Genomic DNA, 72,089 nt, shown 5'->3' on the forward strand with positions numbered 1-72,089 from the left:
TAAAAAAAGACTATTTCTGTCTTTTGTCCAATGTAATCTTAATGGAAAACTCTCAGCAAATTTGTCAAATCAATAATGGTGTTTTTGATGTTCCTTTAACCTCTCTTTGTGTTCATGTCTCACCGTCCATTAATCTTATTTCTGTGACATCCTAGAATATTTCCTATTATGGGACCTAGCCAATCTTCATAGATTTCATTTGCAAAAAATAAATTTTATTCTATTGCCAACATAATTCATCAAAGTTCTAATTTAGACTTTTTTTAAAACAGCTAACAACTAGGAAAAAAGGAAACAGGTAGTCTGTACCAAGGTGGAATTGAATTTAAGGTATACTGTAAGCCTGTTTACTTGCCTTTCATCACAAAAAGTATTTTACTGAATTTATATCAAACAATGACACAAAAACATCAAAAAGATTTGAAGAAATATATGTGAAGAGAATGCATTTCAGCTTCCTTTGAGTCATGTGGATAATTACCTATTCTGCCTATGTCTAGCATCACCCCTGTTTATTCTAATTTAAAAACAAATGTGATTTTAAAGTTGAAAACAAGTGTGATTCTTATCCATATTGAAATGAGAAAACTTTGTAAGAGCCCTAGGAAAAGTTTTATGCCTGTCATGGAGAAGTCATGTTTGGTATTCCTTAAATGTGTATTTTACTTTTTATAGCTCTTCAGAAAGTATAACTTTTATCTATTTTTTTCTCTTTCAAAAACCCAAGATCACCTTGACAATGATTGCTCCATTTGAACCATTTGAGAAAGAACAGCAGAGCAATTTTACCAAGGACTAAACAGTTTCAAATGGGCTGGGACACTGATTCCAGACAGCCAAATGACCATTAAAACAGAGATGGGCGGTTGTGGAATATGAAACTAATTTGAGAAATGTGTATTTTGACATTTTTTATTACACAAGCAGTCATATAAACTCTAATATTTCCTTCTAGATATGGGGAAAAGTTATTCTTGCCATAGAAATGAAAGGACAGTTAAAGAAGGAAGCTCATTTATATAGATTTTCAAGTAACTAAGATAAAAACCAACAATACTGAAATGATGTAAGTGGGGGGAATGATAAGTGCAGGAAACCACTCAGCATTTGACCCTTGCCACTCTGATCCTTTCAGAGACAATAGGAGTTGACATAAAACCAGATAAACCCACACAGCAGGGAAGAATTAGAAAATATTTAAAACCAAGTAATAATATACTAATATCTTGGTCCCTAAAATGTTCTTTTAAAAGTATTTTTTAAAGTATTTTAAATAATTTTGTGTAATTTGAACTTCTTACAATAATATTGTTTAGCTGTAGGTTTTGATCTGCAGAAGTTTAGCTGATCATAGTTCCTGAACATAACTCACAGAAATAAAATAATACATATATATCCATAACTAATAAAATTGAATACTTAATTTATATTGGCATATATTTGGTAAAGAGACTATATTATTATCACTATATTATAGCTAAATATTCTATTGCAGGAAGAAATTAAATCATGTACCATAACTTATATTTTCATCAAGTCATTATCAGAAAAGGGGGTCTTATGAAATCTTCACTAAGTGAATGCTAAATGTTGCTTATAAATGCAATCTTCAAAGTATCAGCATTTTTTGGGATTATCTGTCCTTGCATTATAGGAACACTATAGCGCAATACAAAAATGGAAAACAGAACACACAAAACCAAGCAAATAAAACTATACATATTCATGCTCTTGAATTTTTTATTAGTTACTTCATTAAAAATTCTATTTCAGTGATATAATCACAATAGTTTATATATTCTATACATGGGTGAGAAAACTCATTTTGTAAAGTAAGCTTTCTGACATAAAAATAGTTTTTGATGCTATTTGTTGGTGCCTTCACCTTTTTACAAGAAAGAAAGAAAAAAGAAAGGGCACAGAAGGGAGACAGAGGAAGGCAGGAAGAAAGAAATGAAGGAAGGATGGAAGAAGGGGAGGAAGAAAGAAATTTATCTGTAAAATTCTTGCCAATTATACTACTGTTGGCATGCAGGTTCAAGAATGTCACCTTATTATTTTCTGGTTATCATTTGCAAAGCCTGCAATGCCTTTGCCTTAGAGGCTATGCAAATTTCTTGTTAGATATAAACCATCTCATTTCTGATTTTAGGAAGTCAACATAACCCATCTGCTGCTTTCACTTCCCAGCTGTATGCAGCTATGCCAAATTTCTCTAAGTTGAGCTTTATGCTGTCTTCATAGGCAATCTTTTACCCACCATGCTTACATTTTCCTTGTGTAATTCACCATAGACACAGGTGCAGATGGTGTGTAAGAAGAACAATGCATATGGGAACATGCAATGTTAGCCTTGAGAGCCTTTTGACAGAACTTTGAATTATAGCCTAAAAAGTGATTATTTAGTGTAAGGGTAGGTACTAACGTGTCAAAATGAATACAGCTCTCAAAATGATGTCTAACTTCAGATCCTAAGTCCCTATATCCATGTTCCCTTAAAGAAGTCATTTGCTTCTATTGCTTCATTTCCAGCATTCCCAAAGGAAAATCTTAAAACTTTTTACTAACTTCACAAAGATGCCACATAAAAAAAAAATCTAGGTAGATAGATATGATCTTCATATATTGATCTGAATTTATTAGCAGTGTGCTACAGAATTATAAAATAATATTCTAAATAACATTTGTGATACTAGATAGGCTTATATTCTAATTATGAATGATATTTAAAATAAGAATTGAGCAGTCAAGTAATCTTTATCAACAAGACCATTATGGTGTGCTTTGACTTCTCTGAAGTGATCATTTTGATCAAATGATCAAAAAAATGTATGTTGGGAAGTTATAACCTAATAATTGCCTTTTGAAAAACTATACCTGGCCTCCATCAGTCTCCTGATCCAAATATTTATATAGATGCCATTAAAACTGCTTTATCACTTAAAATAAAATGTGTACACCTTGGCATGTATGACTCTTTATATGATATCTGGGACCGTCAGGTGGATAACTATTCTTTTCATATTAAAATATTCCACCATCTTTCTAAGAAAAGCAAGTTTAGGGAGACTTTAATGATCAAGTTCATGCCCATTTTAATATGGTGGGTCTCTACATGACTATTGACAATCAAAATTGTGGAATAAATACCTCAATAGAGTTTTTAAGTATTTTCTACATTTAGGTGTTACTGGAACTGTAGGACTCAGCCATTTGTGACAAAAACAATGGCCACAATGAAAAAAAATAGAAGTGTTCTATTATGAGTGTCAGTATATTTTATGATCTGACTGAACTTCTGGATTTGTTTTGAAAAGACCCGCTTTGCTAAGTTGTAGCTTTTATTCTTGAATGACACGATATATCAGGAGAGATATCATCATACCTACTTGGTGCCAGAGTCTTTGAGATGAAAACAAACAACCCATGAGTTTATCTGTAAGGATGTCATGTTTCTTAGATATTTGACTTGCTTGTCACTTTACAACTTTTCCAAATGTCACAGATATGCATTTAAAATATATGCTGAGGGAAAAGGACAGTGTATAACTTGTGTAAGGTTAATAGAAATGACAAACTGCCCCCTCTCCTTCCTAAACCCCCACAGCCCAAATAAATAAATAAAATAATTCCTAATAGGCTGTTCCATCTATAAATATACTTCTGGATCAATTTAGGGACTGGTGATGGATAAAAATTGTACAGGACTAAAAAAAAACTGTACAGGACAATTAAGGCATAATATTCAAAACTGATTTTTTTTATTTCACTTTTTAAAAATCTCACATTTTCAAAGATCCATTTTCTTTCCAAGAATCAGGAATAAAATTGAAATTAACCAGCTAAAAACTTTTAAATTTAAATAATATTATATTTTTATTTTTTATCATTTTACTTTTTTATTATGATAAGTGTATTCTTTAATCCCCATGCCTTATTTCCCCCCCCCCCATTGCCTGCACCACAACCCCCCACCCCCCAGAAACTATCAGTTTGTTCTCTACAGTTAAAAGTCTGTTTCTTGGTTTGTCTCTCTTTTTCTCCTTTTTTTTTTCCTTTGCTTGTTTATTTTGTTACTTATTTCCACATATGAGTGAGAGCATATGTTGTCTTTCTCTGAATGACCTACTTCACTTAACATTATACTCTTTAGCTCTACCCATGTTTTTGCAAATGGCAAGCTTTCATTCCTTTTAATGGATGATTAATAAGGATATATATGTGTGTGTTATATATATATATCCCACATGAACATCTGTTCATATTTTCTGCCAATGTTTTAATCAGATTGTTTTTAGGTATTGAATTGTATCATTTCTTTACATATTTTGGATACTAACCCTTTATTGTACGTGTCATTTGCAAATACCTTCTCTCATTCATGAGACTGCCTTTTAGTTTAGTTTTTTATTTCACTGTGCAGAAACTTTTTTTGATGTAGTCCCATTAGTTTATTTTTGCTTTTATTTCCTGCCTCAGGAGAAATATCTAGCAAAATGTTTCTATAGCTGATGTCAGAGAGATTACTACCTATGCTCTCTTCAATGATTTTTATGGTTTTAAGTCTCACATTTAGGTCTTTAATCCTCTTTGAGTTTATTTTTGTGTATGATGTAAGAAAGTCCCATTTCTCTCTTTCTTTCTTCTTTCTTTCTTTCTTTCTTTCTTTCTTTCTTTCTTTTTTTCTTCTTTTTTTTTTGCATGTGGGCATCCAGTTTTCCCAAGACCATTTTTTGAAGATACTTTTTTCACATTGGATATTCATTTCTCCTTTGTCAAATATTAATCAACCGTATAATTGTGGGTTTATTTCTATTTTCTATTCTATTCCACTGATATATGTGTCTGTTCTTATGCCAGTACCATACTATTTCAGTTACTACCACTTTGTAATATAACTTGAAAACTGGAATTGTGGTACATCTAGTATTGATTTTCTTTTGCAAGGTTGCTTTAGCTATTTGAGGTCTTTTGTTGTTCCATACCAACTTTAGGATTGCTTGTTCCAGTTCTGTGAAAAATGCTGTTGGTGTTTGATGGGTGTTGCATCAAATATGTAGACTGCTTTGGGAACTATAGACATTTTAACAATATTTATTCTCCCAATCAATGAGCATAGAATGCTTTCCATTTTTTGTGTCGTCTTGAATTTCTCTTATCAGTGTTTTATAGTTTTCAGAGTACAGCCTGATGCCAATGACGCCAATTCCATTCCTTCTTCATTGCCAGAAATGCTCCCAATATGAAGCTTTACCTTGTTGTTTTATTTTAAACCATATTCACATACTTAACCCTTATTCATTCTTAAATCTCACCTCAAATATTGCCTTTAAGGAAAGTGCTTGTAGCAATAATTATAATTTTAACTGGTTTGGTACGTTTTTGATTGATGCCTTACTCAAATACTAGAATATAAGCTTCAGAGGACACTTTATTTTTTTACTCACATTTATTTGTTCAGCATAATTCCCATTGGCTAGCACTCTATTGCTAATAGAACTCTGAATAATATTTATAATGGCTATACCACAGTTCATATAATCTCAGAGTACATTGGAAGATGAATAATAAAGCAGGATTTGGGGCTTTTTTTCATTAGTTAATAGTTTTGTATTACTGGTTATTGTCTCTGCTATAACAACTTTCAACCTGAAAAGTCTTTATATACTGGTTTACAAAATAATATTTATATGCATTATTTTATTTTATCTGCACAACTGCTCTAACAAGTAAATACCTGCTGAATATAAATCTAGATAGGAAGATTCATAGTCTCCCTTGACCATACATGCACAGACCTCAAAGTATGGTGCATAACCCTTCCATATATCCAGAGTAACAGGAATATCACTCTTACCATCTTTTAGAATCCAGATTACATTACATATTCTACTATTGTGTATGCTTCAGGGGTGGACAGTCATTTCTCCCCTTTATTGCTACACTCTCATTATTTTAAGCACAATATGAAAAGTCACTCAATTAATAAAGTTAAATTTTCTTTTTGATTTTGGTTTTTTTTTTTTTATTTACTTATTCATGAGACACACACACACAGAGAGAGAGAGAGAGAGAGAGAGAGAGAGAGAGAGGTAGAGACATAAGGCAGAGCGAGAATCAGGTTCCATGAAGGGAGCCTGATGTGGGACTCAATCCCAGGACTTCAGGATCTTTTCCAGGGCTGAAGGCAGGCACTAAACCACTAAACCACACAGGCGTCCCAAATTTTAGGTTTTTGAAACAGAAATTAAAATAAATACTTCTTGGGGTTCCTAGTTTGGCACAGTTGGTTAAGCATCTAAATCTTGGTTTCAGCTCAGGTCATGATCTCAGGGTCATGAGAGCAAGCCCCACATTGGGCTCTGCACTGAGTGTGGCATCTGCTTGACATTCTTTCTCCTTCTCCTCTTGTCCCTCCCACTTGTGCCTTCCCCTTCTCTCTTTCTCTCTTTTTCTCTCTCTCAATAAATAAATCCTTAAAAGTAAAAATAAAATAAGTACTTCTTCCCTTAGAGACTTCACCAATGTGAAAAATGGAAACCTAACTAGTTCTTTATTTTAGCGTCATGTAAAAAGTAGAGGAAGTTGGGTTCTTAGTTTAGTCTTGCACATTTAAGCCATTATTTGGTAAACACAAGAACCTAAAATAGTAGTATCAGTATTAAATTGAAAGCTCTGTTTTCATATAATTTTACCAAGCCTTTGAGAGTACTAGTTATAATAATCTAATGTTTACATATTTTCTTTTCTTACTTCAGGAGTTCATTATAATGCCATTTTTATGGAAATTAAGAAAAAATGATTTGTTTTCACAAATTGGTTGCCAAAAATCTGTTGCTTTATTAATTAATTTAATGGTAATGCTTAAGTAGCTGCAAGACAAGGGAAGTAACTTATATTTGTATTTCCTGGATATATTATTCATTTTCCATTTTTAGGTTTGCTTAGAATCTATTAGGTAAGGTTTTGTGCCTTTCATTTTATCAGTCTATAAAATTGATTAAATATGGTTTATTATGCTTTAGGATTTTCTAAATCTCTTTCTAAAAATATCAGAATTAGTTGATACTTCTAGCATATTCCTGATATTATAGGATAATATATCTAGCCTTTTTATTTTCACCTAATTATTCTTTCAGTGTAGAGATCTTCACGTATGACTTTTGCTGGTCAAATTTGCTTTTCTTTCATTCCTTTTCCCAAGTCTGCCAGTTATAATATTTTGAAACAAAATTGCTCCAGGAGAAAACTAGTTTATTATCAAACTTCAAAAAGAGCAAAAAAGGTAAATTGTGCCTTTATAACATTTGTGAAAATGCCTGGAGCAAACATTATACCATAGTATGGTAAATCTCTGGAAAGCTGAACAGCTCAATAATAAGTCATTGTCTTAAATAATGTAGAAAAAGACCGATGTTTTGGATCAATCATTAGAATAATTTATTACTCATCAACTATTTGCTTATAATTCTGCCACCAAAACACCAAAGGAGAGAAAATTATACAAAAACATCTAGATAACTGAGTTCCTGATTTATGTTGAGTGCTACACAAATACCACAGAGTTATAAACTTGGCAGTTATAAGTATTTATAAATATTTTAGCTCAAGATAGGAGGGTTACCAAAATGTTAATTCCTCAATTAGCTAAAATAAAAAGAGAGGAATAAAAAATACAGAAACTTTACTTGAAAAAAATGATAGGATAAGAAAATGTAAACAATGACTTAGCAATTTTCCATTTTCAGAGAATGTATTAGAAACTGGAGTACTTATGTTTATGGGCAATTTAGCATTCTGAGTGATGTGAACAAAACTCACAGTATGGAAAATCAAAAATTCTACAAAAAATACTATGAAAACTTTTTCTCCAAAAGAATTCACAACAGGCAGAAAAGTAAAGGAAATGTGTGAGACTAAAATAATGATAAAGCATGAGTTTAAAGAAGAAAGTAAGCTTTGAAGTTTGTAGCTACCTTTGGGCATTTGATAATCACTTGATCTTATATCTTGGGTTTTAATCATTTGTGTATATAGAAGATACAAAACAAATCCTTGAGTCACACATGGTAAATTTCAAATTATAGACTTCCAAGTAAAGGCTGAATCTTTGAAAGGGGACACCATACATAAAAATTGAACAAATCTGGAAATCCACCACATGGAGCTAGACTGTACCTAATACTTGCTTACATAGACTTTCATTTTCCTTGGAGAGATCAGAAAAGTTCCCATAAAATGCACAAACAGAAGTTGGAATCTGAAGTCACTATATTCTTCTCCCCTCCACCCCCCGCCAAAAATATAATCCTAGCAGAGAATTTAAATTGGTCCTGAGTTAGTACTGACACAAGGCCAATGACAGACCCACATTTCTGAAGGAAAGCATCTTTAAACTTAGGCTTTCAAAAATCAACACAAAAGGAATATCAATACCAGCTCACAATGAAAAAGGCAATAAGTATGTAAAGAACAAACTACTCTGGACAGGAATCAATGAAACAGAGAAAGACTAGTATGTTTTATTTGTTTAAAAGACTGGATTTGAAATTATAACAGAGGAATGAGAGATCGTCAAAAACTGGCTAGATTTAGAAAAAAATAAAAATTTAAGTAAAGTATAATATACTATTTGAGATTACAAACTTGGTATGTGAATTAAATAACAGATTTGAAATATCTGAAAAGGGATTAGAAGCCCAAAAACATATCTGAAAAACAGTAACAACAGCAAGGAAATGGAGAGCAACAACGAAAAAGACATATGACTTTTTAAAATTCCAGTAATAGTTAATAGAGAAAATGTGGAAGAGGTAGACTACAAAGGGTTACTGATTGAGAATTTTCCAAAAATGTTTAAAGTCACAAACTCTTAAATGAAGACTTAACGTATTCCAGAAACAATTCCCATTTTGTCATAGTATCATGAAGCAGGGAAGCATCAAAGGCAATGACATATGTTAAAAGTAGCTGGGGAAGGAGGAGGAGGAGGACATTTTGCACAGAAGAATGACAAATTGTCAGCTGACTTTCAATAATAACAATAGAAACAAGAATTAATACAAACTAATTTAAATACAAACTAAAATGTAAGATTGTACAATTTAGAGCTTATCATCACAGGTATTATTTAAACATATACCCCAGAGAGAAGGAAAGTGAACCTAATAAGAAATTCTGAGATCGGGCAGCCCAGGTGGCTGAGCGGTTTAGTGCCACCTTCAGCCCAGGGCGTGATCCTGGAGACCTGGGATCGAGTCCCAGTCCCTGCGTGGAACCTGCTTCTCCCTCTGCCTGTCTCTCTCTCTCTCTCTCTCTGTCTCTCATGAATAAATGAATAAAATCTTAAAAAAGAAGAAAAAGAAATTCCGAGATCTATATAAGATGTTAAATAAATGTTAAACCTGTAAATGAACTTTAATAATTTGACACATTAAAAGGGAAATAACTTCCAATAAGTTGCATTAAAAGGAAAGCTAATCTATTTTACAAAGTTAACACATAATTTGGAAAGAGTATCATCAGTCAGAGAGCTGATTGCAGTCGTATCTTTTAGAAATGTAGAATTATCATTAACTTCAAAGTTCATTAAGTTAGTATGTTGATAGAAACAAATAAAAAAATTCAAGAGTATATACTTTGAAACTAATAGAAAAAAAATAAAGGGATTAGAAAACAAAATAAATCAAAACCCAAAGAGGAGAAACACACACAGACACGCACTTTGGTATATAGAGTGAAGTAAATAGAAAGAATGAAATAAATGACTTAAAGATAAATATAATTAAATCAGTAATCAAATTATATATAAAAGAAATAAATTTTTCATTTAAAAGATAAATATTTTAGGCTGTTTATTTATTTTTAATTTATTTTATGATAGGTACACAGTGAGAGAGAGGCAGAGATATAGGCAGAGGGAGAAGCAGGCCTCATGCACCGGGGTCCGATGTGGGATTCGATCCCAGGTCTCCAGGATCGCGCCTCAGGCCAAAGGCAGGCGCCAAACCGCTGCACCACCCAGGGATCCCCTATTTTAGGCTATTTAAAACACAACTGCATCTGTGTGTCATTTACAAGAATAATAGGTAAAACACACAAACAGGTATACTGAAAAAATACTGAAAAATAATAGGTAAAACACACAAACAGGTATACTGAAATCTAATAATAAAAATAAAAAGTTGATACATCAACTTTTAAATTTAAGGGAAAGATTTTAGGCCACATTGAAAGTATTATAGAAATTTTAATTTTATATGCACATGCCCCTAACATAATATCTCAAAACTATACTTAATATAATTAAGAGAAGTATAAGTAAAAATGCACACCTATCATTGAGGTGTTCATTTTTTTTAACCTAATTCACTCAACACTATCTAATAATTTTAATTAAAGAAAGCAGAGAAAATATAACTTAAGAAAGCAGGCTTACAAATTAAGTGTAGACACATAATAATAAAATAAACAAATCAATATTGAAAAAGTATTATAACAAAGTAGAAAACCTAGTGTTACAGATGAGTTATATTACATATTCTGTATAATATATTCCAGTAATAATTTCCATATTATACTACTCAGAGAATGCAAAATGTAAAAAAAAACTCATTATGTAGTTACGAGTCTAGTCTACTGAAAGTATCAAAGTAAAACTGAGATGATAATAGAAATGAACATTATTGTCAAATGTATAACAAAATACATGCAAAACTCCAAAAAGAAATATGAAAAAGTGTATTTAAAAGGTGCATATATACACATCTGATTCACTGCTCTGACAATAAAGGGGAAAAAACCCAATCATGTATCAAGCTACAGAAGGAAACATCTGGTAATGTCTTCCATATGAAACAAAAATAAAAACAAAAAACTTTGTGAAATAGAAATAGAAAGGATAGGACAAGCATGGCACTACGTGAAGACAACATAAAAGCATTTCTTTAAAAGGTAAAAATTACCAGGGATACCACTGTTAATCAATCAGGCTATTGTATTCTAAAACTTTGGCCAGAGAAAAAGGAAAAGCAAGATCCCCAAAGCATTTCTCAGATTCTTTAGTCACTTCTGTGCTGAAACCAGTTGTTTTCCTCAGTTTTCTTAGAGTTACACTCAAAAATCTACCATGACCTACAAGGAGTTGCATAATCTGACTCTCTTCTCGTCTTCCACATCCTTTCTCTACTCCAGCTATCCTGTCTTTGCAACTTCAGGCACATGTTCATTTTCAGATACTTTCAGTAGCACTTCCTTTGTGCAGATGAGGTTTTCTACGTGACTATTGCAGCCCTCCTCTTCGCTGAAATTCAGTCTGCAGTGAGGCCTAGTTGACAGCCCGAGTGACAGGCAACTCCCTCTCCACCATCTCCCACACTCAATACCATCCACCCCTTCACTATAATACCACTTCACTATTTTGTCTTCTAGAGCATTTAGCATCTAACACTTTATGTAATTGACCTAGTTGTTATTTATTTTAGTAAGTAGACCAGTTAACTGTGGAGGCTGAGAAAAATTAAGGCCATTCCACCTCAAGATTAGCATTAGCACAAGTACAGCCATTTTAGGCCCCTTGGAATAAGAGCTGAACTTTACAGAAAAAACTGCAGAATGTCCTAGGCAGGGAATCCCATATAGGAAAGACAATAAAGCTCAGAATGCCCTTGGCATAGAATCCCATATCAGATCTTATGAAACTCCCCCACCCTTTCCCCCATACTGGAATGGAAAAAATCCCTCCACCCCTTCTGAAGATCCCCTAAAAAAACATAAAAAACCCAGTTGTAACCCACTTCAGAGTCCAAGTCCCTGCTCTGCTGTATGGAGTATACTTGGACCCAAGCTCAAGCTTGTATATAAGCCGTCGTGTACTTGCATCGGTGTCGGCTCCTTGGTGGTTTCTCAGATTCGCAATCTTGGGCACAACATTAACGTATTGTCTGACTAGTACAAGATGAAGAATGGAAGAGTTTGCTATTAACATGTCATGAAAACAGGCACAAATTGAGATTATCACAAGAAAATCAGGATTTTTTCTCTATTATCATTTTTTTCAATATTACAAGTTCCATAAAAGCAAATTTTTTATCGCTAAAGACATAGTTCAGGTGGCTAGAATAATTTCTGCCAAAATAAATATTTGTTCAGAGACAAAATGGCTGACCACTTTTTCTTAGCCATTAAAAAAAAAATCTTTTCTCCCCAAAATACTCTGTGATCCTAAAAGTAATCACATTTTGATCAGTTAACCAGATTGCAAATAGAATTCCTAATAATTCATATAGCATGAATTCTCAGTTATTCAGTAGGCAAGAATCATTCCTGGTAGCCTTACATTACTTTGGCTTTTTATGCAGTTATCTTGAATGAAAAGTTCTGGATTTTGATACAATGCCAGAGAATTCTTTTTCATGTAATGTACTTTCCTTAAACGTTAGAGTTTGTTTTTCATTCATTTAAAAATTAGGTAGATTTTTGCAAAATATATTGGAGAAGCAGGTGTGGGCACATAGAACACATACATGCTGGCAGATGCCAAACAAATAGACCAACAAAAGCATTTGGAGCCTTTACATTCTTGCCAGTCTGATGCCTTAGCACAATCTGCAAAGTGCTGTGAGGATTGTCCTTATGTTTATTCATTGAATAGAAATATTTGCAAATTTCTCTTTCCCCTTTGGATATAAAGTTCTGTGAAATATGATAAAGTAAAAGGAACATTTCAATGACAGAACCTGCATACATATTTCCATTATGGGCAATAGAAATGCTTGTGACTTCCCATCATTCAGGTATGAATATATATTTAAAAATCTACTAGTAGATACTTCTTTATATGAGAGCAATCAATAGAAACCTCAGGAAATTAGTATTTATTTTTAAATTTGATTGTTTAAAAATTAATATTTAACCATTTAAATCTAACTCCAGATCCATGAGACAAAAAAATGCAACAAAATATTGTATCTGGTTTATACAGCTAACTTGAACCTATACTGTATCCTGAAATATTTAAAATTATAAACTTTAGATTTTTTTAGTCTTTAATAGAAAAGTTTTTGTTGCAAATTTACATTAAAAAAAAACAGGTTATTAACTTTGGCAACATACATTCCTTATCAAATGCTTTGCAAATGCAAGCTGTTGAGAACAAATGAGGTTGACTTAATACCTGTAGGGTGTGTTCATTTATCTTCTGTTTCCCAAATTCTGATTGTATTTGCTTTGCACAAAACCCTCCAGACAAAGCCTCTTGCTGCTTGCACTCTAGACCAGACAATGAATACATATGCCATATATGATGGATATCATTTGTCTTGTGTATACGCCACATATACGTTACTTTTGCAAGCACACACATATATACACTCATGCACTAGAACATATATAGTAGATTTGTCAATCTGGATTACCAGAACTACACCAGTTAGGAACTTGGTTTAGAAATTCCTTTAGAAATAAACACTCAAATCAGTAAGTGCTCTTCATCACTTAAAATAAGGGCCACATGATGCTGTCCTCTAGTGTAGATGCAGGTAGTATCATCTTAACTTTATTGTTCTTCGGCAACTAGCCTAAGTCAGAAAAACCACCCTCTGGAGGACCTTTCTAAATTAATTTGCTAGCTGACAGCCTGAGCTAAAATAGTTGCTAACATAGTTACAGGAAAGTAATTGAAGTCACTCAGGAATCTCATGTACAAGGAATTGAAGACATTTTCTTTCTCTATCTAGATAACACAAACATTTCTGGACATGCTATCCTCATATTATCCTCAAATGTTAACAAGGATATTGCACACTTGTCTAGTGCTATCTTTATCTCTGTGAACTCAGAAGCAGTCCCTGCACAGATTTATAACCATCACAACTCTGTCCCAAATAATGAAAAAAAAAAAAAAAGTCACAGACAACAATAGATTTATCAGTAAACCTGAAGTTGTAACATCCACCCCACCAGTGAAGTCAGTCTGATGTAACAGAGAAAGGATTTGTTTTGTTGCTAGGCAGGGGAGATTAAATCTTGATATTACTGAGGGGTAGCTAGATCCACTTATTCATCGTCTCTAAGTCTTACTTGTGCCACCTCTAAAACTGGAATGCATCATAATTTCTGTGTCTATGCTGAATATTAAATGAAATAAAGTATTTAAGGAAAGTTGTTCTCCGTTCATTCTGTGCTTAGTATATGGCATATGTTTCCATCCTTTTCAAAAAGCTAAATATTATCATTTTATCTTACATTTTTAAATGGTTTGAATTCAAATTTATTTGAAGTATCCCAGAAATATTTTAATGCTGCAAAATCAAATATGTAAGGCTTGTATCTTCTACATTTCCTCCCTTACATCATTAATAGTAGAGAAAAGAAAGAGAAAAATGGAACTAGGGTTGGAACATTGTTAATACCTTTTTGCCCTGCCTGGATTGACAACTATCTATACAAGCATTGATATTTTCCTATTCATTCAGTATTTTCTGAAACAGCCAGTTTTTTCTTTTCTTCAAAGATTTGTTTTTATCAGTAAAGCACCTTGTTAATTATCAATTTTATAAGTCACCAATATGAAAAAAATAAATAAAAATGGAAAATCAGGCCTAGTAGATGACGTCCATCATTTTATGTAGTTATAAAGATTAGCCTAATCTTGGTCTTTTTAGTCTTCTTATTTTCAAGCATATTTTATGGACTTTTAAATGCACTCATTTGTACATTTAAAAGTAATGTCCTAAGGTGCGATGTTTTTTGAAGCCTGACTGCCCTCTTTGACATAAGACAGATATCTACTTGCAGGGTTGTGCCAAGTTTTCATCTATTTCATAAAATTCACTTATCAAGGCAATTTTCAAACTTTTCTAAAAGGAAGCTCTAAGTAATTAATTAATTTGCTTTTTGATTATATTTTTCATTGCATTGCTCCCGGCCACAAATTTTCTCTTTTGAGTTGCAAAAACAGTTTGGTCATATTCATTCATAATTTGCATTATTGGCTTCAAAATATTGCTATGAGTGATATTTTCATTTAGTTATTGCTCAGGGTTTTCTCTCACAAGAGACAACAAAATGCAGACTCTTTTGAAACTTCAAAGTAATAAAATCCATATTTTAAGTAACTATTTTTTAAAATCCCGCCTTTTGTTTTGTTTTGTTTTGTTTTTTGCTTTGGCTAAGGAGTAAATTGCAGTTATGATAGCCTACTCAGAAGCAGGAGCATACTTTTTCCACTCCTGATGATTTCCAGTTATTATTCATTTTTCTCAGTATTTTATTGACTATAATAACACATATTAAAATGTTTTAATCTCTGATCCTTATCTCAGTTTTTAAGAATAGAATTTTAAAGTATTATTTTTAAATGGAAAAGTATCTTAAATATAAAATATTTTAGAATGCATATCCATAATATATTTGTCTTAAATGGGACTCACAGAAAGACTATTTAAACGGAGTGTATTTCCTTTATTTGTACGAAGTATGTGGAACAATAATCAGCAGCCTCAATGAAGAATAGATAGGATTACGAAGTGACTAACTTCTATCTAAAGCCAAATGTGTTGAACTTTGAGAACACTAAAAAACAGAAGAAAAATCCATTATTTTCTACTTTCTCCACTTTAAGTAACCAGCGCTAGCTGTACAGACCAGTGAATCAATTCTATCTTGTTTTAGTTCCAGTGTAATAGTGTTCTTTTACCAGAGTGATCATCCTTCCAGGTTCCAAAATAAGGCTTTTTGAAAAGTATTATTTACTGGCTACCTAATTATCTGGGCATTGATGAAGAAGCTTGAGATCAACGAACGTGGAAACGTTGACTAATGAACTTGCTTGTCCTTTTATATGGCAAAATCTATAAGAGGAAATATATTTAGAGCGTTTGTTTACTCTGTTTTAAGATTTAAGAAACAATCGGTCACATACTTGCGTGGAGCAGTACAAGATGATGCTCTGCCACAAAGCTCGTATGTACTAATATCTCATCTTGACAACACAGTTTGGAAAAAGGGGAAGCTGGAAATCATGGAAGTACAATTGTCTTCCTTTAGGACTAATTAGATCAAATAGATTTTATTATTATAACTAGGAAACTGCCATTTTTCCAGCATTTTTAATTGAATCATTACATTCATGATCACCTAGCATATATATTTAATTGAAATGGTGAGTCAGCCAATATAAAGATAATCCAACATATAAAATCCTCAAATCTGAATTAGTTATACTCAATTATTAACTATTTCTTGGTTCTATGGATATTTTGTTCAGGAATTACACCATTGCTTTATTAAAGTGGATATGACTTCTTTACGACATTCACTTAACAGCAGAAAGAGTAGTCTATAGGGACTCATTCTCCTCTACTCTCATGTCTGTTAAGATGTTTTGTATGATTCCAAAAGTTAATTTCTCCTATAGGTACTTCACAAAGTTGAGAATTAAAAGCTGGGGGAAAAAAAGAAATAAATGTAGGTGCTTTATCTTAGAGAGGTTTATAATAAACTATTCTAATAATTTAATTTGGTATATAAAGAATACTATATAGATGTGTATACTTCACTCATTTATTGCAAAATATTTAGAGGAAACATAGGATTTACTGACTTCCCCATAGTCGTATGAGAAAAAAAAATAGCTGACAAACGTTCTTTCCAGAAGCATACTATATTAAAGTTTCTAAACTGAAATTGCAAATAGAGACAGCGATCGCTTTTGGATTCTAGATGCTGAGAGTTTTACATATTCTCAAATACTGATGCTTTAAACTCAGGGTCATCTAATTTACAACATGGTAAGAATTTTACAGCAACATTTAATTCAAATACCCAGACATTCAGATGTCAGTACTATTAGATGTTGCAAACTGGCAAGGCACATGCTTTATATTGCCTAATCTGATGTTTGTATTTGGATAAGAAAATATCGGTGCACAAATGTGCGTGTGTTAACTAAATTTGCATTCAAATGTGCAACACCACATAATAGTTGAGATCTGTGTTTACCTCTTTGCAACACTGTGGTTGAGCTGAATAATGGTCATCTATTAGCTAGATCACAGCACTTGATATTTCCCTACTATCTACTCCTCCCCAATGATTGTTTGACATTCGGAGGACCTACTGTCAGCCATTAATCATCAATGTTTCTTTTTGGCTTTTCTCATGAAGAGAGAGTTCATGAAGGAAAAAAAAGCACATTTTCTCTATCCATGACTCAACGAAAATCAGACATTACAAAAAAATCAATCAGCTTCATACTCTTACATCTGGCTTGAGCCTTTATTTCTATCATTATGTGAACTTCTGTACATGTTGAAGTTTGGAGACTCTATACCACCATATTTTCACAGGTGATTATACATATTTTTTGTATTACCTCATGTGCTAGAAATCTGCCTCAACATGCAACACATGTCACTGAGGAACAGGTGCAGCTATTAAAACTGTCTTTCTCACTCTCTTTTCTTTAACATTTTTGTTTCATTGGAGACCTATTTCTTTTATAACTTTCTCACCAGTTTACTTTTAAGAGTTATCTGCTTGCTGCACAATCAAAGAGTATATCCATGATAACAATATAGGATCAAAATTATACCTTGCTCAGCCCTATCATTTACCTGTGTTAAAAACATCAGTATAAACTGTGATTTTAGCCTTTAGAAAAATATCATTTAAATATCTCCCTGTCATCTGCATTAACATTCATGATGTGGTATTTCTAAATATATAAGATATGCAAGACCTTCACTTATAAAACATAATTACTTAGATGTATATAAACTATGCAATTCTCTTTCAATTATTAAAAAATCAGAATAAAAACTCAAGAGATATTTTTAAGTTAAATATGTTCTGACATGCCACCTATGTGGGATAGAATATTTTCAATAAATGCTATAATGCATTGTAAGCAAACATTATGCGTCCTCCTAATGCCTGCATTTAACATTTAAGTTGTAATTTCTCTAAATAACCAAGGTATACAAGCTAACATTTTGGAGTCACTATATCTACATAAGATAGTCATGTAGCCATGCTCCGTAGCCAGCACCAAATGCAAATTAGAATAGCGTGACATTATATTTTAAAAAAGAAAAATACAACCTTAAGAAATGTACTTTATTAAATACCAGTGGAGGGGCACCTGGGCGGCTCAGTGGGTTAGGCCGCTGACTCTGATTTTGGCCCAGCTCATGATCTGAGAGTCCTGGGATGGAACCCCATGTGGGCTCCGAGTGCAGCAGGGAGTGCTTGAGGATTTCTCTCCCTCTCTCTCTGCCACTAGCACTCTTTCTCTAGCTCTATCTCTCTCTCAAATAAATAAAAATTTAAAAAATAAATTAATGTGACACATTTAGGTGTTGAAGGAAACATAAATGTTAGAAGAAATAAAAATAATTATGTTTGTTAAATATAAAATTACATTTAGGTTAAAAACTCTCCGAAGGCAAAATGTCTATTGAATGACCTATTTTTAATAGTTTATTTAGCACAGAAATGAGTTTAAACAATCTGTTATATACTCCGTATATATTTCCTCAATCAGACATATTTTGTGAACATTTTCTCCCAACTGTGGCTTATCTTCTCAATTTCATAATGGTATATTTTGAAATACAAAGAGTTTCTAATTTTGATAAGGTCATTATTTTTTCTTCCTTATTCAGAATTATGCTTTTGTTGGTTCAGCTAAGAAGTCTTTGCCTAACCTGTAGTCATGGATATTTTCTCCTGTATATTCTTTTAGATATTTTATAGGCTTACCCTTTGTATTTAGGTTTATGCATATTTTTGAGTTAATTTTTATGTACAATATAGATTATATAATTAATTTATTTTGCAGGTGAATACCCAGTTATCTCAACACAGTTTGAAGATACCCTTTCCTAATGACACCCATTATAGGGTGATACAACCACAAATGCAAAGGTTGTTTCTGGACTCTCCATTCTCTTTGATTGATCTATACACCTGTTCTTTCACCAAAGCTACACTATCTTGATTACTTATATGTAAATAATTCCCATCCAAATCCCTATAAATGTTAAGTTCAATTTGACAGTACCTGCAAAAATCCCTTTTGAGGTTTAGAAACAATGTGTTGAGTATAATGCAAATTTGCACAGAATTGCTCTCTTGATAATGTTGACTCCTCCAGGCTATACACATAGAATGAATAGTCTCCATTTACTTAGGTGTTCTTTAATATTTCTCAGCAATACTTTGTAGTTTTCAGGGTGAAAGTTTTGAACATATTTTGTTAAATTATTTTTGATGTTATGATAAATGGAATTTTTCTCAATTTCATCTTTTAGTTCACTTCTGGTATCTAAAAATATAATTAATTGGTTTTATTATACTCATCTTGTATCCTGAGATGTGATGAAATAGTTTTAATCCCAAGAGTTTTATTGTATATTCTTTGGGATTTTCTACATATAGGATAATGTCATCTGCAAAGAGCAACAGTTTCACTGCTATTTGCAGATGACTGCAGATAACTGCTACCATAACAGTTTACTGCTACCTATCTATCTATCTACCTAAGTATTTTTAATTTTTGTCCAATTACACTGGCTAAAACATCCAGTGTAATGTGAGATAGAAGACAAGAACAAACATGCTTGTATTTTCTAATTAAAAAAAAACTTTAATGTAGTGATTCAGTATCAATTTCATTGCTCTATTTTGAAAGTATAATCACTGAATGTCTCTAATTCTTAACTCTATGGACTTTGCACTAATGAGTACTGTATTGATTCTTTTTCCAAAATTGATATTTCATTTCAATTATTTTCAACATAAATAATTATATTTCATGAGATTTTTATTATTAAAAATACACATTTAGGAAAGTTTCTCTAATAATATGAAGGAATGAGTATGTCTTAGGTTTATTAAATTAAAATTTAAAATTAGTAATAAAATTAGCAATATATCATTCTATATAGATAATCAGATTATTTGGGACATTTATTAAGGAATAGGTTATATGTTATTATGCTGTGTATTCTGGCCTAGAATATACTTGATAAAAAGTTTGATATTCACATACTCGATTATGTTCTTAAAGTATTTATATCAACTTTTTCTTAGAATTATAAAAATTATTATTTTTTATTACCTCTGTCCCTGATTCTCAAGAGGTTGGATTTATCTTATATTTGTTATAAAGTTTTACTCTTGATAACATAATTTTATGGAACAAGCTAATATATTAGCAATATTCTTATGGAGTGTTTTATTTTGATGATTTGGTTGCTTTCCTTAGAGAACAAAAAACTCCAAATAACATGTTTTTCAGAGTAGATCTATGCTTTACTTTTAAATTTTATTTTTATTTATTTTTATTTCAGTATTTAGTTGACACACATTACATAAGCTTCATGTGTACAACATGGCATTTCAACTTCTCTATACATTATGCTATGCTCACCAAAATTATAGTCACCATCTGTCACCACACAACACTATTCCAATATCATTGACTAATTCCCTGTGCTGTGACCTTTATTCTTGTGACTTATCCATTCCATAATTGGAAACCTGTATCTTCACCCATTTTGTCCATCCACATCTCCCTCACCCCCTTCCCTCTGGCAACCATCAGTTCTCTGTATTTATAGGACTGGTTCTGTTTTTCCTTGCTTGTTTATTCATTTGATTTTTTAGATTCTATATATGAGTGAAATCATATGGTATTTGTCTTTTGCAGTCTGACTTATTTCACTTAGCATGTGATTATTCACCATCCATGTGGTTGCAAATGGCAATTATCCTTTCAAATGGGTGCATAAATTATATATTAAATATCTAATTTTCCTTATCCATTCATCTATCAGTGGACGTTTAGGTAATGTCCATAACTTGGCTATTATAAGTAATGCTGCAATAAGCATAGGGGTGAATATATCTTTTCAAAATAGTGTTTTAATTTTCTTTGAGTAAATATTAAAAAGTGGAATTATTGGATCATATGGTATTTCTACTTTTAATTATTGGGGAATCTCCATATTGTTTTCCACAGTGGCTGCACCAATATGCATTTCCATCAACAGCACATGAGAGTTCCTTTTTCCCCACATTCTTGCCAACACTTATTATTTGTTATTTCTTATCTTTTTTATTTTAGCCATTTTAACAGGTATGATAAGATGAATCTCACTGTGGTTTTAATTTGCATTTCTTTGATGATTAGTGATGTTGAGCATCCTTTCATATGTCAAAGACATATGATAGTCTACATAAGATAGTATAGTGTGTCTTTGAAAAATAAAAAAGTATATTCAAGTCCTCTGCCTTTTTAAATTTTTTACTTATTTTTAACCTTTTTTTAGATTTATGCATATTCTTCATTAATCAATAAGGTAGTTCTGATTAAGAAAAAGTTACTATTTAAACAATATTCCTTAATTTTCATTGACTATTTCTTTCAAGAGGTTTATGGTGGTTTCTAATGTGGTATCTGGTATTCTTTAAAAATACATTATAGTACAGGCTGCCTACTCAGGCTGAAAGAGCAGAGTTTTTTATCTTGTGCATCATCCACAATCCATCAGGAGGAGCTGTCTGCAGCTTTGCAATGAGAAAGAGTCTGAGCCTTTATCCAGGAAGGCTCAGTGGAGAAAGCAAGCTGTGACATAAGCGCATCTACCACAGGGGCAGGAAGGAACATGTATGTAGGGTGACCCAGGACTATTGTAAAATAAGTCTAAAGTGAATTACTACGGTTTTATGCTCTGGATCATATTTGAGTAAAATAAAAGAGTAATAATATAGGAGACATTAGTCTTTAAGATGCTCTTTCAAAATGAGGTGCCTGGATGACTTACTCCATTAGGTGTCTTTCTTCAGCTTGGGTCAAGATCTTTGGGTTCTGGGATTGAGCCCTGAGTCAGGCTCTGTGCTCAGTGGGAAGTCTGCTTCTCCCTCTCCCTCTCCCTCTCCCTCTCCCTCTCCCTCTCCCTCTGCTTCAGCCCCAACTTGTGTGCTCTCTCTCAAATGAATAAATAAAATATTTTTAAAATGTTTTTCAAACGAGGATAGACTACAAATATTAAACCCAAGCATTTTTGTACTTGAGTCATTCAATGATTCTTCTTCACTCATAGGTTCTATGCATATACATTAAAAATAAAAGACTACTACTTAATTTAAGCTGTTACCATTATATAAATCCTATTTAAACATGGAATAATTACAGTAGTAATGATCCATGAGTTAGTGGATCAGGAGTTTAAGAATTCCAAATAGTCAGAAGAAATTTGTTTCCAGTATGTACTTATTTTTGGTTTTCCTGATGCAAAAACTTGAGCTGAGTATATAATCTAAGATTCTAAAATGAAGTTTTAAATATGTACCTCCAATGCAAATCTGGTCAAATGGCTGCTTCCCTTGACTCTTGGCTCCAAAAGTTATAGTTCAACAAAGACTGACTTCCATCAATTTTGGGACCTTCTATCCAATAACCCAGATCAATAAGCTTTTCTCTGAAAATACTTCAAACTAGCCAAAACTAACTTTGCATTCCACATATGTAATCGGGCCTTGTTATAAAAAAGGTATATGAGCTTCACAGAATTCAAAATTATTTTTCACACATTCATGAAGTTTTAAATTAACTGTTATTTTTATTTTTACTCCTTCCTCTTTCATTTGATAAAAATCCACAATTGGAGGGACAGGGACTTGGAAAGTATAGTAGCATAAGTTGAATGACTCAAAAGAGAAGTGAATGGAAATTTGTAAGGTCCGGTAAATGCAGAATCATCCATTGCATCAGTGCTACTAAAAGTCAGAATGGCAGAGTCAAGGGAAGTCACACAATGATGCATTAGAATATTCTCAAGTGAAAATCCATTGGTAGGGAGACTCAAGCTGATGGTAATATTTGGCATGATTCCTTCTAAATCACACTTGCAAGTGATAGTTCTGACAACTTACCACGTATCTGCTATATCTTATTTATCATGTTGTGTGGATTTTACCTTTTCAGTGATAGAAATAGAAACCTGTGGTTTTTCTTTGAATGTTCTAAATTTCTAGGCTGGATGTTTTTATGGACGTGTCTCAAAAGCAAAATTATATCTTGAATGTGGAATTGTGATACCTTCGGCTTTGTTCTTCTTTATCAAGATTGCTTTTGCTATTTGGGGTCCTTCATAGTTCTATATACATTTAGTATTATTTTGCATTTGTGAAAAATGCTGTCAGTATTTTGATAGGGATTACATTGAATTTATAGATTGCTTTAGGTAGTATGGACATTTTAACAATACTAATTCCTTAGCTGTGGTTTACCTTAGTAATAGATTCTGACTTATTACATATAACTATACATAGACATAGAAATAAATTAATTTATAAGGCTATTAATATGAGGTAAAGAAATTAGATGTATTATTATTATTATTATTATTATTATTATTATTATTTAGCTTTTGTGTCAGACTTGGAAAAGCAGAAATACCACTTACACTATCTCATCCTAGAAGGACCCTCTGCCCAACTACAATGTGTTAAAGTGTGCAGCGCTTCGGACTCTCAGGATACACCTACCCTTTAGAGCAGCATCTATGCTCTGTAAGGGAGGTGCCCAGCCAATGGCTGATCACGAAGGTAGTAAAAGGGTTTAGCCATTTCTGTCCAACAAAGGGATTTCTTTAACAGGCAGTATTTGCTCTGGGAACTTTCAATTGGGCTGAGTCAGATGTTTTCATGTTGGAATCACAGTCTGATTTATTGCTATGCACAGTCCTACCTGCCTCCACTTTTGTTTTCTTCCAGAGTGTTACTTTTCAACATACCTTTTGCAATTCTTACTCCATTTCGGTATCTGCTCCAGGAGAACCCAAACTGCATCACTTGAATTAGAAGAAAAGCAGAGTCAATATAGAAAGCATTCAGGAATCAATATGGTTAGGGTGGCAGATGATGAGGCACTGTAGAGCAGAAAAGCACTATCAGAGAGCTCAACCATAGACAGGAAATATGCTGTTCTGGTTTGTGCATGTGATCCTTTGAGTTTTAAATTGATCGCTTATGTTTCAAGAACAATCCATGCAATCGCAATCAGGACACAATGAATAGATTCAGAGATGACATAAACTTAGTCCATTCATAGACATTTTGATAGAGATAAACTTATAGAAAATAAACAATTTGAGATTCTCAGAACGAGGGGGCTAAACCCACTTTTATCCTTTGCTTTTATTTCTTTACGACCCCAATTAATAAACTGTTTTTTACCATTTTTGAGTATCTGGAAATAAGAATCTGTATTCATTTTGACATATAAAATAGTGAGTTCTGGGCAGCCTGGGTAGTTCAGCGGTTTAGTGCTGCCTTCAGCCCAGGGCCTGATCCTGGAGACCGGGATGGAGCCCCACGTCGGGCTCCCTGCATGGAGCCTGCTTCTCCCTCTGTCTGTGTCTCTGCCTCCCTCTCTCTCTCATGAATAAATAAATAAAATCTTAATAAAATAAAATAAAGTAAAATAAAATAAAATAGTTCATAAATTATCCAAATCTAGAAACCTTTCCTAACCAGATAACATATCACAATATCAGGAAGATGCAAAATGAGTTGCATCTTCTTCATCATTTTGAGAAACTCTGAAATGAAGCACCTTCCACTCTAGGAAACTAAGAATCATTTTGTGGGATAAAAGATATATTGCTTATGTGTGAAGCAATTGTATAAAGACAAGGAGAAAAGAAAGGAAACACTTCTTTTTATGTGATTATTCTACGAAATATAAAACCAAAGCATGTGAATATAGTTCATGTTTGAGTTGCAAGAACAAGAAGTAATAAGAATACTGAGATTAAGAATACAAAGAGAAAAAAAAAAGAAAAAAAAGAAGAAAAAAAAAAGAATACAAAGAGAAATTTAAAAAAAATAAAGGAATAGGGGAAATAACTCAGTGGACTTAAAATTCCCAGATGTAAAATAATGCTGTACACAGGTTTGTCACTATAGAATTTAGCTGATATATTACAATTAAAATTTGATAAATATCTGGCATATAGAAGAAAATATTTTATACTGGAGTAAAATGTAAATTAAAAAATAAAATAAAATAAAATAAAAATAGAGTAAAACAACGAAGAAGCAGAAGCCTAAAATGTTTTAAAATATGTCAAATCAAAAAATTAACTGTTCATTACTATTATGAACTTATTTTAGAAGATTACTAATATTTATATCACTGAGTACTCAGTATAGTCTATACATTGTGCTAAGTGCATTTACATATATTATTATGATACCTTTATAATTAAATAATTATTGTCATTCCATTTTATGTATCAGCTAACTAAGACTAGACAATATTAAGTCAGTTAACCTTCAGTCACACAGCTTCTTTTTTTTTTAATTTTTAAAAAAACGTTTTCTTTATTCTTTCTTTTTGTGGGATTTTTGTTGTTGTTGTTGTTAGAGGGAGAGAGTACATGCTTGCTTAGGAGTAGGGAGGGGAGGGGCAGAGGCAGAGGGAAAGAGAGAATCTTAAGCAGGTTCCATGTTCAGTGCAGAGTCCAAAGCAGGGCTTCATCTCATGAACCTGAGATCATGACATGAGCCAAAATCAAAAATCAAATGCTTAAATAACTGAGCCACCCAGGTGCCCCAGTCACACAGCTTCTAAATTAAATGCAAAATTCAAACTTACATAATAATTATACAGCAGAGAATTTGTGGCCACTCAGATTTATGTGAATAAGACAACTATAGGTAGAGCAAAGTAAGTTATGATTTCATCAATTATAAACGTTCTTATTTTAGTATACATGCACCACATGATGAAAAGATAAAAAGACAAACTATAGGCCGGGAGAGAATATTTGCCTATCTCATATCTGGCAAAGGACTTATAATCAGAGCATATAAAAACTCTCAAAATTCAACAATGCAAAACCAAAAAACAATAAAAATATGGGCAAAAAGATTGAACAGATATTTCACCAAGGAAAAGAAATGAATGGGAAATCAGTACATGAAAATGTACACAAAATCATTAATGATTAGGGAAGTACAACTAAAAGCACAATGAGCTACTATTATTTACCTATTAAAATGCCTAAAATAAGGGGTTCCTGGGTGGCTCAGTCGATTAGGGAGCCAACTTGTGGTTTGAGTTCCAACCATGACCTCAGAGTCCTGGGATCGAGCCTATATGGGGTGCTGCCCTCAGCAGGAACTCTGCTTGAACATCCTCTCCCTCCATTGCCTCTCCCCAACTCATGCACACAGGAACACTCTGTCTCTCTCTAAAGGAAATAAAACTGGGGCACCTGGGTGGCTCAGTGGTTGAGCATCTGCCTTTCGCCCAGGTCATGATCCTGGATTCCTAGGTGGAGTCCATGCAGGGAGCCTCCTTCTCCCTCTGCCTGTGTCTCTGCCTCTCTCTGTCTGTGTCTCTCATGAATAAATAAATAAAATCTTAAAAATAAAATAAAATAAATCTTTAAATAATTATATAAAATGGGTAAACCAAAAGCAAAACAAAAGCTTAACAAATACAAAAGATTACAAAATGCTGGCAAGGATATAGAGCAACTGTATCTCATACATTTTTATACAGAGTGAAAAATGGTACAGCCAATTTGGATATCACTTTAGTAGTTTCTTGTAAAGCCAAACATATACTTACATTAAACTCAGAATTCCACCTAGATAAACAAAAATCATGTCATGCAAAAACTTGCACATGAATGTTTATAGAACTATTATTTAATCTCCAAAAGCTGGAAGTAAGCTAGATGTTCTTCAAGATGTCAATGGGTAAACCATACATCCATTCAATGGGATACTACTCAGGAATAAAAAGGGACAAAGTAAAAAAAAAAAAAAAAAAAAAAAAAAAAGGGACAAAGTATTGGCACAACCAATGACATGGAAGGACTACATACTATGTTATACTAAGTTAAAAAACACAATCTTAAAAGGCTAAATACAATGTAATTCCAGTTTTACAAATTTCTGGAAAAGACAATACTATAAAGATGGAAAACAGATCAGTATTGTAGGGGATGTGGGGTGAAGGAGGGGTTTGACTACATGAGAGAGTTTTTTGGGTGATGGAATTTTCCTGTATTCTGATTATGATGATGGACGCATGAATCTTTGCATATGTTAAAACTCAAAGAATTGGACCAACCTCCCAAAAAGAAATTGCATCATTTTTAACTAAATATTACTAAAAATATTTTAAGGAATTTGATTATGAAATTAACACATTTATAGTGTAAGCCATGGACCTATACTTTTCTGTGAATAGTATGTCCACTAGAAAACACTATTTATATTTTGAAATGTCATTATTTAATATGTGACAAGATAGTACTGATATTCTGTATTAGCTCTCCCAGCTCTAAATTCAGCCTATGTAGAAATTAATGTGTTTGGAAGGAAAAAATTGCACAGATGTCATTTTCCTCAAAAGCAGGCAAATTATGAATGTAAATAATGCACTGTTTTGGTTTTGAGCTTCCAGAATCACTTGGAATCTGAGATACTGAAATGTCAACAAATTTGAGACCATTTTCTGCCATAAATGGAGATGAATAGATTGATAGCCACTTGTCTTATTTGTAACTTACATTAATTTTTCTATAAAAATATTTAAGAATAGAATTTGGCAAAGCTTCCTTATCTATGATTATAGTACCATTATGTTATTATGAAAAAGCATAATCCAAACATATGCATAGTTTTGTGTCACTTTTATTTATCTTTTCTGTCATTTTTATTATGCAATAATCACTACATAGGAATATGAAGATGAAAAGATAAGTCAGAGTAGGATTATATTAAAATAAAAATTCTTAAAGGCTTCTGAGTTAAAAGTCAATTTGAGTGTAGATGTGTTCCCTGAGATATTCATTAAGTGATTATATACACACTAATGTCTATACAAACATGTGCATGAGATCAATGACAAGCATCAACATTTTCTAAGCTATTACGTTAGTACCAAGCAATGTACCTAACAGGTTTTGCAAAGTTTGGTCAACACTAAGTTTGTATTCCCCTTGACTTGGCTATCCCTTGGTAGCCAACATGGATGGCACATTAAAGAATTGAGGCAACACACAGCTGATAGTTACTCCTTATATTACCAAATTCTTCCATTATCCTTCTGACCAAAAATAAAATCTTAAGAAGTCATTAATATCACATATCTGTCTCATGAATTATCAACACCGTATCTTTTAATGTTGCCATGAATTCTCCAGGCCATCAAAAAGCCAAATACATGTTGTGAACAAGGTAAAGCATCTCATAACTATTAACAATAGCTAAAATTATCATTGCTTATAAATGTTAATACCTTAAATGGCGTAAATGGATAGCCTACTGCTTGCTGAGGAAAATATTAATTTAGACATGCACATAAAAATGATCTTGGACTTCCAGGATTCTAAAATTAAATTACTCTTATTTATAAGCCAAGTCTATAGTATTCTGTTATAGCAATCCATATCTACCAATGATACTGAAACCCAAGCTGCTACACTCAAAAGGCCAACAACACTCATGAGATAAATTTTGATTGGAAAGGAATTTGAGCTGTATTCAGGAGGCAGGCAACTTGAGGAGAAGGCAGACTTGACCAACAGCCAACTCAAAACTTTCCACCTGGCCTACAGATTTTTAAAGGGGTTAAATCTCAGTTAAGGGAGTGCAGTCATCTGTGACATTTCTTGGTAACATGCAGATTCAGTGATGCCAACTACAGAGTTATCTCACTGTGTAATGCAAGAAGGTCTTGTTCCTTGGTACTCAGCAGTTGTATAAAAGTACTGTATTTTTAAAAATACTTTACTTAATATTTATTTATTTGTTTTGAGAGAAAGAAGAGGGACAGAGGGGAGGGAAATAAATCTCAAGTGGACTCTGCATTGAGCACAGAGTCCCAAGCAAGGCTGGATCTCGTGACCCCTGAGACCAGGAGCTGACCCAAAACCAAGAGTTAGTCGCCTACCACCTGAGACACCCAGGTACTCCAAAAGCATCCTATTCTTTCTAGAAAGGAAGGCAAAGTCTAGAGATGTGCAAAGGGAAAGTCATTGGCTTGAAGTAAAGTTATTTGTGTCACCTTAAAAAAGAAAAAAACATTTTGCTTAAAAGATTGCTGGACTAATCAGAAAGCTGAGGCTGCTTCAAACAGTCATCCTGGCCTCTCTGGCCTGGGAGAGTTCTGGTCCTTCCTTCCCCAAAGCCAGTGGTCTGTAGATCTCAAAGAAAATAAATTAGTTTTCAAGGGTGTTGGATCAGCAAGCAAGGAGTGTGTCAACGTGAAGCAAGTTAACCCTTAAGACCAGCTGGAGTATTGTTAAAGCAAGACACCTTATATTACTCCTTTTCATGAGTGGAGAATTGACCATTCTCTGCATATATTAAACAAACTCTCCTTAAGTCATTCTTTGTTCACTTTTTAGCCTTTACCCACAAAACCAGAGGAGAAAATTAAAATTATCCAATACGTGTATGGATAAAGTTCACATTTCAAATTATTTTGTGCGTAAATATTATGTAACACACTTAAGGGTACTGCTGTTGACATAATGGAACATAGTTTTGCCATAGTGTTTTAAAATTTAGAAATATTTCTTCTGTTCATTTATTTATTTTTCCTACTAAAACAAGGGTTATAGAATAGTGGTTGGAGCAAAAAATCTGCTTTTGGATCTTAGCTCTACTTGTTGCAAAGCTGTACTTAAAACAGGGTAATTTATTGGAATGAAATCCAGTTGTGTTCCAAGTGAAAATTCAGAAAAAAACTTCATAAATATCTTAAAATGCTAGAAAATGACCATATCAGCTCTGAATTCTGTATCAGTTTGCAAGCTGTTTTATTTTTCTGCAGCAATCAAAACAGTACTTAGTTTGAAATGCATAACAAAATTTGAAAAACATAGCTTTGCATGTTTGTTCTGTCTCCGTTATGAATGTAACACTTTTGAATGTTCCAGAATGGCAGTCTTAAAATGAAGGGAAAAGAAAATACTTGCACATCACATTTGGCTTTAAAATCTGATTTCTGGAAGCTCTTGATGGCCTTCCCAATAGTATTAAGGTTATGTTGGCCTGAGAAGGAAAACAGCCAGTCACTTCAGTCAACAACCTAGTTATCAGATATCCAGGAGGGGGGAAGAAAGTTATATTCATAAACATTTTCCCCTTCAAAATTTTGCTTTGCCATGATAAACAGGGATTCCGAATTTTGAGAGACCTATTTACTCTGAGAAGTAGAATTCATATATTTACTTGGCAAATTGCTATTTAAAATAGTATTTGCAATGAAAGGATAGAGGATAATCTTTGGTACACTTTTAAAACCAATTTGATATCTCAGCTCAAACTAGGTTTTCATCAATTAATGACTTGGAGAATATTTATATTTATCACACTGGCTCTATAATTTAGGTCATGAGAGAGAGTTCTCCTGGGATGCAGTAAAACCTATGATTATGACAGCACACTCTGAAGTGTGCTCTTGGTCAATTTCCAAGTCTGACTTTCACACTCTAAATATATGAACTTTGAACATTTCTTTAAAATTGTAAGGATATCAGAGAAATAGCAATTATCTCTTAGTACAGAGTAAAGTCCTCCCAGGATTCCCTCTCTTGACAATTTCTGCTTCAACCAAGAGAATAGGTGTGTGTGTGTGTGTATGTGTGTGTGTGTGTGTGTGAATGTTTTGGTCTTTTCCCTCTCACTGCTGAAATTTGCCTGAGCAGAGCCCTCACCAAGAATCTCTTGGAGGCCAATAAACATTACAATTTTTTCAGTGGTTCTTTTTGCAAACTCTAGTCAAGCATCACCATAACTTTTTTTTTTTTTTTTTTTTTTTTCAGGAAAACCATGTTGTTCTCAGTCCTGGGTCCTTAGCCTTAATACTTTGATTGATGTCATGCCCAAATCCTCAGGACTGCCCTTTGTATTTGCCTACCGCTCATCCAACCTTTTTTTTTTTTTTTTTTTTTTTTTTTTTTTTATTTATGATAGTCACAGTGAGAGAGAGAGAGACAGAGACACAGGCAGAGGGAGAAGCAGGCTCCATGCACCGGGAGCCCGACGTGGGATTCGATCCCGGGTCTCCAGGATCGCGCCCTGGGCCAAAGGCAGGCGCCAAACCGCTGCACCACCCAGGGATCCCCATCCAACCTTTTATATATCCACCAATTCTTTCTCTTTTCTCCTGGGAAAGTTATTATTTTCTGGAGGACTGCAACAGCTCTTCATAAGCTCTGTCGGGTAAATTGGAAGCCTTTCAGTAAAATTAGCCAATTTATAAATCAAATAGATACTGTTCTTGGTTTATTATTTTTTCATGAAAGCTCCATCTTGGGTGATGAATTCTAGTATTTAGTGTTTATACTTCATGAAGCTATGCTGCACCATGGTCTTCTAGAGCTCTGTTATCACGGTTTCTGAGAGACCAGGAACATATTTTATTTTTTATTCTCTTCTAAATGCTGATTGCAGATCCTACTGTCTCTGCACTAATCCCAGATCTACTAACAAAGAACCCAAGAAGTATTAATTTGCTATATTATACTCTTGGTTCAATCCAGGCAAAGATGCTTAAATCTGTAAACAAATTTAATTGACAAATGAGCAAATAGAACCAACTTCAATGATTAGTAAGGGAGGAAAAAATAGAATTATGAAATAATAGAAATATGAAAATGAACTCAGAAACATAAATAAATTGAGGAGTAAAGCACCACATTAGTCACCAAGGAATACAAATTTTGTAAATGGACAATACATTTAAAAAGATCATTCAGAATACAATTGAGAGAAACAAGAAGACTAGAAAAATTAAACAACAATTAAATGCGAAAGACTATGGATTAAAAGGCCTGAAAACAGCAGCAAGTCAGTGGAATATTCTTAGAATGTCCCACACTGATAAAAAGATATAAAATCACAGCTAAAACAAGAATATATACCAGAAAATGAAAACAAAATATTTACTTTATATACAAATTCTAGCTGAAATTGCAACAAAACAAAGTCCCCAAAAATATATTAAAAGCAACCAAGGAAAAATGAAAATCTACTATAACACAAAAAACTGACGAGAGGTTTTTCAAAAGCAACATATGTAAGATTTTTAAAAATATTTTGAAAGACTTGAGAGATACTACTGACAAACTAGATTGCTCATGAAATTATTTTTTAATAATAAGGGTAAAATATATTCCAAATAACCCGACTTTTATTTTTAATCAAGATAACATTAAGCAAAGAGATTCTGAAGAACGAACTTTAATAAAAATCAACATATTTGAAAAATAAAATCTGAGAAATTATAAAGAAACACATTGGAAAAATAGTACACAAGCTTAAATATATATTTACTGAATAACAACATTTATGCAAATGATGATGATAATAAGGAAGATGTGGAATATAATGAAAATACCTAAAATAGTAGTGAAGGATAATAAAACTGAAATGTACAACAAAAACATGAAACTATTTGGAGGTAGTTAGGCTTTTTAAGTCTTTTTATTTTGGAGAAATGACAATAGTGATTTTGAATTTCTTAATTTTTAAAATATCAACTGTTTAATTTTAAAGGTAACAACTAAAAAAGCATAATTTACAAACAAATTGGGGGAAGTAAACAATATGGAAATAGATGTAAATAGAGGAATATATAGTTATATAACAAGATAATATTTATTCAAAATCTTTAAAAAAAACATTTAAGTGAAGAAATTATTATAGTATCAATAATAGTTCAGACTACCTAAGAGTATTTCTTCTAAGAAAATATATTTAGAAACAAAAAATTACATGACATTTTATGGAATGATTTTATAATTAAGCAAACATAAATAATATTCATGCATAGAAAACATGTCATTCCTTCCCAAATTGAGCTTGGAAGCAATTCTTTTTTTTTTTTTGTAAGATTTTATCTATTTATTCATGAGACACAGAGAGAGAGAGAGAGAGAGAGAGGGAGGCAGAGACACTGGCAGAGGGAGAAGCAGGCTCTATCCATGCAGGGAGCCTGATGTGGGACTCGATCCCAGGACCCAAGATCACGCCCTGGGCCAAAGGCAGGCGCTCAAACACTGAACCACCCCGGCGTCCCAAGCAATACATTTCTAATGAAAATCTTAATGTATATTATTGCATGGAACAAAATATATCTGACAGAATGATTCTAGCATATTTATAAATGAGTAAATTATTAAGAATTGTCAATGAATAGCTAAAGAAAATCAAAGAGGCAGATTTTCCCTTCCAGATGTCAATGGTCATAATAAAACCATATTAATTAGGATGATATGAAATTGATATACAAAGAGAAACGTAAAACAATAGAAAGAATACAGTGCTTAAAAACAGACTAGACCACATGAAGAGATAATGTGTTGGCCAGAGGTAGTACAATTACTTAATGGAGAAAGGATCTTAAATAGATAAAGATTAAATTGTTCCAAAACAAAAAAAGAATTGGATATTTATCTCAAAGTATGCATAGTAAACTTAAATATGAGAAGCGAAATTATAAATATTTTAAAACATATTACACAATTTTGGAAAGTCGGGTACAGACGTTTTTAAAGAAGACATGAAAGATATTAAAATTAAAATTATAGAAGAAAATTAATAACATAGATCAGTCACAAACAGGAATAAGTGACATTTCCAATGAGCTAGAGTGCCATGTTTCTGAAAGTTGAGGCATATCCCTGTATTTAGGCTATTGTTGCCAATTTACATACCACAGGTTTTTAAAAATATTTAAAAATATTTTAGGAGGAGGAAGCTTTGCAGAACAAAATTATGATATTATGTACCTTCTGTCTCCTTCACTCTAGTGTCTCTCAACTTAGTCCTCAGAATTAAGGCAAGATATTTTAATTATCCGTGTACATGTCCTGAAAATGTATAAAGCTAGTGAAGAATATAATGGGAATAACTTCTTTCATTAAAGACCAGCAAATAGTGGGTGTTTGATTTGATCATACATGGAAAGAAACTGAGTTTGAGATATATGCCTCAAGAGGTGATGAAAAGCAAGAGGGCATTTTTAACATCCTCACACTGCAGATAAGCTTTAGCCTGTATAAGAATTTATTGTTCCTCATCAGGTCAGGGTGGGACCTGGAAGGAGCAGCCTTTTATTTTTGTCTGAGTTTTTCCTAAAATCAATCAGAATACTGAAGTTCTTTTTAAAACACAATATCTGGAAATGATCTTGAAATCATAACACTTTTCTTGCTTGACTCAATGACCAAAAATGTAACATCATCTATGACTTACTGTATATTTTAATCTATATTAGAATAACCTCACTAAATTCAGATTTTTGCTTCTATTACACACAAAGAGAAACATATTTTTTTCTTTTCATTGCCATAAGGAGATATAAAGATAATTCCAAAATAAAGCCAAAATTACTATTTGGCATCTCTCTACTGCTGGTTCTCCAGTTCATAATCTCAGTGTGTCTTGCCCGGAATACCCATAAAGTTCTGTGCAATTTCTTTCTTCCGTCTCTCCCATAGACTCCGTTATTTCAGTTCCCAAGCAAACAAACAGCACCAAAGAAAACAAAATTGCTAATGTCTTTTTTTTAATACCCCAATTTTATTTTCCTGATATTTAATTTTCTGCTTGAATTAACTCCACTCAACTTCCTCAGTCTTATCTTTTTCTAATCCCCTTAATGAAACACAAGACCTGTCCAAACTAGGGATTTTTTAAAATACATGCTTATACTTTCAGATCTTCATTATTTCTACAAAGATGCTCCTCAGTCTTGAATCACCTCCTTTGTTCCACATTCCACTTGCACTTTAGAGTCTATCTCAACTGGGACAAAATATTTCTTGATCTCTCAAGAACTATGCTTCAGCAGTATCTCCCTTTTCCAAATAAATAATGACTTATTTTTAACTCCTTTTGACCTATATCTTTCAATCCTATGTTATATTTATGTGTCTATATCTTGTTAAATGTTTTAGAAAGGATTATTGTATCTGAGTAGCATTTATTTTCAACATAGTGGACACCATATAAATAATTTTTTTATAATTTTTATGGTTCTAATAGACATAATAGTCAAATTTTTAATATTAGGTCAAGGACCAAAGCCCTTTTTGGCTTTTAAAAATTGGAAAAATTAATTGAAAACCAAATGAAAGAGATAACTGAAAATATGTCCTTTAATTTATCTCAAATATGGAAAAGAATAAAGATTCACTACTTGACAAAAAGAGTAATTAAAATTAATAATATATAATTTTAAAATATAATAAGTACTATCACTGTGCATTAATTACATAAGCAAATTGAGCATGATTTTATGTGAAAGTAAGATAAACATTTTGTTTCCTCATATCTAACCCTGTTGTCAATCAATTTTAAAGCAATGGAAGCACCAAGATTTAGCCACGATCAAATTTACTTTGTGTTACCGAGTGAATTTCAGTTCATACAAGACAGAGAATGATAATTTCTGTAGTAACAATACAAATGATTTAATCATCATGATTGACAAATGATGCAGTTTACTTTTCCTACTTACTTCCTTGACTCTTTAGTGGAGATCATACTGAATTGTTCACGTAACGCACTAGACATTTGTCAGTAGTTTTTGTTTGTCTGTCAGCAGAAATCAAGACGAAGATCATCATCCATAAAATGTTACTGATTTAATAGAAACAGGAATTCTCACTGAGTTTTTTTTAAATTGTGAACATTAAAACGTTTTAAATGTAACATGGTACTGGCTATATATACTTTTCATTTTTAAAAACTATAATTTACATAAAACCAAAATGGGCAAAGCTAGACAATATAAGTCACTATGTGGTTCAGAGGGTAGATTATAGAAACTAGGTTTGTCTTCACTTTGTTTTTCTCTCCTGGAAGCTCTTCTGTGTAATCCCGTTGTGGAAACATGGTGGCAACGCAACCAAAATATTTTAAAATAATCTATGTCAGATCTTCCCAAAGTAAATTACTCGATGTGATTCTGTTTGCCTGCATTAGTCATAAGTTGTCTGAAGATACGTTGGTGAAACATCTGCTTTCACTTCAGTCCCTTGATCAACTAATTTTCTGGCTGAAAGAATGCAGCATGAATAGCCACACTGAGCAAGCTAGTGGTCTTCATGGACAGTAGAGCCGTCCATCACTGCCAGTGATACATCCCCATCCTGCCACCGACACCATCATTATCTGAGACTCGTCCTCACCATTGTTGGAAATGTGCAAGTTCTCCTGAGGATGATGTAATCCCCGTCTAGGTGCACAGCCAGCCTCCATTCAGGGCTGGAAGCCTTAGAATGTTACTTTCAGAAAGTATAAAGCCTAATTTGACCATGAATTTGCAGATACCCCAAAAAGCAATAAAAATTCTCCCATTTCTCCCTTTGTATTAGCAACATTTCTGATTTGTGACATTTTTTTTCTGAAAAATCACACAGAATACAGCCCGTCTGTGATTATCATATGTGTATCATCCATAAAACTAAGATTTTTTTCAATCTCGATTTCTTTCAATCTCCTCGATTTCCCACTCTTTTAAAATTTTTAATGTATGCATAGATTTTTTTATGTTTATTCCTTAAAAGCATAACTTTTCTAAAGAGAGCTATTATGCACTTTTATAATAATACTAATTAGTGTGAAATGAAGAAATAATGTTACATGTATTCTGAATTCTATTAAATATATAGTTTAATTCTAAGAGTGTCTTATCCAGGAATTCAAAACATCAGTTTATTTTAACCATATCTGGTCTAGCTATTCATTCATTTTTACCCATATCGACCTACATACACAGACTCTTTGGGGCAGGACATGGGCTTTTACGTCCTTAGACTAAAGCCTTTCCAAAGCCATGCATTCCTTTATTCAAAAAATTTCTTGAAAACCTTGTCTAATATCAGTATTACAATATCACCCACTTTAGATATCTTGTAGAAAATAAACTTAAATTTTGATTAGTGAGCAAATCCAAAAGCAAAGACTTAAACTCCATCTATAAACATTGATATGATTGATACACTTCATTTTTTATTTTTATGAGATCCTAAGTTACTTTCGTGTGTGTATTAAACATGTCTTTCCTTATATACCGTGTTTTCTCTGTTCTTTTATACTATTTCTGGCACTTATAAGGATTTTGATTTTGTTCAAATCATCATGATGTGGTAACATATTTCATAAAATTCTTAAGCTGCTGTTTCTTTGGGATTCTAATTTCATTTTATCATCTTTGTATGATATCTTTGACTCTCACTCATTATTGATGCGATCATCAATGAGGTTATTTTACATTCTCGCATTTTATTTATATTTACTTCTATAGAACTCATAAATTTAAATATTATTAGTTCATTTTGTTCCCATTTTGATTCTAATAACTACAATTAAATATATTTATTGCCGAGCATTGTGCTTCACTACTGTTTTACCTCTAGTTGATTCTTCAGAAAGGATTCCTTACTACATTCTCAAAATTCACTTATTCTCATATTCTTGAGAGTTGAACAGCGGCTTGACTGAATTCAAAAATTTTTTCTTTGTGGTTCTTAAAATATTATTTTACTGTTGTTTTATTTTGTGGGTTTTCAAGAAACTGCTGATGACTTGATTTTTTAGAAGTGCCTTGATCATTTTGCCTAGAGGTTTTGCATCTATGAATTGCAGTCTAACAGTTTTATATGTTTTATTTGTCCTAAAATTGCCAATCTTGTACAGTTTTTCTAATTACATAATGAAACTTTCAATATATGGATAAAAACTGTAAGTAATAGCTTTAAATATTATTTGCCCCTTTGCTTTGTTTGTTCTTGGAGAACTCGATGTGCATATTGGATTGGATTAGGGCTAGGTTTCAGATTACAGTTAAAGTGTTCGAAATATTTCACTTTCTCCTTTTTTAGCATATTATATTGTTTTTATTCTCTTCATTGTTTCATTTCTTTTCAAAGCAACACATTGTTTTCTGGCCTTCTTATAACTCCATCTTCCTTTTTTTGTTTTGATTTGATGATTTTCTTTCTTGAATTTTCTGAATTCTTTTCTCCCCTTTTACAATACATACATCACATACATTGTACATATTGCTATAATTGCTAACTTAAAGATATTTCATTTCGGAGGGATTTTTCTATTGTTTTACCTCCGAGCTTAGTGTTTTCATCATGAGGAAATCTTGTTTATCACTTTCTATATTGTTTTACATAACTTCTCAGATATGACTTCTGACTTTTTTTTATTATGCTGTTTTGAGATGCAGTAACCCTCGTTTCTATGGACAGTGTGAGGTGTTTCATTAGCTTACTAACTTTCCTACTGTGAGTAAAATGAAATGCATTTATTTTGATAAAATATTCCATTTGAACAACTATGGTTTTCAGAACTGTGATACCCTTGTTACTGTAGGACTCTTATTTTTACTACTTTATTTTTTCAAGATGTTTTTTATTCGACACAGAGAGGGAAAGCACAAGCAAGGGGAGCGGCAGAGAAAGAGGGAGAAGCAGGGAGCCTGATGCAAGAATCGATCCCAGGATCCTGGGGTCATGATCCATGCTAAACCGATTGAGCCACATGGGAGCCCCTACCACTTTATTCTTTTTTTTTTTTAACCTACATAAACTCAACATGGTATGCCCTCCTTTCAGCTTGTTTTCCTCTCCATCAGCACTGCCATTTCAAGGCACCCCCGGAGTGCCTGCATGGAGAACCTATTCCAATTTCCCAGGAGCCAGCACTCAGCTCTAAGACTCCCTTCCATTCTCCTTGTTTCCTTTCTCAGCGGGATTCTCCTCTGGGTGACATTATCTGCACCTGCTGCCAATAGAGCTCTATCGCTCTCTTTTTCATGCCAGATTCTGGGGTCTCCTATGAGTCTGCTCCTCTGGTTCCAGAAATTTGTTATATCACTTAGGTACAAATAGAAAATCACTGGATTCTGTATCCTACTTCTTTTCTACATGTGGATTGTGGGTGGTTTTATTTGCTCTTTTTGTTAAACTCTACAGTTTTTAAGGATACGTATAGAGATTTAACTTATCACCCTTTTAGGAAAATACCATTATCACTATAGTTGTTCCAAAGAGGAGGAAGGATGTCCTAATAATTTTATAAAGATTTAAAAATGATTTATATAATTGAAAAATATAGTACACGTTAAAAAGTGTGAGAGATATGTTGTTTCAACGCTCCTATTACCATCTTTTAAATCTGTTGCTATACACAATTGTTTCTGCTTATATGTCAAACATTTTTATTTCAGATATAATATGATGTTTGTGCACTACTTTCATATTGTAAACTAATTTGTTGTTCTAGACACGTTAATATATTGCCTATGAAGGGAAGCAGAATTTGCTACCTTAAATTATGTCTCTTTGACATAGGATTATTTTAGGCTGATTATTTTCAAGAAACAACAACATAGGAAAAGCTCTGAAAACTGAGAAGTTACCCTTTCATAAGAGGTATTTACATTAATAAGGGAAATCTCCATCTGTAAGGGCATCCCCCTTTCTATACTAGGAGAAAGGGGGATGACTAAATCTCTAGAGACTCTTCTCTGTGAAGAAGGCACTGACCCAAATCTGGGTAACAACCTATCCCTTGTTTTCTGCCCTTTTCCATAATGGGGTCCTCATGCCCATCTTTTGTCTTTAGCTGTAGATAGTATTTAAGGTGTGTGCTTGAACCATTTCTGGGAGTTGCTCAGGTTTCCTACATAAACAGAAGGTATACATGTTTTTAAACTTCTGTTTTCCTCCTGTTAATCACAGGAGTTTCAGCTAAGAACCTAGAAAGGTAAAAAGAAAATGATTTTTCTTCCTTACACCTACAGCTCACCTAGTCATTGATTTTTTTTTCCATCCTCAAAAATTGTTTCTCTGCTGGAGTCCTTTCTCCTTCTTTGTTTTAAAATTTGTTAAATAAATAAGTAATAAAAATAAGACAACAGGACCAAAATGGAGTCACTTGTGTTAAGCCACATGTCAGCAAACCAAGACTTAACACCTGACCTAACTGCAGTTACAAACCATTTCATCTGGAATAATCTGATCAAAACTAGTGAGACTAGTTTTCTGAGAGAGACTCTATGAAAGTTGACGTTGCCTGAAAGGTTTGTTTTGTTAAAGTTTTCTTGTCCCACTTCCTTTCTGCCTATGAAAGACGTCCATTTTTGTGCATTTCTTCAGAGGTCCTTTATGATAGCGAAGTTGCTGCCCCATTTGAGAATTATTAAATAAAGCCAAATACAATCTTTAAAAATACTCAGTTGAATTTTGTTTTTTAAACACTTTTACCAAGTGTATGTGCAACTGATATTATCATCCATTTCCTATAAAATCTAGTGTTTTTTTCTTTTATAATAAATATTTCACAGAAAAAATGTTTAGTAGTATTTTTTGAGAAAAGTGAATAAAATTATGATGTACTAGTTTATTCAGCTGCTTTCTAGCAATTTTTCCTTATATGTCTATTAAAAATAAGTAACATTCTGAGGTGCAACACAAGTCCATAGAAAGATACAAAGGGACATACATGCAAAAGCTTTTTGTATATGCTTATTTTATCATAATCAATGTAAAATTATTATAGTAGTAGTGATAGTGCATAGTAAAGATTTTTTCTTTTATTTATTTATTTGAGATAGGGAGAGAACAAGTGTTGAGGAGGGGCAAATGGAGGGAGAGAGAGAGAGAGAGAGAGAGAGAGCAGACTCCCTGCAGCAGGAAGCCCCAAGCAGGGCTCATCCCACGACCCTGAGATCATGACCTGAGCTGAAGGTAGACACTTACCTGACTGAGCCACTCAGGTGCCCCCATAGTAAAATTTTTCCAACAATGCCACCAGATATTATTTGATTTCAAAGAAATATCATACATAAGAATATAGAAAACCAATAAACTAATCTATTTTATTCAGATTATGCAAAGTACCCTAATCAACATTTAAGGGTACAAAGGCAGTATAACTCCACACATATTTCTGGCACATAAATTTAATACCTCAAGTTATAAATAGTCTCATTATTTTTTTTGACATGCTACACTTTAACAAATACCCTGAAATTTACTACCCTTAGGATGTAGTCCCGCTATTTCCTAAAAATATCAAGTTTTTGTGTTATTGAATAAGCCAGAATTGGGACTGGTAAGAGATGATCTGAGGCATATTAAATTTTTTTTAAATTTATTTGAGCAAAAATCAATTCTATCAGGCAACACCAAACCAGAAGTGGTTAGGATGATGTGCCAACAGAGGTTGGGGAGAGACTTTTAGAGAGAAAAGTTAGAAGCAAAGTAAGGCAATTATTAATTGTCTATAGTATAACACCTACTTGGCTGTTTCTTATTGTTTGTTCTTAGAATTTTAATTCAATAACCATGAGGCATTAACAGGTTTAGATTTTGGCTTGCTTACACAGGTTGCCACGACATTAGAGGCAACATGGTCTAATGGCCTCCTCCCTTAATTAATAAATAGAAATCACATTTTAAAAAATTTATTCATGAGAGACGCACAGAGAGAGGCAGAGACACAGGCAGGGGGAGAAGCAGGCTCCACACAAGGAGCCCGATGTGGGACTCGATCCCCAGATCTCAGGTTCATGCCCTGAGCCAAAGGTAGATGCTCAACCGCTGAGCCACCCAGGCGTCCCAGAACTCACATTTTGTTAAAGGGAACTTCTAACTCAGAATTCTTTCTACTAAAGCATCTAAAGCATCTATCACACACATCAATGATATTTAGATACAAACTTCTCTTATTCATAAAGTTAATGTCTCATATTTAAACATTCTGCAGAATGCATCTATATCTATATGTATATATCTGTATATCTAACCCATAGAGAAAAATTAAAAGTTAGCTAACTAATAATATTTTCACCATATACAGAAGTCTGTGGAAAACAAGGTAGTGTTTTATTCACTGTCACGTACCTTACATGACACAAAGAGCCTGGTATTCAGCCTTCAAAAACCAGGAGTTGAATTAGATAAATAAATTTATAAATTAAGGATTTGGGAATATGTGTGTAAACTTAATAACTTTATGGATAGTATTTGGAGGAAGAATAATGATGGAAAGGAGAGCTGACTCTAAATTAGGGGAACCCAGTCACAGATCAAACTGTGAGTAGCTTGCTGAGTGAGTTCAATAAAGCGCCTTCCTATTCGTTTTTTGTTTTTAAGATTTATTTATTTATTCATGAAAGACACACATGGAGGGGCAGAGACATAGGCAGAGGGAAAAGCAGGCTCTGATCCCAGACCCCAGGATCACGACCTGGGCTGAAGGCAGACTCCCAACCACTGAGCCACCCAGGCATTCCAACCTCTTCCTATTCTTGAATTTTAGTTTCTAAAGTGTGAAGTCACAGTGTTTCTTTAAATGAAAATGAAATTTCTATAGAGCACCTTCTTTAAGTGATATAATTCCAGTGTGTTCTATAAATGGCCAAAGATGCCTTCTGTATATTGTTCCCTGAATTGTACCTTTCTTCACAGGGCACTGAGGACTTTTAGCTCAAAAGGTCACTGGTACCAAGTTTTGACACGAGTATTTGTTTTAAATATAGTCCAAATAAGCACAATTTTAGCCATTTGATTGTTCTATATACCCTACAAAATTGTGCACAGAATCTGCTAGCCATTGGTCAGATGAGGGACCATGGTTTGTGCCATATGAGACCCACAAACCATTTCAAGAGTCCTCTGGTTCAAGGAACACCTATCGTGCTGCCAGGTGACATCACCTAGTAACATAAAGCTCCCTTTCCATCCCTTTCTTGCCCAGAGTTCCCTTGACCTTCTCACCTTCTGGGTGGTGGCCTTTGCTGTAGCTTCTGGACACTTTGGGGCTAGGAGGAACTTTTTCCATGCAAACCTGTCCCAGCATCAGAGAGTTCGTGTGTGTGCTACTGCCACCTGGTGGTCATTTCTGTTTCTTCGATCAGCTCTAAAATCTCCTTGAGAGCCCTTAACAAATGTCACCAGGGTTAACCAGAATAGATTTTCTTAATACTATATATACTTTTTTTTCCTCAAAAAAAAATAGCATCAGCAGATTTCTTCATTTTCTGCTAATGAATCCAGTATATATTGCTAGTCTATAAAATTTAGAAATCTAAAATACAAGAATAGGGACACCTGCGTGGCTCAGGGGTTGTGTGTCTGCCTTTGGCTCAGGGTGTGACCCCAGGGTCCTGGGATAGAGTCCCACACTGGGCTCCCCAGGGGAAGCCTGCTTCTCCCTCTGCCTACATCTTTGCCTCTCTCTGTGTCCCTCATGAATCAATAAATAAAATCTTTTAAAAAATACAAGAATAAAAAATTCTATTACTCCATTGTTAAGATTAAACCATTATGCCAGTACCTAAACACATAACATAATTGATGAGTTAAAAGCCTCACTTTGGTATATCTAGCAAATAATTTCTAAAAACATGATGGCAATTTGATCTTCCACAATGAAGAAAATATTCATTTTCCAAATCTTTGCCATTACTCAACATTGTAAACTAAAGAAGTGGGAGGAGGATTTCAAATTTGAGAGTTAAAAATGGCATGACATCTTTTTTTTTTTTTTTTGGAACCTTTTATTTTATTTTTTATTTTTTATTTTTTAATTAATTTTTATTGGTGTTCAATTTACCAACATACAGAAAAACACCCAGTGCTCATCCCGTCAAGTGTCCACCTCAGTGCCCGTCACCCATTCCCCTCCGACACCCGCCCTCCTCCCCTTCCACCACCCCTAGTTCGTTTCCCCGAGTTAGGAGTCTTTACGTTCTGTCTCCCTTCCTGATATTTCCCAACATTTCTTTTCCCTTCCTTTATATTCCCTTTCACTATTATTCATATTCCCCAAATGAATGAGAACATACACTGTTTGTCCTTCTCCGATTGACTTATTTCACTCAGCATAATACCCTCCAGTTCCATCCACGTTGAAGCAAATGGTGGGTATTTGTCGTTTCTAATTGCTGAGTAATATTCCATTGTATACATAAACCACATCTTCTTTATCCATCATCTTTCGATGGACACCGAGGCACCTTCCACAGTTTGGCTATTGTGGCCATTGCTGATAGAAACATCGGGGTGCAGGTGTCCCCGCGTTTCATTGCATCTGAATCTTAATATACATTTAGTTATTAACTAATGAAACTCATCAGAAAATTTTGTTTAATCTTATGAAATTGATATCATTATCTTAGCATTATTTATGTAGGTTAATTGGATTTCATTCTGCATTTGGTATTAAAAACCTATTTTTAAAAAATTTTGACTGATGTATATTTAATATTTACAATTTTCCTTGTAGTTGCTTTTTTTTAACTTTTTCTTTCATTTTAAGTTTTTTTTTTTTGGAGTTCAATTTGCCAACATATAGCATATCACCCAGTGCTCATCCATCCCGTCAAGTGCCCCCCTCAGTGCCTGTCACCCAGTCACCCAAACCCCCCACCCACCTCCCCTTCCACTACCCCTTGCTTGTTTCCCAGAGTTAGGAGTTTCTCATGTTCTGTCTCCTTCTCTGATTTTTCCCACTCATTTTCTCTCCTTTTCCCTTTATTCCCTTTCACTATTATTTTTATTCCCCAAATGAATGAGAACATACACTGTTTGTCTCTCTCCGATTGACTTATTTCACTCAGCATAATACCCTCCAGTTCCATCCACGTTGAAGTAAATGGTGGGTATTTGTCATTCCTCATGGCTGAGGAATATTCCATTGTATACACAGACCACATCTTCTTTATCCATTCATCTTTCGATGGACACCGAGGCACCTTCCACAGTTTGGCTATTGTGGCCATTGCTGATAGAAACATCGGGGTGCAGGTGTCCCCGCGTTTCATTGCATCTGAATCTTAATATACATTTAGTTATTAACTAATGAAACTCATAAGAAAATTTTGTTTAATCTTATGAAATTGATATCATTATCTTAGCATTATTTATGTAGGTTAATTGGATTTCATTCTGCATTTGGTATTAAAAACCTATTTTTAAAAAATTTTGACTGATGTATATTTAATATTTACAATTTTCCTTGTAGTTGCTTTTTTTTAACTTTTTCTTTCATTTTAAGTTTTTTTTTTGGAGTTCAATTTGCCAACATATAGCATATCACCCAGTGCTCATCCATCCCATCAAGTGCCCCCCTCAGTGCCTGTCACCCAGTCACCCAAACCCCCCACCCACCTCCCCTTCCACTACCCCTTGCTTGTTTCCCAGAGTTAGGAGTTTCTCATGTTCTGTCTCCTTCTCTGATTTTTCCCACTCATTTTCTCTCCTTTTCCCTTTATTCCCTTTCACTATTATTTTTATTCCCCAAATGAATGAGAACATACACTGTTTGTCTCTCTCCGATTGACTTATTTCACTCAGCATAATACCCTCCAGTTCCATCCACGTTGAAGTAAATGGTGGGTATTTGTCATTCCTCATGGCTGAGGAATATTCCATTGTATACACAGACCACATCTTCTTTATCCATTCATCTTCCGATGGACACCGAGGCTCCTTCCACAGTTTGGCTATTGTGGACATTGCTGATAGAAACATCGGGGTGCAGGTGTCCCCGCGTTTCATTGCATCTGAATCTTTGGGGTAAATCCCCAACAGTGCAATTGCTGGGTCGTAGGGCAGGTCTATTTTTAACTCTTTGAGGAACCTCCACACAGTTTTCCAGAGTGGCTGCCCCAGTTCACATTCCCACCAACAGTGTAAGAGGGTTCCCTTTTCTCCGCATCCTCTCCAACATTTGTGGTTTCCTGCCTTGTTAATTTTCCCCATTCTCACTGGTGTGAGGTGGGATCTCATTGTGGTTTTGATTTGTATTTCCCTGATGGCAAGTGATGCGGAGCATTTTCTCATGTGCTTGTTGGTCATGTCCATGTCTTCCTCTGTGAGATTTCTCTTCATGTCTTTTGCCCATTTCATGATTGGATTGTTTGTTTCTTTGCTGTTGAGTTTATTTAATAAGTTCTTTATAGATCTTGGATACTAGTTTTCATTGTTTCAAAAATGATTTCCCAGTAAGGAATAAGATTTTTTCTATGTTAAGTATTATGAAGATTTAAGTACCTATATTCAGCTAGATCTTGTGTACCGGTCATTTTCTAAAATGTGTGGTAAAATATGCATTACATAAACTGAAGTGTTTTCACCATTTTTTAGTGTATAGTTCAGTGACTTTAAGTACATTCACATTGTTATGCAACTATCATCACAATCCATCTCCAGAATTTTTCATCTTCCCAGACAAAGCCTGTACCCATTAAAAACAAAAACAAAACACTTTCTTATTCTCTATTTCCTCCAGTCTCTGGCAAGTACCATTTTACTTTCCCACTACAAATTTGGCTACTCTAAGTATCATGTATTTATTTATTTATTATTTATTTATTTATTATTTAAATAAGTGAATTTTTTTAAATTTTTATTTATTTATGATAGTCACAGAGAGAGAGAGAGAGAGAGGCAGAGAGAGACACAGGCAGAGGGAGAAGCAGGCTCCATGCACCAGGAGCCCAACGTGGGATTTGATTCCAGGTCTCCAGGATCGTGCCCCGGGCCAAAGGCAGGCGCTAAACCACTGTGCCACCCAGGGATCCCAGTATCATGTATTTATAAATCAATCTATCTGTTTCATTCCACTTAATATGATCTACTTCCTGAAAGTGACTGCCAGGCCCATTCCAGTCATGATTTTTTTTTTCTGCCATTATGATGTCACCATTTAGCACTGCTTGGAAGCGTGATGTTTCATGGCAAATGCTTCAACTAATTGCTGGATTTAATCGACCTGATAAAATTCTAAGGTGTCAGCTCAGGCCAGAAATCCTGTTTCATTATAACACAATATAATAAAAGTTTTGAATGCTCTATACCATGTGAAGGGGGTGGGCTAATGTTTTTCCAGCCCTGAAGCCAAAAGCCCACTGCCCAAGAGTCAGGCTTCCTTTATAAAGTGTGAGATGCAGTCTACTAGATCCAGTGTAAAGTCTTGGAATTCAAGGAAAACTGGAAACCCACACACCTGTGATTTCTCTGGGCCTCTGAGTTTCCCCCAATAAATATTGATCCAATAGGCCTAATATGTGCACTGTTGAGGAATTGGTCTTTGACTCCTCTACCTGTAAATTAACTGTTTTCAAATGACCTGTAGCCTATAATATCTTAGATCAAAAAAACATTTTAAAAGTGAGTTTTGATATACTATTATACGTTTGTATATATATAAAATATCTACTGTGAAATACTTGGTTTCTCTAAAAATATATGTAGAAATTCGAATAAAGTAGATTTCTAAGTTCTTTTTTGATAAGTGATGAGTCTATCAATTTTATAATTAAAAAAGTCTTCTCTTCATTTTTAGAGAATAGTCTTAGAATTGTTACTATGGAAATCAGTTAACTTTTCTATTTCTTTTCTTAAACGTTAAATGGAGTTTCCCAAGCAAAAGATTTCCTTTGCTGTCAATAACTGACTTTCAGTTTAATTTGAATCTCAAAACATTGATTGACTGTCTGAGTATAACATTCCTAGCAGCCTTATCTTTTATATACTTCCTATCTCTTTGTGGAAAAGCAGTACTCCACAGTAAGATGGAAGCCTTCTGGGTAAATCCTAATGTTCTCTTGAAGGATACATTTATGTAGCATTATAATATCTTCTATTCCTTGTAACCATTAACAACACTGGACTTAAATATCATTAACTTACGAATAGATATTTTTAAATTATTTGCTTCTTATGGAATTGTTAACCTATTTTCCCAGTTAATTATGTAGTTGGATACATCATATTTCAGAAAGCAAAGTAATATAACATTCACACAATAGTAGTAGAATGCTAAAATTACTTATCAATAAACACTTTCTCTCTTTAAGCAACAATTTTATTGATGATACATAAAGCTAGAGAAGAGGTTAAAGATTTCTAATATAATCAATAGATTCAAATATCTTTAACAAAAACTATTTAATAAATACCAGTTCAAAATAACTATTATGTGTAACACGGAAAGAACAGATGCATGTTGGTTTTTTAACTTTGAACGAATAGTTTACAGCAAAAATACCAATTAACATATAAAGCATAAGCAGTTTTCATATGCTTTGAAACTTGACAAGTTCTTCAATTTTTACTCAAAAATTATGACTTTTGAACTTTAAGAATTACAAAAGAATTGTTACCTGTTACTAACTTTATATTCCTACTCCATTAATTTTAAGAAGTGAACTAGACTAGATGAAATGTAGCGAATACAAACTGACATAACATTTTTAGGTGGATTTATCTAGGAGGAATGAATATGTGTCTAACAGAATACTTAAAAAACCCAAACTGATATAATATTTAAGTAAGTCAATAAGAAAGATGCATGTATTAGAGATTCTGCGTGATGATATAGTCACTAGGTTTAAGAAAAAAAACCATTCAATTTGATTAGAGCATTTGGTGCAAGTTTTTAGAGTAAGGATAGAAGGAATATTCCAATTCATAGCTTAGAGAGTAATAGTGGTTAAAGTTACAGCACCAGGTATTGTATGTAAGAGTTGGATATATATATATATATATATATGTATATATATATGTATATATATATATATACAATTTTATATATATGTATATATGTGTATATATATAACTTTTTTCAACTCCAACAAACTGAGAGGGAATATTAAACACCAGTTAAAAGTAAACAGATTAATAAAATACACCACTTTTATTGATTTAACATAGGAGAGAGAAAATTCAGAGAGAAAAAGTCTACTAAAGACACAGAAGGTGACTCTGAGGCTAAAATATAAGACCACATCAATTCAGTGTATGAAATAATTCGAAAATAGAAACACAAAGTCATGTGCAATACAACTGTGCAAAAGACAGAAGAGAGAGCTTTTATCTTCTTGTTTTTGAACCAAAGAAATAATTTCTACAAATAAATGTGGCAGGTACCTGGTCTATGGAAACTCTAACAGAAGCAAAAGGGACACACAGGTCAGATCAGATCAAGTATCAGAGCCAGTTAGTCTTGAAAGAGGTACGTGGAAGCAATGAAATTAGAGTGAACGTGAATCTAAAAATGTACATAATGACTAGACTAAGTTATTCACGAAGGATCACATAAGCAGTGAAATTCAGAGATAAAGGAGAATGTCTGCCAGACACCAAGCTGTTATTAGAAGTGGCAGACATGCAGTGTGTGATTAAAGAAACAGCAATAGTCGAAATAATTTACTGTGTAAATGTCAGTTACCTGCATTTTCCTCCAGTCTGTTGGAAACTATTTCTATCAGAACAAGGTCTTAGAAGTGGGGACCTCTAAAATATGCTGGTTCTTAAAGTCAGGCAAACCAAAACTATAAAAGGGAGGCTCAGGCACTTGACACAAACAAGTGTAACCTTTCATAAACTGACACTGCTATGCTGTGCACTTTTTCCATTTATACTACTAAAGACTTTTAAGTCTGTGTCAGTTACAAATGACTATCAACTTTCGTATGGTATCTTTTCTCTCATTTTGCAATCCACATAAATCTGGTTTTGTGTGGCCTATAGGATGGGGGTTTATGATCAATAATTTCACTTATCTCAGAAAAATAAATGGAAAATGAAATTGGTTAAATGATCAAACCCAAAGCCTCAAAATAAATTACATCTTTCAGAACCTTGAGGTGCAATCTTAAACCATAAATATTTATAATCTGGGGTGATAAATCATTATGACCTATAAGACATATTATTTACTAAGGTAACTTCAAACCATATTTGAGCTTTTAGTGACTCAAAATAATAGAGAGTGTCAGGGCCATTCAATGGGGAAGTCAGTCTTTTCAACAAACAGTCCTGGAAAAATTGTACATAAATATGCAAAAGAATGAATCTGGATCCTCACCTTACATGATATATAAATATTAGCCAAAAATGGTGTAAAAACTCTAAACAAAATTCTTGAAGAGAACATATAAAAAGTTTTATGACATTATCAATAATTTCTAGGATATGAAATCAACGGCATAGGCAACAGGGGAACCTGGGTGGCTCTGTGGGTTGAGCATCTGACTCTTGGTTTTGATTCAGCCCCAGGCTGTGCTCAGTGGGGAGTCAGCTTGAACATTCTCTCCCTTTGCCCCTACCCACCTCACACTCTCTTTCTCTCCTTCTCTAAAATAAATTTTAAAATCCTTTAAAATATCAAAATTAAGACATTTGTGCAGAATTTCATGGTGCTTTGTAGTAAAGCTATCATGAGATACATTGTCAGTACGAACTAAATCGGTTATAATCTAGAATGCAGCTTGGTCAACAAAGGGTAAATGTAGACAAAAATAAAAGGAACAATGAAGGGAAGAAAGTATTAAAGGCAAAGGAAAGGAAATGAAGATGAGAAAGTCAATAGGGGAAAGAAGGAAAAGAGGAAGGAAAAAAGACCAAATAAAGATGAGTTAGGGAAGGAAAAGAAGATAACAAGGGAAATGAGTAAATGCAAACTATTAAAAAACTTTTGCTTTAGTTCTGGGTTTGGTTTGGTCTCAGGTCAAAATTTTTCTCAAATTACTACTAATAAGGCACCAGCAGAAAGACAGGAGATCATGCTTATAAGTGTTTGAAGAACTCATTAGGGAATGCACAAATAAGAAAATCAAGTTAGATAAATGGCAGGTAGGCTAAATGACAGGCTAATTTTCTACAGAGCTACAAAATCACAAGCTTCGATTTACCCTTTTTATAGGCCCCAAACAGTCACAACTCATAGTTTTTTCAATATGTTAGCTTCTAACTATGGTGTTGGAAACCATCAGTCAGCTACAGATATATCTCTTGATTAGATTATCTCTTGATTAGATGAGTGGAAAGTAAGTTTATAAAAAAATACAGTTCAAAATATTCCATCATCAGTTGTCATTTTGCCTTATTTTCTCGTTTGAGTAAATTACTTTTTTTGTGAATAAGAAAATGAATGACAGAAAAAAAGAGAGAAAAGAATATAACTAAGGGGAAGCTTTGAAGAAATTGTTATCCAAAATTTAAATTGCATTATGCAAACTTATTAGGGGAGTCTAGGTTTTCTGAACACGACTTAACATTTTTCCAGTGATTTAATATTCAATGAAATAAACAAGCCTAAAATTTATCCTGCCTCTCTGTGGATGCTTATTTTCCTTATATTAATATAATTTATTGGGCAGTGTGGGTGGCTTAGCAGTTTAGCTTTGCCTTTGGCCCAGGGCATGATCCTGGAGTCTCATCGAGTCCCATGTCAGGCTCCCTGCATGGAGCCTGCTTCTCCCTCTCCCTGTGTCTCTGCCTCTCTCTCTCTCTCTCTCTCTGTGTGTGTGTGTGTGTGTGTGTGTGTCTCTGTGTGTGTATGTGTGTGTCTCATAAAAAAATAAATAAAATGTTTAATATATATGTAATTTATTATCATAGTTTTGCTAATAAAGTTTATGTAAGTATGAAGACTATCCTAAAATATCTAAAAATAATATATATCCAAAAATCTTTTTTTTTTTTTAGCATGGTAGACATACTTTAAAGTAGTTGAGTTGGATCAGTTCAATTCCTATATCATCAAAATACCATGAGTTTTAATCAGTATGCATTTACAAAACTTTCTCAGTTTAACAACATATGTAATCATCTGTTAACAATTGAAAATATAACTTTACTAATTAAAAATTAGTAAAATGCTAATGCTACAGAATTATAGGGCTATGTGTTGAAATGAGGCTTATGATACCGCGAATTAATACATGATTTAAATAACTAAATCTTTGACTTCACTAGCTTCATGAATGAAATTGCACTTTTAGAATTGAATGAACCCAGATATTGTTTAGAATTTGGCCACAGAGTTAAATCATTTTAGGTTTATAGTGAAAGTCGTATCTATGTAGCCAACTCCAAAAGTTTTATTGTCTTCTCGGCAAATACGGTACACTTTTGGTTCTACCCTTCTTGAGACACATTAATATTCAGAAGTATATTGAGATAGCCAGATGAATTTAAAACATGATTTATATACAGAAAGATTTGTTAAACTCTTCCAGAGTTAGGACTTCGTCTCTATATATGACTAAAACTCTGAGTCTATTGACCTGAGAGTTCAGCATTGGGAAATAAGCGCTGTCTTCACTTGCTATCTGCATAACTCATGTATTCAGTTGAGCCTGAGATTACTAGTTTATATGTTCATAGATGTTGTCTTATGTTTGCTGTAATTATGAAGACTATTTTAAAATATATAGAAGGATAGGTAGATGTAAAGGTACATAGGGCGAGTTCCAGAAGAGGATCTAGAGCACAGGATCTTCTGTCCCCATGGCTTTGGGGTGTGTGACCCTCCCAACACATTTTACCAACCTCTAATTTCCTATCAATACAGAAATTCTAACTCCTTCTGTGATAGTCCACTAAATGAGTTTAAGATTTTTTCTTAAGATTTTTTGCTCTACCTTAGACATGTGGTAAATGTTTTGCACATATTATAAATTTAATATGAGAGCATTATTATGAAAGTTATTTCCACCTTGCTTTATGAATATGAAAACTGAGGCTCAGAACGTTTAAGTTATTGGCAATTATTCATGACCACAATGCCTTTCATTGAAATTACAGTGCTCCTTGAGCAGAAATTTGCTCCTGGCAATTTCCATTACGACCAATATGAAAATAAAATTTAAATATAAATTTATAATTAGCTACACATGTGACAACCTGTAGCTATAGGAAGAAAATGTATAGATACCTTTACCTTCTGAAACTTTTTTGTGCTCTTTGATATGAACAGTCCTTCTTATCTTGAAGTCGTGCAATTTTAAGTTCTTATGCTGTGCTTCTTCCTGTCCTCATCCACATTCATTCAAATTGTAACTAAAATATCATGAAACTGGTATAAAATGCTGTCTTTGAGTATAAATGCATCATTAGAAACATCAAGCACCTTTATTGTCTAATATCTAAACACCACAACATAGAACCTGAGAAAAATGTGTGCCGAGGAAGGACTCTGTATTTGAACCATATCCTAAGTATAAAATCTTGTATGTCATATAAAAATAATATGTTGTTTTAACTTAATGTACATGTTTAATTGTGTTAGAATTTGAAAACTATATATTTGGCTTGTTTACAAAAGGACTGTAAGATCCCTCTTTTCATGCGCCCCTGGAGGCTGGTGTCTGTATGTTTGTACTGCATTAACTCAGTTTATTCTCTATAATTGGTGAATATATTATGTCAGGAGTAACCTGAAACATCCGTTTTTTCCCTTGGTCTTCTGTCTAGAAAGGCTGAAATTGTGCCTGACGATGCTACTGCTAGGTCAGGACAAAGACCTGTGAGGTCAAAGAGGAGCCTTGTTCTTGCAGTATGTATCCTTTGCATTTCTAGGTTTGTCCTTGGGCATTCTGGCTTAGCAATTCTGACTACTATTAATCTTCAAAGTCCTAAGTGTCTACAAGTGACCTAGAGCTTATTTCACACCTCAAGGGCAGATACTTTACCTCTTCGAATAATAGCAAGCATTTCCCAAACATGGTCTTAAAACTATATCAAGTGTTTTGTAGAATTGTTTACATAAGATTCATTACTCTATGAGGTAATGTGGTAACCATAAAAATATACCTCCTGGGCCTCCAAATACTGGAAGAAAAGTTAACCCAAGGCCCCAGCTGCCAAGCTCTGAAATCCATCTCTGCGTGTGTGCTGAGTCCACACTTCACTTGGGCTGCTCCCAGGCAGTACCTGAGCTCAGCAGGGATACAGTTGGAGACCCATTCCTGAGAGACTTAACATACCTCTGATGGCTGTTCTTGGCTTAAAGACTCCCCAACAGCCTTGTGAAATTTTCCACATTGTGCAGAAGTGTACAAACCTTCCACCCAGTCTGTCTTCTTTTCTTCCTTCTTTCTAGGTCAGACTTCAATTGTGCTTAGATGGCTGTTCAATCTTACGAAGCTCTCCAATTTCTCTCTAATATCCTTGCACATTTGAATTGTCTCGATCCTACTCCTCAGGTGATTCAAACCAACACAGAGGTACAATGCCATAGATCCAATTTTTTATACTATGATAGAAATTAAGGTAAATCATTTATCCAAGATTACTGATTTAGGAAGATACGTATTTGTGACTACACTATGTTCCCCCCAGGGGAGTCATCTATGATCTAGTCAATTTATTGCAACAGTAAGTTCTAAGGAAGTGTACTTGTGAATGAATCTCATGATCTATATGGAGTTTAAAATATCTTCCATCTGCATTATACCTAGTAGGAATTTTATGTTCTGTAAAATGCCATTGTTCCATAATTTTTTTTTAGAAATTTTGTAGCAATTCTTACATTCCCTTTTTTTTCTTCTTATGTTCTTCCATTTTCCAATACGGTCAGGTCTTGCAGTGACCACATGTTGACAGGATGTATTAAATTAAGTGTGTGTATGTCCATTAAGATTTATTTAACATAGGTGCATCTTTAAGAATGTATTCATTAAAGCATTCATTTAAACTCTCTTTGCATTTCTATGTGCAATTATTTAGTCAATTTAGTTAATATATATTTTTTAACAAATGAAACCAATTTATTTATAAATTCATATGAGTATATACATGTATTCAGCTTCTGGCCTGTCAATAATATTTATATTTAAAACTTCTGCCACTCATTGAAAGATTTCTTTTTTAAATAAAATAATGACATTTGGACTTTTTTGTCACCTAATTAAAAGGAAAAAGAGCTCATTTAGGTGTCCTACCAGAGTATGCTGAAAATGTCTTCATGGTTGTAATATATAACATCCGCTTTCCTTATTTCAGATAATCAACCTCAAAAGAAAGATGCAATGTTTATTATGAGTTTATCTTTTACTGGAACATACTTAGAGATCCATAGACCTATGATGAGGGCATTGATTCAAGCAGAACAATATATGTGGTATAATGTTTTTTTTGAGATGTTCTTTAGAATGTATATTCTTAGATTCCATTGCAAACCCTCTACCAAAAATTATTTATAATAAAAATACTATAACTAGAAGTATTTTGTAGATTACTTCTTTTAACAAGTATTCTTCTAAACAATTTGAGAAATGCTGTTCTAAATACTGCACATTTTGAATGAGAATACACACTTATTGAAAAATATATAATTTCTATCAATATTATCAATAATTAGAATATTAAATATTATAGAACTGCTAAATCCACACTATTGGTTTGATATAAATCAAAAAGTTCTCAGGATCTGGAGACTATACTGATTATTTAGCAGATAGGTGAGGATTGTAACAGGATAATAGCTGATAGGATCTGATTAAACCATGAAAATAAATAATAGGTTTTCCTTTCTTTTATCTCTGACCTTCAGTCACTTTTGGAAATTATATAATTATCTTAAGTATTAATTATGTAAGACAGAAACAACGAGAAAAAATAAATGGTCAGAAGATAACTTGAGAGTTTTTCTTTTGAACCAAGACTATCAACATTTACATGAAGTTGGGTGTCAGTAAGCTGATTAAATGACACATACTGAAGTATTTTTTAATATCTTCCCATTCATTAACACTGAATGCAGATTTTACTAGCTGGTAATGTTCCCTTGAAAATGTGTTCTGATATTCATATACACCTGATCATTATTTTATAGCTTTGATGAGTTTGTCTGCCTTCATGGATGGATGATCTGAGTCACTTGTGACCCAACAGTATTTGCATTTCTACTCCTCAGTGCTTAAAAAATATAAACATATCTGAATCCATTAGCAAGATTCAATTTATGGCTTATAAGATTGTATTATTCTGAATAAATGATGTTGGATAAAAATCTAATAAATTTACATAATGGAATCTATAAATGTAATGGATTAACTGCATTAATGTATTTGTTGCAGTAATTTACTTTTTCTTTTTAGATGGAAAAGAATGTTTTTAATTTTCCTTTAACAGATATTATTAATCTTGTTGACTTTGTGGCTAAACATGTTGTCAGATCTATTTACCACTAAAGATAAAAATGTCTTACATTTAAGCCTCTAGGGGGGAAAATGCTGCATGAATTTCTAAAAGATTGCTTTGAATATAAACAGATATATAGAAAATATTTAAAATATATCAAATGAAATAAAAATCATTACAATATTGCATTCTTTCCAAGAACCTAAGCAAAAAAAATAATATCATGTCAAAACACAAAATGAAAAAAATATATATAGTTTCACAAGAACATTATCAACCTCATATTTTTAAATATGTAAACATAATTTTAAAGTAACAGGCTTTATTTTTCATAAATGAGGTTGAAAATAATCATGTTTGCCCTTATTATTATCCGTTTGTGCAGCAGTGTGTCTATATTATGATCATATTTCACTAGAAACTATATTAATTTAATTTCTATGTTCTGAATCCTGGTAAACACATCTTCTCTGCTAAACAGTAACAGTTACAGTTCAGGAAACTGGAAAAAACACTTACATATGACATTGAGTTCTAAGTGGCTGATTACACCAATTAAAGGTGGAAACACCCTAAATTCCCTTCTTTCCCTTCCCTTCCTTTCTATATTCATAGAAAATGAATATAGAAAATTATATGTGATTATATATGTCCAATGGAATACTATTCAGCCTTTTAAGAGGAAATCTCATCCCACACTACAGTGTGGATGAAACTTGAACATTATGCTAGGTGAAATAAGCCAGTCAGAGAAGGACAAATTTTTTTAAGATTCCAATTATATGAGCCATCTGAAGTATTCAAACTCATAAATTAGAAAGTAGAATGGTGGTTTCTAAGGGTTGGAGGAAAAAGAGATGGGAAGTTCTTTTGAACGGGGGTAGAGTTATATTCTTGCAAGATAGACACATTTTAGATACGTCTAAATACATCAATGTGTATATGGTAACAATAATGTGCTGTACACTTATAATTTTGTTAAGAAGGTAAATTTCATCTTACATACTTTTTGCCACAATAAAAATAATCAAAGAGGTTGAAATCCATATCCAATCATTTAGTTCACTTCAAATACCTCATATTTTTATACTTGAAAATAATCATAGTCACAGACTATTAGTTAATTACAAGTAAGAAATAATTTTAGAACAGAGAAATCTGATGGTTGCTACCTTAGCCAAATGACCAAATACTCTCTAAATATAATGGCACAATTCGATTTCAAGTACTTTCTCAAAATATATATAAGCAAGACAGAATTTGATACCACCTATGCAATATTTTTCCAAAAATGGAAAATCTACATCCAGTTATGAGAAAAGTCAGATAATCTGAAATAATAGGCATTCTACCAAGAAAAGTGTTTTTTACTTTTCACAAATGTCTCTTTCATGGAAGAAAGTGTTAAGATACTCTTCTAGCTTAAAGACCAGATAGACCTAACAACTAAACACAAAATGAGTATCCTAGATGGTATGCTAGATTGGAAGAAAATTCTCTAATGCCTACTTTTAGAATAAGTAGCAAAATTTGAGTATGGACCAAAAATTTGAGTTCTAGCATGGACCAACACTTAGCAGTACTGCATACAAACATGTTATAGTGGAAAGCAGTAAGAATTTTATTCTTGAAAGGAAACACTCAAATTTGCAAATATTACCAAATAGCCCCTCTGATCTCCATTTTGACCAACTTTCATTATGAGCATGTTATGACAGCTTGTAAGAACACAGGCTATTGATGCAAACACCGCAAGTACTGAAAAAGGCCCGAGGCTAATTGTGTCACCTTTTTTTTTTCAATTTTAACTTTCTACTGAAATATAAATATACAAAGAGAAAAGTATTTATAAGTACATAGATGATGAATTTTTACAAACTGAGTATGCCTATCAGAGCACACAGATGAGATATAAAACTTGACCAGCACTCCAGAAGCCGCCTTTTTACCACCATCACCACACCCCCTTCCCCATCCCAACAAAGATAATCACATTCCTGATTTATGGCAAAATATATATGTTTTGCTTGTTTTGGTACTTTGCCTAAATGAAAAAAAAAAAATCCTACATTTAACTATTGTGAGCTGGAGCTAACTTGCCACTAACAGCTTGCCCTGTTTTTTTTTCCCTTTGAATGTATTGAAAAGTCATTTAAAAATATCAAAATTGAGCCATAAGCTCCTCTAAAGATATATGCTTGCCACTGGCTGTCCCACACTAATATGTGAATTAAGAGGCCAAAGAATGTGGATAATCTTGATTATTTTTTCCTTGTCAGCATGATGGGGTATATTTTCCACAGCAAAATTACTATAGTTGTTTTAACAGTGAAACTATAAATGAGACCACATCCCTGTTATTACACTCCATAATAAGAAATATAGTAAATGACATTATCATTACTAACAGAAATAGCAATATTTAGATCTAGAGGCAAGGTTTCTGATAAACCATGAGATAGTAAACTGTTCAATCTGTGTGCTTCCAACCAAATTACTTTTACATATTTTCACATTTAAAAGTAATTATATTTGTAACTCATCTTTGAAAGAAAAAGCCTCTGAGAATATTTGATATGTAGATTTGATCAATGAATCAGAACATTCTAATGCCAACTTTTCATATTTATTTACTGCTAGATGCCTCAATTTCTCCAGTATTGATACTTCTTATAAGATGATTGTGAGAATTTGTGAGATGTAAAATCTTTACAGAGTTACAAGGTTGTCTCACACTCAAATATTATTATTAGAGTATATTTCTCTTATAGATGGTTGTCCTTAATTTATGAATAATTTATAGAAACACATAAGGCTGAGAGTATTGGTAACCAGCAAATAGAAAGGAATCATTTAAATAAGGAACAATAGACCACAGTACATGGAAGTATAAACAATCATGGAAATATAAAACATACACTAAATCTAAAATATACTCATTCCTTATATATATTTAAGATAGAATGATTGCCTATAAACTGAAAATATTCTTTTTAATGTACTTTATATGTATTAAGAGTCTGAAGAATGGACATTTAATCATTGACCAAGTGAACCAATTTTAGAGAAAGTATCCTAATGAAAAGTGTGAAAAACAGCTTGACATTTTTGTCCAGAACTCCTTTATGCAGGCACACATACAAAATCTGCTATTCAAACTATGTATAATTAAGGACCTTTCCGCTTTATGAAGTAAAATTTTAAATCACGTATTAAAGGCATATTTAATAGAATGCAATAATAATCACCATGTATTGTTAAATAGAAAAACTATACTGTAGAATAATAGAAATTTTATCAGGAAAAACATCTAATACACACATGCACATACATACAGAAAAATAACTGGAAGGAAATACACTAAAAAATGTAACAGTATTTGACTCAGTTTTATTTTCTTCTCTTTTGTTGCTTTTTTAAAAAAATTGAAAATAACTATATGTTATCTTTATACCTTGAAAATATTACATTTTAATATATTTCAATACTTGTAAAATGTAAAGAAGTAAAAATCATAAAATAGGTTATATATCTCAAACAATTAGAGATTAAAGACACACATCCACACACACACACACACACGCTAAATCCATAAACTAAACTTCAAACAACACTGTTTGACCTGAAGCAAAGCTCAAGTGGCAATGCTTTTTTGGGAGGTGTGAAACGGAAGCAGGGAAAATGAAGAAAAAAAAGGAAGTCAGTCTTGAATGGTTTGGACAGCATAACAAGTGATGCATCCCAGGTGACCACTGCTTCACAGAGACATAGCATGTCTCCTCAGCCAAGCAGGACATCATTAGACAGGGGTAGAGAAACAAGTCTTGCATTCTTAAGTATCCACAGTATCATGGAGAAGACATGTCTTTGAAGTTCCTTTTTTTTTTTCACATCCCTGTTGGTTGACAGTTACTCATCAGAGAAGTGTCGCTCCTAGAATTTGGAGTTATATCACTTTTCCATTCACAGATGCCAAGAAGTCAGATCCCAATTCCTGCATTGCAGTGCGTCATCAGAGTCTGCAAGTGAATGGAGTAGTTGGAGAGTTGGAATGTCTTAGAAGAAGCAGATGGACCTGAAATGAATTGGTTATCTAACGGAAAAAAAAATTAAAAATAAATGAGGTCAAGGAAATCTAAAACAGTGCATAAATAGGGTCTAATGCATACAGAAAAAATAAAATAGTGCAGCTAAAACGTGAAATTACAAATATTAGGGAAAGATAAGTTTCCTGGTCATAAAACAATTGAAAACTCTTTCAAACTTGATTAAGAAAAAGAAATATTGGGCAGCCCGGGTAGCTCAGTGGTTTGGCGACGCCTTCAGCCCAGAGTGTGATCCTGGAGACCAGGGATCCAGTCCCATGTCAGGCTCCCTGCATGGAGCCTGCTTCTCCCTCTGCCTGTGTCTCTGCCTCTCTCTCTCTCTTTCTCTCAAAAACAAACAAATAAACAAACAAACAAATAAATAATAAATCCTAAAATTAAAAAAGAAAAAGAAATCTTCTATAGATATTTTCTGTCAAACAGGCTAATGGAGAAATATAAAGGTTGTGATTGGGAAGGGTTGGTTAATGAGGCCAGTCAGGTTAATTAGTAAAAAAAATACATAAAATATAATACAGAGGTTGATGGTTCAGTAATTGTTATAGCATCTCCGTGATAACCCTTGGTGTGGTTACCTTCATGTTTCTTGTGGTTGGGTTTCTTCAAAAGTCTTGGATTTGTGAGTTTATAGTTTTGACCAAATTTATATTTTTAATTAATTGTTTTTTTTTTTTTAGTTTTGACCAAATTTAGACTTTATTTTGGCTATTATGGTTTCAAATATTTATTTTGTTTCTCCCTCTTCTTCTTTTGGGATTCCAATTATACATATACTCTAATTATCCAGAGCATTTGAAGGTATCCCACAGCTATCTCTGTTCATTATTTCCTACTCTCTGTGATTAGTTTTGAATAGTTTCTATCACTATGCCTTCATGATAATCCATCTTTTTTTGGTGATCTCTCATTTGCTGTTAATCTCAACCAACATATTTTAATCTTTATCTCTATCAATTTGATTTGTTTGATATATCCCATACCTATAGTAAACACGTTCAGTATTTTGTATTTTTGAACACAAGAAACAGGTTATAAAAATTTTAACATCAGTTTCAGTCTTGACTTGTTTCAATTAATTTGCTTTTTTTTCCTTATATATTTTTTTGTTCTTTTTGCATGTCCAGCAACATTTGATGAGATGGCAGATACTATGAGTTTTGTACCTCCTTAGTTGCAGGGCATTTTATTTTCTATACTCCTTTAAGTGTTATTGAACTTCATTTTGAAGTTAAGTTACCTGGAAACTGATTCTTTTGAGATTTGCTTTTAAAGTTTGTTAGATGGGACCAGAACAGGCTCTAGTCTAGGTCTAATTATTCCCCTCTGAGTTCCTTACCAATGCTCCACATAGGGGCCAGGATCACGGACTTTCCTAAATCTTCTCTAATTTTTATGAATGTTTTTTCCCCCAAAATAGGGTAGTTGCCTGACATGCCTCTATTGATCTATACACTGCCAACTACTCGAGGGAGCCCTGCTGTAGATCTTTAGGTTTCTCTCTCTGCTCATTTCTCTCTTCTCTGGCACTCTGCCTTGCAAACTCAAGTACCCTTGTCTCCCTGCAATCTCTCTTACACAGCTTCACTTTGGGAATATGTCTGCTTTATGATCTGCTTTTTGTTCTCCTGCCTTATGATCTTGATATATTCACAAGGCAATAGCCTGGGGCAATTACGGGTCTCACATTGTTTGTTTTCCATCACTCAGAGATCAATGCCCTCCATTGTCTCATTGCCGATGTCTTGAAAATGTTGTTTAAATGTATTTTCACCCTGTGTTTGAATTAAACTAGATAATAATGGGAGACTACTAAAATGGACTGTGTATTTTAACTCCTAATGGAAATGCTTTTACTGACATGCATTTGGTTGCTGTTTCTTTACCTTGCATTAATATAGAAAACTCTAAAAGATGAATTGTTTTTCAATAGAAAGAAAACTGTCAATGTAAATGTTACTACCTTACTATTATTTTTATGAGGACCTGTATTAAAATCTCACAAAATCGCATTTAAAAATTACAATGTAAAGAAAAGTTGGACTCATTTCTATAACTGGACTCCACTGATACAGTAATTTTTGTGACTTTTTTTTTGCACTACCTAAAAAGTATATATAGGTCCAAATGTGTAATTTGACGAATCCAAATGTATAATTTGGAAAATGATCTCATTTCATCTTATTTTTCTGACGACTATTTTTCTGTTGTGCAAATATCAATGCCTTGGGTCAAACTAAATACATTAGTAAATTAAAACAGCTGGGTTGACAGATTGGTAGTTGTTTTTTTTTTACTTTTCTACACTGAATTTTTTTTCCCGACTAGTTCAACATTCTCCACCTGATACTTTTAGACATATTTAGTTCTATATAATTAATTTCTTGTAGGCCCACCAGTGTAATCTTCCAGAACACTCTTACCCTAAAAGATTTTTAGATTTGGCTTCTTTTCCCCAGTCATACCCTGTTATTCTTCATCCCTTTGTATGACTGTGGCAGTGCGCTGAAGAGTTGCATCAAATGATTTACTGATGGGAGAATAATTAATATCATTCAATTATTGAATATTTATGGAGGATCAAATATGTGCCAGCAAATGTGCTGTCTTATGGAGATATGATGCTGAACTTGACAAATACCAATCTGCTTTCATAAAAATCCAATATCAAAATGTACTGCTTTAATTTTCTCCCGAAATGTCAAGCCAACAACAATGCAGTGGACAGTTATGACACAGAAAGAAGTAGGACAAGTGCTTTAATTTAATGGTTTATTATCCAAAAAATGAAAAAATTATAATTGCAAAATTTACCTATAGGAAAATATACTGATGTTTCACATATGATGATTATATGACCTTATTTTGTCAGTGTAAACCTAAAGAAGCCTCCTATTGAAAAGGAGATCAAATATAATTACCAAAAATAAATGACTGGTGACTGAAATTAAACCTAAATAGTGATGTCACAGCTAAAGCAGATTGACTAATTGTCAAATTAAAATACAGAGAGATACAGGATAAATCAACTGAAAATTGGAAAGATAAGTTTGGGATGGAGAAAAAAAGAGGCAGAAATTTAGACATGATATTATTAAGTCTGAGGTTGCCCAAGGGTTGCCTAGGTTAGAGAACAGTTTTAAAACTTTAGAATCCTGGTAATTCATTACAGTTCTTCAAGTAAGAAAAAAGAAAATATTACCTGTTATTTAGTTTAAAATGTTCCATTTACTCTTTCTGGTTGTGAGACTCAGTAACAAATAAGAATCAATCATTTCTACCCTCCAAGATCATGCATTATTAGCAGGGAAGACAGCTACCACATAATGCCAACTGATAACCCTTTCTTATGAATGAATGTGTAGGGTGGACACAAACTACTGTCTCAGTTTGATAGTGTCAACAAAGTTGACATTAGTTCTATATCACATACGAAAGAGTAGAAGCTAAAGACATTTAAGAAACTTAATGAAAAAAAAGAAGGAAGGAAGAAAGAAAGAAGAAAGAAAGAAGAAAGAAAGAAAGAAAGAAAGAAAGAAAGAAAGAAAGAAAGAAAGAAAGAAAGAAAGAAAGAAAAAAGAAAGAAAGAAAGAAACTTGATGTAGACTCAGGAAAATTCAAGACACCAGAATAACCTTTTGCCAGTGGAGATATTAGATGGTAAAATAAGTAAAGGTTTTTTCTGTTGTTTTTACAGAAAGTATTCTATGATCTATGTTTCTGGGTTAAAGATCCTCTGGTTTGATATCAAGCTGATTTTTTTTACCCGGGGGGGGTGGGGAATAACTAGGAATACTCTCTGAACTATATTATTATAGTTTTTATTAGATATTACATGAGGCCCCAAATTTTTTGAAGGAATAACATGGCAGATGGGTTGAGTCATAGATGTGTTTGTCTCAAAATGTAAGCAGGGAATCCATTCAGCACAGGCTGTGACAGGTATGTCTTCACTCAGAATGCTAAGCAGGATAGAGGCTCTGAACTTTTATGGATATTTGGGGATTCCCTTTTCAGTCAGCAGGAGCATCAGTGTGAAATATTACTTGTCCCTACATTTAGTAAATAATTCACAGATATGAAGGGCTTTACATGAACACTGGCTGGTCTCTGCCTCCTAGATTCCTACAGTTTCTAAACCTTTTGCTTAATGTCACAGAGATAACAATTATTTTGAGAGAGAATTCAAGTCAAAATATCTCTGAAAAAGGATTCGAATCAATGTCTCTACCAGAGTGATAAAGAAAAATAATGCTACCAATATGGAATTAATTAGATAGTAAATATCTGATAACATGAGAGAAAGTGGCAAAGTAGGAAAGCAATTTTGTTTCTCTGGTTTTATTTAAAACTAATCTTTGTTGTAATAATCTTATAAGTCACTTTCTATATAATCAATGGTAGAATTGTTATAACAGATTTTTTAAAACAAACATTTACAGAACTTGAATTATGATTTTATATGACTTTTTGGGTGTTTCTATCAGGAAAAAAAATGTTCATATCCCTGTTACAATTCATAAAATGCACTACAGCTCACTGGCAGTAGAGATTGAAATGACAAAACCAATATCCAGAAAGGTGATAGTAATAACCAGACTCTGGATTAGAAATCCCCAATACCGTTTATTTTCCAGAAGTATTAACATGATGTAATCTTGCTCTGAGAGAAGTAATAACAGCAGTGATGTCCCTGAAATGGGTGAGAAGAGAGGGAGGAAAGAAATTTAATGTTTGCAAACCATAGTATGGAAGATGGTCAGAGAAAGGGCTACAGCAACAGTAACTCCTCTGGTAATTTGGTAGAAGACTCTTCAACAATGCAAAAGCAAGGAAGGAAGAGCTGGGAAAAGGATCTAAAATACGTAAGTTTATATCTTCAAATGTTTTTAGTTTAGGATGTTAATTCTTAATGGACAAAGAAGGTCACTTATTCTTGATTTCTGTCTCCTAAAACATCATTTCCCAAAATATAGTGTGACTAAAAATGACTTGGAGATTTTGGTAGAACATAGAATCCTGGGCCCCGTTCTTAAATATTTCGAAGGAGTAGGACTTGAATAAGTTGCAATAATTTGCATTTGCAGCCAACTCATAGTTGATAGTTGTGCTATTTATAGATGCAGTAGGCACAATGATCCCTAAGTACCTATACATCTAACTCCTGGAACCTGTGAATATGTTCTGTCACTTGGCAAGGAGGAATCGAGGTTTCAAGTGGAATTAAAGTTGCCAGTCATCTCACTTTGACTGAAGGAGATTATCTGGATTTATCCACACGGGCGCAATGTAATCACAAATAGCCTAAAATGGGGAAGAGGGAGTTGGAAGAGTCAGAGCAAGAAAGAGATGGCATCATAGGAAATACTAGACTGGCTATTTCTAACTTCAAAGATTAAAGGGTTAAGGATCCAAGGAATATGGGCAGCCTCTAGATCTGGGAAAGGCAAGGAAATGGATTCTTTTCTAGAGCCTCCAGAAAGGACCACATCCCTACCGGCATCTTGATTTTAGCATGTTCCTTAAAAGAGAGAGGGAAAAAGAAAAAAACGATAGAATCTATTCTGTCTCTCTCATAGTGTCAGTATCCTGGGCAGCATGTTATAATATTTTAAATACATTATTAGAAAATAATTCCTTTAGATTCATGTTAACTAAAGATTTGCTATGCATATAAATGTCATTGAGAAAAAAATGAAAGTAATTTGCGGTAGAGGTTATATATGTATCTTTCTTAGATTTACTGTCATTCTGATCTTGTAAAATTGAACAATATCTAGAACCAATAAATCATAGGAAGGTTGACCTGGTTTGGAATAGAGGGTCAAGAAAAAAGAGAAAAATATTTAATAATAACCTATAACCTATTGATCAGATGCTATTCATCTATTCATAGTTCATTAGCTTAGTGAACAATATGTATTGAATGTCTATTGTATGCTAAGCATTCAGGCACTATTTTATGAGATGGAGGAGGGAGAGTAAAAAATAGAAGCAAAATTTCTATACTAAGTCATATTCAACTAAAGGATACAGATATTAAAACATTGAAATGTAGAAGATCTTAATGATGATTAATGGAAAAAATAATTCAGGGAGGATGGTATAGGAAGCAAGAATGTTTATTTTTTAAAATAGTGTTGTTAGGAAAAACCACAAATAAATAATCATATTAGAATAAATAAATTAGGTTAGGGAGTAAACCATTTAGATAATTAGGGAAATAGAGTTCCATTAAAGAGAATAACCTACACTAATATCCTGAGTTGAGTTCATTTCTGCAGTTTTCCAGTAAAAAAACAGAAGGTTGATAAGGTCGAAGACAGAGCAAGTGAGATTCTGAGAAGTAGAAAAACACCTGAGAGATAATGGAAGGTCAATTGATGCAAGATCTTCTTGATCATTATAAAGACTTTAGTGGAAAGTCTTTAACAAAGAAATTCAGTCAACGATTTTGAATGGAAAAAGTGGCAGTTGATGAATGAGGATCTTCTCTGGATGTTTCATTGAGAATAAATTAAAGGAGAAGAAAAAATGCAGCAGGAAGACAGTTTAAGATGCCATTGAATAATCTAATGGGCATGTGATGGTAGCTTGGACATGATTTTAGTATTGAGGGGAATAATATATGGTTTGATTCTGGATACATTTTGAAGATAAAGCTGAGAAGACTTGCTGGCAGGTTAAGCACGGGTTATGAGAGAGAAAGGAAATTCAAGGATGCCAAACTATTTTGGCTGAGCCATTGGAGGAGAAGGAGATGGAGATGACAGCAGGAGAGACAGGAAAGATTTGGAACTACAGTTTGGATTTGCCTTATTTCAGATGCCAGTTTGACATGGGATCAGAGACCTTGAATTAGTACTTGGATATATGAGACTGGAGTTCAAGGAAATTTTCATTCTGGAAATGTAAATTTGAATGACAAGTTAGGGAGACAGAATTACTAAAATAAACTAAGAAGATAACGAAGTGATATTAAAGAATGCTGTGTCCTGGAATCCAAGTAGGTAAAAACATTTCAGGTAAAATGAAAGCCGAGAAATAGATTGTGGATTTCACAATTAAACATTATCTGTTATTTTGCCAAGAGCAATTTTAATGGAGAAGGATGAAAACCTCTCTAGATGGAATTTAAGACAAATGTAGGGAAGAATCTTGAAACTACAAAGACAACATTTTCTTAGAAATTTTTTCTCAAGAGAAGAGGAAAGATAGATTCATAGTTGGGGCTAAAGTTGGGTCAATATTTTTTTGGAAAGATGAATAAAGATGCATCATGCTCATTATATGCAATGGGAATAAAAGAGAGAGAGGGAAAACTCCATATGCAAGAGAAAGTAGAGAGAATTTCTGTATCAATATCTTTGAGTAAGTAGTAAAGAATGGGATCTAAGTCACAGGTGAAAGGTCTGGACATATTTGGAGCAGAGGACAGTGTTTCCATGGTATCTAAGATGAAAGAAGACTACGCACAGATAGTTGCATGAAGAAGGGCATATCAATGGTTAGGAATTAGTCGACTTTTAAAATTATTATTACAGTGTCATCAGGTAGGAGGGAAGGAAGTAGAGTCAGTATCAAATATTTTATTTGGATATCTATATATTAAGCCTAACTCCATATACGCATTGGTTGTAGAAACAACTACCAATCTAGTGTTTGCTTTCCTTCTAACATATCTCTGCTGAGCGATTGTCCAACTTTAGAAATGGTTTAAGCAGAAAGTCATTGTAATTGAAAGACGATAGATTTATGAATGCATGGACTAACTTTCATTAATATCCAATATTTTCTACTAATTTACTCTGCAATTTTTGAGCTTTATTTTTTCATTTGTAAAATGAAGAGAAATACACTCATATAGATTCATTTCATATATCTTTGGTAAATACTGAAAGTGTCAGAAAAAGTAAACTAAATGTTGGAAATTGGCAAAAGACATTATTGAATGCTCTTTGAGTGGAGTATGGGGCTTACATCTTTCATTGGTTTCCTACTGATTAAACCATTTTCACCTTTGTCTTGAAAAAAGATAACCCTAAAAGTTACATTTGTTGCTCTTAAATATATTAATCAATTTTGTATCTTTAAGATATTAATTTTGCAATCAAATCTTTATCTACAATTCCTAACATTTCTTTATAAATTATCTATAAGGACCTAATTCCACAGATGATCACTGAACTGGTTTTAACTTAGTGCCAGTTCCCTTATTAATTAATCAAGTGAAAATTTTGGCATTTATTTCTTTTAAATTCTCATGACCATCATATGTTTAAATTTTTGAAATGCATGCTTTAACAAATATAATACTGTAATGTCATAAGCCCTACTATTTATGCTACTAAAATTTGGTACACACGTTGGAATTAAACATCCTAGTGAAAACTCCTAACCCTTTGTTTTCAGCTGGAACAAAACCAGAACTCAACAGCTTTGTATTTTCAACAGTACAACTGACATATCACATTGTACCTCAATCCCTCCTCTTTCTATGCAATTACTCTCATTTGATGCCATTGCCATATTCCATTTCAGGATCCTGAGTTAGTCTTCACTCCTACCTCTATGCATAAACATCTGGTCAGGCATAGCCTGGAAATAAAACTAAATATTATGTGCTACCTTGAAAACCTAGTAAAGTTTGGAGGGATTACATGGCCTAAGCCCTCTGTTCCCATGCATAAGATTCTGGAGCCAAACAACCATCCATATCAGAGGCTGGGCACAACGGCTGCTTATTCCTTAGCATCAGATTAAATTTTCTTCCAACTCTCAGAATTATTCAAATTACTCAAATCACATTCTCCCCCTTGTTACTACAAAGCTTGCTTCCTGCAGGCCCTACTTATTCACTGTGTTCTAGAGTAGAACCCCCATGAGGCCCTCTGTGGCACAGTCTTCTGTCCCCTGGCTGTAAGCGTATGTGACTAATAACCAGCCGTCAATCCCATCTGCCCAAGTCAGTGCTGTGTGTTCAGCCATCCCCATCACCTATCGCAGGATTTTTCTCTCGCTAATGGAGCAAAAAGGAAACAAAACACATCTGTCCATAATAAAGTGTTTCATTTTCTTTCTTTTCTCTCATTCATGCATTTATGCATGTATCCATTTATTCACCCAATAAATGCTTAGTTCTATTCATGTGTCTATGCATCTGAAAAATAATTAGTAACTCATCTATGCTGGATAAATTCCTAAAAAAATTTTTCTGAACTATTTCCTCATGTAGCTTTTCTGACTTTTTTACAATTCTACCTTAATTCAGTCCCTATACATTTAAAAAATGTATCTTTTTAAATACACAGACAAGATTAGAGAGAAATGCTAAAAACTCACTAACCTATTGTCTTACTCAATCACATGATAATATGCACTGATTCATTCAATTTATTTTCATTGAACCCCTATGCTTTGCCAAGAATTATTTTAACTCTTAGAGATAGCACAACAAGAAGTAAAACAAACCCAACATAAAACTAAAAGCAAAATAAAATTTAAAAATTCTGTTTTCATGATATCATCAAGGGATGAGACATAGAAAGGAAATAGCAAGCAGACCAAAAAAAAAAAAAGAAACATATAATGCATCACTAGGAAATAAGTTCTCTAAAGAAAAAGAAAATGGGATAAAACGATATGGGGTGAAGCAGAGATAAAACTTGATTTAGGGTAGTCAATAAGTCTTTTGATTAAGTTGTTTTGGGGCTGAACTTTGTAGGTTGTAGGAGAATGATTTTAGTAAATTCATGAAGAAAGAGAATCAAGCCAGCATTTTCAAAAACTGCACACTTGACATGCCAAGAATCAAAGGGGCCAGTATGTCTGGGTCAGAGTGAACCAGTGGCCAGAGTTAGTAGATCATAAGGTCAAATAAAAAAATAATGGTCAGATTACATTGGATGGTGGGAACAGAATTGAGGTCTTTGATCCTAAGAAGTTTGGAAATCCATTACAGGGTTCAAGCAGGGAATTGGAATGAACATATTTACATTTAAGAAGGAACTCTTTGCCTGTTTACAGAGAATAAACTATACAGCAAATAAAGATAAAAGCAGGAAGACAAATGAGGAGACTACTGTATTAGCCCAGGTGGAAGTTGATGGCTACTTGAAATATGATGATAACTGTTGAATTATTTTGATGCAAATGAGGAACTGAGCTGATGAAATATTATTCAGTTTCAGAATTGTATTTAAGAATTTTCACTTTTGAAGGATGTCTGGGTGGCTCAGTGCTTCAGCATCTGCCTTTGGCTCAGGGTGTGATCCTAGGGTCCTGGGGTCCTGGGATCGAGTCCCACATTGGGCTTCCCTCAGGGAACCTGTTTGTCCCTCTGCCTAGGTCTCTGCCTCTCTGTGTGTCTCTCGTGAATAAATAAATAAAATCTTAAAAAAAATTTCCTCTGTCAAAAGCATTAGAGAAATAGAGCTATTATTCAGGCAAATTTCATATATATATATATGTATTTTATGTAATTTATATATATGTAAAATATTTAGTGTTATTTAACAATAAACAAGGGATATGTGATTTAAAAGTGGATGCTTTTGCTTGAAGAAATTGATTTTATTGTAAAAGTGAGTTAAAAATACTATGATGCAAATATTCATGTTTGTTTCAACTGCTGTGAAATTTTAAGAAGCTGCTTAGCATAATTACTGCTTATTATCCCTGAAGGCCTTCCCTATTAAATATTATTAAAATATTCATTGCATTTATTTTCAAATTTATAGAACAAAGTACTATTGTGAAATCTCTTTATATATACATAATAATGATATAAACATTAATAACTGTGAGATGAGCTCAATAGTCAAGAAATTGTCTAGATCATCTATTAGCCTTTAATAGGATATGAGTACAATTGTAGACCAACCTCCTTTAAACAATATACATGAAAAATAAATGGACATTATCATGACCTGGATTTCAATTAATCTACAATTTCTTTTCTTTTTTTTTTTTTTTTTAAGATTTATTTACTCATGAGAGACACAGAGCCAGAGCCAGAGCCAGAGACATAGGCAGAAGGAGATGCAGGCTCTTCACAACAGCCGGATGTAGGACTTGATCCCCGATCCCGAGATCACGACCTGAGCCAAAGGCAGCTGCCCAACCGCTGACCCACCCAGGCATCCTTGATTTATTTTCTGAACAAAGAAAGTTTAGGTTTGAGTATCTTCTTTTGAGATTATATATGTAATATATTTTAGAAAAATATAAATAATACTTTACATAATATGATTCTTAAAGAATATTTTAATAACATAATTTTAATGTTATGATAAACAGTTATTCCCTCATACAACTAGTCTGAAAACACACAGGCTCTGCTCTGTAGGAATTAGCCTATTCATATTAATGTGTGCCTTATAAATGTATCTACAGTATCATAATGGAGTATTTCAAGGCACCTTGGGATTGGAACTAAAATGCTTGCCCTTGGGGGAAAATAAATCTCTAGTGCTTATTTTAGAAAATCCAAAATTTTATATTGCACTCCACAATTGCAAATTGTATTTAAAGTACACATTAGTTGGGGCTCCTGAGTGGCCCAGTTAGTTAGACATCCGACTCTTAATTTCAGCTCTAGTTGTGATACCATGTTCATGAGTTTGAGCCTTGTGTAGGGCTCCATGCCCAGCTTAAGATTCTCTCTCTCCCTCTGCCCCTCTGCACTCACTTTCTCTTAAAAAAAAAAAAAAGTACACAGTAATCAACCACAATGAGATACCACTTCATACCTGTCAGAATGATTAAAATTAACAACATAGGAAACAATAGATGTTAGCAAGGATGCAGAGAAAGGGGAAGCTCTTGCACAATTGGTGGGAATGCAAACTGACGCAACTACTCTAAAAAACAGTTTGGAGAGTCCTCAAAAAGTTAAAAGGAGAACTACTCTACAACCCAGCAATTGCACTATTAGGTATTTACCCAAAGGATACAAAATACTGATTGGAAGGGGCGC

At 33.3% G+C, this 72,089-nt stretch overlaps 1 pseudogene; it reads right to left on the minus strand.

Annotated features, from left to right (window-relative positions):
- Positions 1 to 22,195: 22,195 nt before the first annotated feature.
- Positions 22,196 to 36,309, minus strand: LOC121486577 (annotated as a pseudogene).
- Between the last annotated feature and the right edge of the window lie 35,780 nt (positions 36,310 to 72,089).

The sequence above is a fragment of the Vulpes lagopus genome, chromosome 3 (genome assembly GCF_018345385.1).
Source record: "Vulpes lagopus strain Blue_001 chromosome 3, ASM1834538v1, whole genome shotgun sequence".
NCBI classification, from domain to species: Eukaryota; Metazoa; Chordata; class Mammalia; order Carnivora; family Canidae; genus Vulpes; species Vulpes lagopus.